The 66,445-nt window shown below is 35.3% G+C and overlaps 3 protein-coding genes and 1 pseudogene across 3 annotated transcripts; 2 read left to right on the top strand and 2 right to left on the bottom strand.

Annotated features, from left to right (window-relative positions):
• Positions 1 to 27,127: 27,127 nt before the first annotated feature.
• Positions 27,128 to 28,125, bottom strand: LOC142519788 (glutathione S-transferase T3-like). The gene is made up of 2 exons (XM_075622815.1): positions 27,835 to 28,125; positions 27,128 to 27,757 (listed from the first exon to the last, which is right to left on the bottom strand). The coding sequence occupies exons 1-2, from the start codon at positions 28,123 to 28,125 to the stop codon at positions 27,128 to 27,130; spliced, it is 921 nt and encodes a 306-aa protein (XP_075478930.1).
• A 289-nt stretch (positions 28,126 to 28,414) lies between these two features.
• Positions 28,415 to 30,216, top strand: LOC142519220 (uncharacterized; annotated as a pseudogene).
• A 2,585-nt stretch (positions 30,217 to 32,801) lies between these two features.
• On the top strand, positions 32,802 to 38,635 carry LOC142518211 (protein RETICULATA-RELATED 4, chloroplastic-like). Its single transcript, XM_075620935.1, has 8 exons — positions 32,802 to 33,489; positions 34,220 to 34,288; positions 35,617 to 35,748; positions 35,870 to 35,923; positions 36,006 to 36,050; positions 37,485 to 37,624; positions 38,122 to 38,247; positions 38,326 to 38,635. The coding sequence occupies exons 1-8, from the start codon at positions 32,965 to 32,967 to the stop codon at positions 38,369 to 38,371; spliced, it is 1,137 nt and encodes a 378-aa protein (XP_075477050.1). The 5' UTR covers positions 32,802 to 32,964; the 3' UTR covers positions 38,372 to 38,635.
• A 22,371-nt stretch (positions 38,636 to 61,006) lies between these two features.
• LOC142518680 (uncharacterized) lies at positions 61,007 to 63,208 on the bottom strand. Its single transcript, XM_075621478.1, has 3 exons — positions 62,662 to 63,208; positions 62,023 to 62,241; positions 61,007 to 61,932 (listed from the first exon to the last, which is right to left on the bottom strand). Exons 1-3 carry the CDS (start codon positions 63,130 to 63,132, stop codon positions 61,372 to 61,374), a joined length of 1,251 nt encoding a protein of 416 aa, XP_075477593.1. The 5' UTR covers positions 63,133 to 63,208; the 3' UTR covers positions 61,007 to 61,371.
• Between the last annotated feature and the right edge of the window lie 3,237 nt (positions 63,209 to 66,445).

Genomic DNA, 66,445 nt, shown 5'->3' with positions numbered 1-66,445 from the left:
TTGGATCTGGAAAAGGACATTGAGCAATGCGGTGGCCCATCTTTCCACAACAGAAACAAGCTCCAGAATTCTTACGATATTCACCAGTGTGATTGAATCCACAATTTTGGCACTTGACTCCTTCTTTGCTTGATGGAGAAGAATTGGTTCCTTTGGATGAAGCACTGGTAAATTGGTTGCTTGAAAATCTAGGCCTCTTGAATTGCTGGCCCGATTGGTACTGGCTTGGCTGAGGACGTTTGAGTTTGTTCTCACCTTCACGCCTCTTAATGTCATTCTCAGCCCTGATGGCGGCTCACATCAATTCATCAAAACTATCGGGTTTGATAACGGAAAGGGCAGACTGAATACGGCTGTTCAATCCCTTTTTGAAACGATGCATCTTCAAGGCCTCGTCTCCCATGATTGTTGGGGAGTAAGTTCCCAATGAGTGGAACTTGGATGAATACTCCACCACTGACATGTTTGGTTCTTGTACCAAGCTTTCAAATTGTGACAGCTTCTGCACTCGAACTGCTGTCGGGAAGTACTGCTTCAGAAATGCCTCTCGGAACCTTTGCCAAGTGATAGGTCCCGCCCTTACCATAGCTGGTGAGACTCCTTCCCATCATTTGGCTGCTTTATCCACGAGAAAAGGTGTAATCACATCTACCTTGATTCCTTGTGGAACCTCAAGTAGTCGAAGATGGTTCTCCACCTCCTTCATCCAATTCTGTCCGACCTCGGGATCGGAACTTCCGTCAAAATTGGGGACTCTTGCTCTTCGGAGAGCCTCATAGTTCTGCTTAGTCCCATTCTGAGCTGGAGGTGGTGGCGGTGGCTGATTAGCATTAGGGTTGACAAACCCTTGTAGTGTGGTTGCCACAATCGTGGCTATAGCCATCGAATCCGCCTGATTGAGGCCAACTGATGGTGGTGGTTGTGGTGGTTGTTGTTGTGCATCCTCATCATTGCGGTTGTTGTTGCGGTTGCCGTAGCGAGTATTGCGATTGTTTCTAACTGGTCGTCCGTCCATTTTCTACAATATTGAAAGTTCTAAGGTTGATGACAGAATAAAGACTAAACAAAGGAATCACAATGATCGAGTAATTGCTCCAAAAATTAAATATGAAACCAATGGATAGAAATAGATTTTTATTGATTCCTCAAGAAAATGCAATTACAACAAAACATCGAAATTGAAAACAGAAATGCAAGGAACAAGTGATATTACAAAGAAAACCACTACTGATGTTCTAACTTATCACTTCTCATAATCTCAAATCCATAGGATCCTCTTCAATTTCTTCTTCTTCTTCGGGATCCTCCTTAGGTTCGTCTTGGTTGGCTATTACTGCTTGTAGGTGTTCAATATGACCATGCAGAACCGCATTCTGGTCACTAAGAACTTCAACAGTACTCTGCAACTCATGAATCTATGCATCAGTCTGTTCACTATACTGATTATGCTGGTACACGAGTTGGTGATTTTAATCCTTGAGTATTTGGATCTTCTCAACTAGTGTATCACGTAACTCGATGAATTCTGCCACAGTCTCTTGGGAGGTTTCAAACTCTTCTTGAGCCTTCCTACTCCTCTCTTCTGCTTCATGCAGATAATGAGCATAACGTTTAACATCACTTCTCAAGTGTTATGCTCGACGCTCTAATTCGTCTTTGTCCAGCTCTAGGCAGTAGTCATGCTCCTTGAGTTTTTCTAGCTTCCTCTTTAAGCTCTTAATGTAGCTACTCTGGTCAGCCATATCCTACATCCAAAACATGAGAGTGAAGATTCAGAAATGATATCAAGAATACAGGTCGAGTTATAGACTAATACTGGAATGAACAAAATCAGTACTGCCGATATCTTTAATAGAAAAATAGCTCAAAATTTTCAGTCTCAGAATTCCGTGAAAAATTTACTAAAAATCCTTCACATCAAGAACAGGAATGATACCAAGTTTAGTGTAAAAATACTAAGCCGTTTGGAAATGAAAATTCCCCAAAGTTTCGAAAAGTTGGAAAATTTTATGGAAATGATGATATCACTATCTTAAAGAAGGATTTTGGGGTTTGTCGGCGGTGCTAGAATGATTGAATGGCTCTAGTTAGGTTCTCCTCGTCGAGAGCTTTCCAACGCATACTTTTAATAGTAAAAATTTCTCCTGGATCAAAAGTTATGGCCGTTTGAAGTTTGTGCGAAAAACGTCTCAACTTCCATGCCATTTGCAAGGTCTACTGCATGCGCCTGCTGGAATTCCCTATCTACTGCAACTCTGATGCTACTACAATCAGTCTGCTTCTTTTCCAGCACTGTTAGAACCAGTCTGCTGCATTCCGAGTCTACTGACCCAGTCTTCTGCATTCAGATCTACTGATTTCCATCTACTGGTTCTGATTTCGGGCTACTAGTTTTGGGTCTACTGGTTTCCATCTACTGGTTCTGGTTTCGAGCTATTGGTTTCCCTTACTGATTTTTCCCAACTGTACGTAGTTAGTCTATATTTTCAGTAGTCTATTACAGTAGTAAATTTTCAGAAGTCTATTACAGTAGCTTATTTCAGTAACCTTCAGGACTTAATTTCAGAACTCTATCAGAACTTATTATTTCTAGTTCCTCCTCCCCAGAATATGAAACCTGGTTTGCTCTGATACCACTTCAATGTCACGCCCCGGGACGGGGGTTGGTTGACACCGGCGTTGCTCTCAAATTTACATTAAAAAACAACAAGCCTCAGAAGTACAAAATTCAGAAACCAATCTTTTATACATAATAATCGTTGTCTTATACAAATGTTTTACAGCGGAAATGTAAAACCAGAAAATACGATGTCTGAACAGATGCAGCAGAATATAAAATATAAATCAGAACTACGAACAACGATCTTCATCACCAGCCCCAAAACTGAAGTTGCTCCTCTTCTTCTAACAACTCTTCCTCGCTCTTATCTGAGATGGGTTTGGTGGGTGAGAGATATGATTGTCACTCAGTAAGCGGGGGCGGGAATAACTCCCAGTTTTCGAAATCATTTTCATACAGAAACAGTAATACGAATAATATACAGAAATTCTTATTTTCATAACAGAAATCAGTATTCAGTATTCAGTAATCAGTAATCAGTAATCAGAAATCAGAAGTTTAACAAAAGCAAGCACTGAGCACGTTCGTGAATTTCATGGCTAAACTGATATCAATCCCCTATATGTTCTCTCCTCTAAGGGGTGAGGCCAGTAATCAGTAATCAGTAATGTTCAGAATATATATTCCTACCATTAGTTCACTAGGTTTCAGTGCTTCAAAATTCAGATATCAGAAATCGATCATACAGAAACTTTGGTTTACAACATAAATCATCAAACTGGATTCAAGATACTTAAACATAAGCCCACTTACAGTATTTTGCTTGAAGGATTTCGGTTGCAGTCTTCTGGAATCTGGTTGCCTCGCTACTGGATTTTACAGCTTCGAAATATGCACTCTCTTAGCTCTAATTTCAAGTTATAACTCAAGGTTTTGGTAACATCAATTTCAGGGATTGAGGGTGCTATTTATAGGCCAAAATCTAACTGTTAGCATTCCAACTAATGACCATAATCTGCCATTAACAGCCTTTATTCCATATTAAATGCTTCAATTACAAGTCCTGAGCAGAACCAGTAGCTATCTGCTGGAATCTCGCTACTGAAATCTTCTGCTGCTGGATTTTGTCTGCTGGAAAAATATCATCTTCTGAAATATGAGTTGCTGCTGGAATTAATAGCTTCTACTGAAATCTGCTAGCTGCTGCTACTGCTGGAATATGAGGTTCTCACAGTAGGGATGCAGAAATATAAGGCCAATCAGCAGAAAACTAAAGTAGTCGCTTCATATAATCAATATAAGAATCCAAAGTTCTAGCTTTAAATAGTACTGACTAAAGTTTTCAATTTTGAGACACCGATCTTTTTTAGTTCTTTTACTTTTATGATATAGGTGATCAAGAGATCGGAGACGACCAAGACAAGAATATTTATTTTTCACTAAATATTTTCAAGGCTTGCTAATATATTAAAAATGATTTAATTTTTCTAAAAATGTTAGAGTTCGAATTATTTTTGCAAATCGAGCTCGATTTTTCTCGAGAAGCCGGTTTTGGGCAAACAAGGGATTTTAAAATATCAAAGGGATTATTTTTGAAAAATGATTTTTATAAAATTTTATTATTTAATTAAATAAGAGTTATTGGACCCAATTTAATTATTGCCCAAAACTCAAGCCCATTAACATGTTGATTAAAAATTATAAATAGGACTCATAGGCTTTCAAAACACCATTCTTCAGCACCATCAGTAGCCGAAATTCTCACTTGCACACACACAAAAATCGAGAATTTAGGGAGGAAGGAAAGCTAGGGTTCTTCGTCGTCCGGTCGTCCAACTTCGCACCCTCGCCGACGATTGAATATTCGAGCGAAGGCATGTTTTCTAAGTTATTTTAAGCATCATTCAAATAATAATATGCATGTTTTAATTTTTTATGCATGAAAAATACGTTTGTACGATTGGTTCAATGTTTTGTCCAATATTTTCAAAGTTTCAACGATTTAATTCTTGGTTATGTAATGTTATGATTCTCGAGGGTTTAGCTGCCAATATATGATGAAATATGAATGAAATATGAGTAATTAAATAGAAAACAAAGGCTGGAACCGAGGGAAACAAGAGAGGAGAGGACCGAGGTTTTTGTTTTGGTTTGCACTTGAGTCATGGGGTTGGCCAGTGTGCATGGTCACTTGGGGCTCGGCCAGGGCTGGTTGGGGCTTGGCTAAGGTCGTGTAATAGGGCTAGGAAGAGTCCTAGCATGGCTAGGGCTCAAGGGGAGTGGCTAGGGAAGAGTCCACCTTAGCTAGGACTCTTCCCGAGCGCGCGAGAGGGAAGTGATGGGAAGGCAGCGTTGCGGCTGGCCTTAGGGCAAGACAAGCTGGTCCATTAGGGTCCAAGAGAGGCGGTCAGGGTTTGGATCATGGTCTAGTGCAGCCAGGGTTCGTGGTGGCTGGAGGGATTAAGGACCGAGACTAGGGAGAAGCATCGTGTGCGCGCAACTGGTTCTTGTTTCAGGTGGCTCGCTGCATGGGTTCAGTGGTCTAGGCTGGGCTTGGTTTGGTATGGGTGTGGTCCAGGGTTGGTGAGGATTCGAGGTGATCTCTGGTTAAGTGGCTAGAGGAGTCCTAGTTTGATCAAGAGTCCTAAGTGTAGAAGCATCTTGTGCGCAGATCTGGTGTCCAAGGTGCAGGGCTTGGACGTGAGTTAGGGGTTGGTTCCTTGGGTCAGGGTTGGTCAGTAGGGTTCTTAGTTGGCTCGGGTTTGGCTCGAGGTGGCCTGGGCGTGGCTCGATTAAATAGGGAGATGGCTTGGTATGTTCGATTAAGGGTCAAAACGAGAATTTAATAAGAAAAATTGGAACAATGGGTCTACGGGTGTTGTTTATGGCTCACAAGGGTATTTTAGGTTATAAAAAGGTTATGTTTAAAATTTAGGAAGAAAATATTATGTTTTGAATTTATTCGGGAATTAAATGCCTCACAAATTGTTAATTAAAGAACTAATTGAAAAGCCTCGATTTAAGCTGAATAAAATTATAGAAAATTTGATTTAAGCTTAAATAATTATTTGGGATAAGTCCATGTCATTAAAATTAAGAAAAAGATAAAATCGGGAAATTTTACGTCTAGGGCCAAAACGATCATTTTACACTTGAGAATTTCGTAAAAGCTTGGCAGCGTCTCGAAGGATCATAATGCATGTTAAATGATTTAAAATGATGATTTTAATGAAAATACGTCATTTTATGATTTATGGTAAATCTGTTCAATTTTTACTGTTAAAATGCTATTTTTGGAAAGCTATGATATTTTATGCTTTTAAAGGAAAATGAAAAATATTTTGAGGGATTTTAATTGACTGTGACAAATGATATATAATGTGTGGGGGATCCGTTTTAAGAAGGAACATTGAACTTATGATTTTGTGGGAACATCGTGAGGGACAAGGCCTCAGAGGGACCCCGTGTACGGGACAAGGCCCCAGAGGGACCCCGACAATCGTATTTCCATGGTGGAGCCTAGTGCCCACCCCATGGGCTATTTGGAGCTGAAGACTGATTATTTAAACAAAGGATAAAAGATAGTCACTTTCAAAGATCAAACTTCATCCAAAATGATAAAGGATTGAAAGCTTTACGATTAAAATGATTTTATGATATATGATTTACTTATGCTCAAAAGCTATTTTAAATGATTTATTTATGATTAAAGCTATTTTAAATGATTTATTTATGTTTAAAAGCTATTTTTAATAAAAGTATTATTTTCAATTCATGTGATTGTATATGTATTATTTGCTATACATGTTTAGAATATGCTGAGTCTTTAGATTCATAGGTTTGTATGATGCAGTATTTGATTATTGGAGGAGGCACTGACGCTTGAGTGGATCGAGTGCTATAGTACACTCCCAATGGCCTTTTATTTCCGTACTAACTTGATAGATAAAAGATTTAAAAGATTATTGTTAATGATTTATGGATATTTTTATACACTTGAGATTCAAGTTAAATTATTATGGTTTATGAAAATGTAAAGTTATTTATGTTTAGTAGGTTTCGAGTTTATAAAAAAAAAAAGTCGAGGTCGTTTCAGCGTCATTTATATAAATTATGATTTATGCATTTATATGCCTTATATGTGGTGTTTGGATTTATAATTTTTTTAAAAATTTGTTTCAGTTAATTTTGTTTTATATATTATGATCACTACTATTTATTATATAATATAAAATCAACCGCTTGAATTTTAATTTGAGAAAAAATATTGAAATTAAGTTTTATAAGTTCTTAATTAATTTATTCATCTAATATGACGAGATATTAAACCCAGATAAATAACAAAATAATTCATTATTTTTTTTTTGAAAATTAATTTTTTTAATTTTTATTATATAGTTCGTATTTACTTGAATCGTACCTACTTCATGCTGGTAACTATGAATATCTTGTTGGATATGACAGTTATTGTCTTATGTTCTTCTTGAAATCCGAGAGATATACTTTGCTTTGTGAGCTTCAGTGATCTTGAGAAATTTGTGGCTTCTGTATACGTTAATGTTGATGAATCAATAAAGACTGGGTGATGCTTGTCCGTGGACGTAGACGAATTCGTCGAACCATGCAAACTTTCTGTGTTGATTACTTTCTGCACGATTAATCTTTTGTCATTGTAAGGAATATTAGAAGGTAAAATCATAATTAAATATTAAATATCATATCAACAAAGAAGAATAAATCTTGAAAAATAAATTTAATATGAAAATTATATTTCCCTTCAGTCATATATTAATCCCAGGAAAGTTAGCTTAGATATTTCTCTTGTTTGATCACTGTGATATACTGAATCCAACATTGCTGTGTTATTTGTGTTCATCTCTAAAGAAACTCTTCTACCAAACCACAACACTAACTTTACCTTGCTGGGTTTTAAATTATGTCAAATTCATCTCTAGCATTTCAAATTACTTCAATGTTATCCTAATAATTTTTCTGTGGTCAATTAATTAGTTGCTTTTTTGAGCTTTTTTTACTAAAATACTATTTTGGTTTATTTGCATAAAATTAATTTAAATCTTTACTTTTACAAAATTAAATTTTATTCTTGGAGTATTTTTTTTGTCAATTTTGTACAGGTGAAAACTTCTATAATTATTAAATTAAAAGTGTTTGGACCATCTCACTTATGAGGAAAAAAATTGAATAGTGAGTTATAAAAAAAAAAAAATTAAGGGGATGTTGTAAGAAAAATTAGTGGACTAAGACCGTAAATTGACCTAAACAAGTTAAAAAATGGAAACATGTACGTTACAGATAAAATTATTTCCCGTGACTTAATACTTTTCCAATTTTGTTTATATTACGGGTCAATTTGCAGTTTTAGTACAGTAAATTACACATTTTTTCCCCCTAAATTTGATCAATTTTTTGCCTAAAATTGAAATTGGCCACCGGAAATTATTTAGCCGGCGACCAAGTATGCTGAGTTGGAAAATAAATTTGGGGATTTTGTTTTTGTTGGAAGAGTAGCCTATGCGATTATTTTAATTACATCTAAGCAAATAAAATAAAAAAGTAAAAACCAAAGTTCACATGTTCTTAAAAATTAAATTAAAGAAAAAATAAAAAAATATCCACACTCAGTAACTAAAGCTTGAAATCTGCATCTTCTAGGTGAAATTTGATTTTAATTTTTTATTTTATTTTCTTTGGTGAAATTAAGAAAAAAAAAGACAAACTAATTTCCCACCAAAAACCAAAATTCTCAAATTTATTTTCTAACTCAGCATACCCGAATGCTAGATAGGCAATTTCCGGTGACCAATTTCAATTTGGGGAAGAAAAACAACCAAAACTGAAAATAAAAAATGAGTAGGTATCTTGTGAGACGATTTCACGAATCTTTATCTGTGAGACGGGTCAACCCTACCAATATTCATAATAAAAAGTACTACTCTTAGTATAAAAAGTGATATTTTTTTATGGATGACCCAGATAAGAGACTCGTCTCACAAAACACGACCCGTGAGACCGTCTCATACAAGTTTTTGCCATAAAAAATGCAAGTTACTGCACTATGAATGCAAATTGAATCAAAAAATTACTAAATTTTGAAGGGAAAAAAAATGCGAACCAAAAATGTAAATTTCCCTAATTCACAATATAACAAATCAAGTTAAACATGATATATTCATATAGGCAAAAACTTGTGTGAGACAGATCTCTTATTTGGGTCATCCATGAAAAAATATTATTTTTTATACTAAGAGTATTACTTTTTGATGTGAATATCGGTAGAGTTGACCCGCCTCACAGATAAAGATTCATAAGACCGTCTCACAAGATACTTACTCATTCATATATTGTTTTAGGTTCTCAAAATACTTTTGATAATCAAGTTAAATGGTTAGCAAATCTTGTTATTCCTTTAGATCGGAAGGTAAGAAATCAGGAGAGATAATTTTTTCCCTAGCAAACGGTATGGATAAGAAAAATATTCATCCAAAAAGATTGGTCAATGTCGAATCTAATTAAGAAATTTATCAGTGAGATCAGAAAATTATAATTTGTTAGTTATTGTGGTAAATTTAAATTATAATTTTCTAATTTTTACCACTGTGAATAACAAAGACGTTTCTTATATTTTATTTATTAGTTATTACCACGCACAAATATTACTTCCTCACCAAAGGAAATGTCTTAAATTAAGAATCACTGCCAAATCTCATATACTTAAAAACTTTACAATTCAAATTTTCAATATAAGGTATGTTGTTTGTTGAATACAGAATACAAAATCTTTCAAAATGATTATAAAATTTAATATTTACTAATAAAATCTAAGATTTAACAAATTTTAATTACTAATTTAAGCCATTTGTACTACAATATATATGATATAACGTCACTACTGTAATTAGTACATCGAGCCTTGAAGAAAACATGTCAAATTTTAGGGTTTTGGGGTTCTTCTTCCTTGTAGTATTCATTATGTCTGCAGGTTTGTGTATCAAATATTAAAAAACCCTTTTTTCTGATCATTTTGATTTGCGATTCGACGCTTTGCATATGAATTTATATATATATATATATATATTTCTTTTTAATAAACACTTGATCGATCTTTTAACTTGAAAAGTACTGTCGGGTTGATCGACATTTTCTTCCATTAATCTAAACCTAATTAGTTTCGATCATCTATGCTGCATCAAGAGAAAATTTCGGCCTAATGTTTGTTGTTTGTTATATATTCAGGTGGCATCGATGGAAAAGGTTTGAAGTGTTGTTTCGACAACCACATCGGTCGGTGCCTCCACGGACAGGACGACGCTAGGTGTGATGCTATGTGCCGATCCAGCTCGTGCGGAAAAGGAGGATTTTGCAAAGTTTTTCATCATAAACCCCCTAACCATTATTGTCATTGTTATTGTTGATCGCATTATATTAGTGGTGTAGTATGAAAAATATATAGCTGGTCTATATATACATATATATATATATATTGCTTCTTATTAATTCAGATTTTAATATTATTTCTGCATGCATGAACAATAAATAATATAAATATGATATCGAATTTAAGAAGGTTATTTATGAATTATTCGAACTGAATCTGTTTTGGATTCGTGTGGATGGTTTAAAAATTCAAGTCCTGTATCGAACAAAATTTAAATAGAAAGCTTGATGGATAATGTACATGTTCAAAACAAATCCAGATTAATTTTAATATTGAATTGTTCCATGATGATAAGATTGAAAAAATCACATCTTAAGTGGAAGATTCCAATATATTTTATGTAACACATGAATTTACGTTGCGGTTGGATCGATGATTTGAATTAATAGATTTCATATTTCTTGACTTACTTGGATAGACCAAAATTGGGTTTGTGTCAATGAATTTGCTCTCGATGGAAGAGTAGGTTTCTTGTGAGACGGTCTCACGAATCTTTATTTGTGAGATGGGTCAACCCTACCGATATTCATAATAAAAAGTAATACTCTTAGCATAAAAAATAATAATTTTTCATGGACGACAAAAATAAGAGATTCGTCTCACAAAATACGATCCGTGAGACCGTCTCACACAAGTTTTTGCCTGGATGAAAATATTTGATTCGAGAAGAATTTGAGTGATAAATTTCACATGAAATCTATCTTAATTGGGTTTTATAAAACTTAATCATAATTATCTGTTTTAGTAGATTAATACAAACCAAAAATCAATCAAATTCAAATTTTAGAATGTAAAATAAATGATAAATACAATCTATTATCTATATGTATATGCAGTGGGCCAAAGTTGACATTCATTTAACTTAAAGGTACTTAGTTCAGACAATAAATTTGAGTTGATTTTATTTCTTACGTACGTTCAGCCAACATCTTGCGTGTTACTGGTCTTCTTCTTTAAAACAAAACTTCAATGTTTCATACAATTGTATGGAAGTGTCGGAAAATTATTTTTATAAGATTAGGTCTCTTGTGAGATGATCTCACGAATATTTATGTGTGAGTCGGTTCAACCCTATCGATATTCATAAAAAAAAGTAATACTCTTAGCATAAAAAGTAATATTTTTCGTGGATGACCCAAATAGGTTATATGTCTTACAAAATACTACCCGTGAGACCGTCACACACAAGTTTTTACCTTTTTGTAAATTAGCCATCTAATCTAATTATACAACAAATTTTTTGCTCAATTATTTCGTGGAGTTAACTAAAATTAAATCAATTATTTTTAAGTTTTATCTTTGGATTTGGTCAAACAGTCAATATTAAATCAAATATCTTAATAAATTTTTTAAGTAATTGAGCGGGGAGCTCTGCCCCGCCAAAAACCATGGCCCAAATGGACCAACCCGTTTAGGCCCACCTCCAAACGAGATGAAAATAGCAACTCGCTCGGCCTATTTTTTCGTGTCGGGGTGGGTTTCCTCTAAAGGTCCGACCCTTTTTGAAGGCTCTAGTTTCAACGCACCAAAACTCCCCTCGCACTTAATATATGATAATAGATGTTATATGAGATAATTTTCTATTTAATCCTTTACTTATCTCAATTTTCTTTTTGGGTTTCTAGTGTTTCGAATTAATCTTTCATTATAGTCCTTTATTCTCAATTTAGTCTTCTGTTAACTATTTGATTTAGAAAACAAAAAATCTAATATCAAGTAAACTCTTTGCAATAACATTTATTTGTTTTTTCAGTAATGATTATATTATAGCCAATTGGATATACTAAATTATAGACGTATCTACGGTTTAATTTGGACAAAGTCTGATTTTTCCTTATTGAGGTTTTTGTTTGAATTTGTAATTATGCATCATGTCTGATATTAACTGCAAAACATGCATTTAGAAACAATAATCTAAGTATTATATATATATATATATAGTTGTAGCTGAAAATCTGCAATTATATGTTTGTTTATTTAAATTTTGGCAAAAACTTGTGTGAGACGGTTTCACGGGTCGTATTTTGTGAGACGGATCTCTTATTTGGGTCATTCATGAAAAAATATTACTTTTTATGCTAAGAGTATTACTTTTTATTGTGAATATCGGTAGGGTCGACCCGTCTTACTGATAAAGAATCGTGAGATCGTCTCACAAGAGACCTACTATTTAATTTTTGTGTGGAGTTAGTGGTACGCTGAAGAGGGTTTCACGGATTCATGTGAGGGAAGTTTGATAGAGATATTGCGATATTAGCTAGTAAAAAAATATAATCAGCTGCATGTATTAGCACCAGATGAGGTGAAATTCATGATCACCCCACGTTTGAAAACAATGTCAAATTCATCCATAACATTTCAAATTATTTCAATTTCTCCCTCACCATTTTTTGGAAAATTATTTTTTTAATCCGGTAAGTTGACTTGTTTTGAATTTTAGTAATGTAATTTTTTAGAGTTTTCTTTTTATTTGATAACTTGATTTTTTTTTGTCTTGTTTTGCCCGAAAATCATTATATCCAATTAATATTTCTTATTTACCATCGATGTTACCATATGTGGCTCAAGTGACAATAATAAAATATATATTACACATTAAAATATACATAAGAAAAAATAAAAGAAAACAACATGCTATTTTCTCTAATTTTTTAATATTAAGTGTTCTATTTTTTCTTCATTTTTTTTGCGTAGATAGATTTTAATGTATGTAACATGGGCTTTATTTGCGTCATATAGCCATGTTTTAGAATTGGTATCAAATAACAAATATCCGATGGGTTTAATGACTTCTGGCAAAAAAAAGCCCAATTATTTATAAAAACCGAACTTTGACAATTTGCATGGCTAAAATCCTAAATAGGTCAACTCATACGACTAAATTACAATTTTTCCTCGATTTTTTTTGGCAATTAGGAGCCTTCTTTCAAAAATTAATAAGACGCAATTTAAATCATTAGTGAAATAAGACTATAAATTGATCGACAACAAGAGAAAATATAAAAGTTAAATGACCAAAAGTATCAGTTCCCTCGAAATTATAGAATGATCATCTAACAAATCAAGTTAAACCTGGTATATAGTCGTTTTAGGTTCTCAAAATTCATCTAATAATAAAGTTAAATGGTAAACAATTTAAATACCAAATGAAATTATATATTAATCGAATGGAAAAACATGTTATTCTTTTACACAAAAGGAAAGAAATCAGGAGAAAAATCTTTTGCTAGCAATTATATTATATGGTAAGGATAAGAAAAATAATCATCCAAAAAGATAACCAGTACTGTTGGTCAATGTCGGATGTAAGAAATTTATCAGTGAGCTTAGAAAATTAAAACTTGTTAATTATTAACAATTAACGTTTCATATATTTTATTACCACGAATACTTCCTCAATTAAGGAAAGAGATGTTAGATTTATAAGAATGAATTCACTGTCAGATCTCATAATACATAAAATTTTATATTTCAAATTTTCAATATAAGGTATGGTGTTGATTGCAAAATCTTTCAAAAGGTTATAAATTTAATATTTAGCAATAAAGATTAAGATATAACAGTGCATCGAGCCTTGATATATTATCTGCTTTGAAGAAAACATGTCAAAGTTTAGGGTTTTGGGGTTCTTCTTCCTCGTAGTATTCATCATGTCAGCAGGTTTGTGTTTCAAACAAACAGTACCCTTTTTTCGGATTTTGATTTGCAATGCAACACTTTGTATATAAACTTATATATTTCTTTTTTATATAAAAAAGAATAGATCGATTTTTTAACTCGAAAAGGCGTCGACATTTTCTTTCATTAATCTAAACGTAATGTTGTATTTCGAGCTACGTCTGGATAAAATTTTGGCCTGAGGTCTGTTATATATTCAGGCGGCATCGATGGAGCAGATTTGACTTGCTGCCACGACAACCACTTCAGTTGGTGCATTCATGGACAGAAAGACCATATATGTGATTCCATGTGCCGACAGAGCTCGTGCGGCAAAGGAGGCTTTTGCAAAAAAATCATGCACAAACATTATTGTCATTGTAATTGCTGATCGAATGGTATCGGTGGTTTACTGTCAGTGTGAAAAATACATAACTGGTCTATATGTTTGGCTTCTTAATTCGGGTTTTAATATTATTTCTGCCTGCATGCATGAACAAGAATATAAATACCATATCAAATTTTAAAAGGTTATATATGAATTATTTGAATTTTAATCTTGTTCTGGACTCGTATGATGGTTTAAAAATTCATTTCGGATAAAATTTAAATACTAAGTGTGATGGATAATACGGATGTTCAAAACTGATTCAGATCAATTTTAATTTTGAATTGTTCTCTTCATGAAGCTTGCAAAAACGTCCCACCGAGTAAACTTTGTATATGATGAACAAAAATAGATGTTGGAGTACCGTTTTCTCACACTCAAGGAGTAGCGAAAGTTTAAAATTTCTGCGTGTTGACTATCAAAACTTCTTTGAGCGTCGTATGATTTGATTAAACATTCATATGATGTTTAGATGTTTATCTTTGCGTTCTAAACGCTTACACCAAAATAGTTTAGGATTTGAAGATTTCTCTTCTCTTGTATATCATTACAAACGATTAACTAGATCTCTCCATTCTTTAATCGGCTAATTAAGTCAACGATCGAAAACTGTGCTCTTCGTATACTTCACACTAGAGATTTATGCAAAATTTTCACGTTAAAAGTGATTGCAAGAAGATGGCGGTCCGGCCGCGGCGGCAACGCATGGTGGTGCAAGTAGCGGTGTTCGGCCGTGACTACTCCAAGTATCGGTTGTGGTCGACTTTTGTGGGGCAGAAAGAGAGAGTTTTTAACCTTTGATATATAAATTGTTTGTATGGTATGTATTCAACTACTGATTATATATATCAATAATATCAAAGATGAATACTGATTATATATGTCAATAATATCAAAGATTTTTTCCTACTCAAACCATGACTCTCATTTCATAAAACTCTTACTAAGTTACTCTCCTTTGGAGAAACTCCTATATGTTATTATATAACTATGTAATATTTGTTAACTTTTAACAATACATATAATAGTTAAATATTTATCATGTTTTGATAACATACTATAATTTAATTAAACAACTATTATTTAATTAATTGAGTAATTTTAGACTCCTCTAAAATATTTCATAAAAATTTTATATAATAATCAAAATTACTTAATTATTATTTAATCAGCTCGTTCCAAAAATACACTAATTAAATAACTGTGAACTCATCATAACTTTGATCGACGATCAGATAGCGCCAATGTATAATATGACATCTGCCTATTTTGTGAATATCTTCACTAAATCTGACACTCTCCTTATAATATTAATAGTCAAGCTAACTTTCATAACTTCCAATAATGAAATCTACTTATAATTTTTTTTATAAGAAATATGTTTGATCTCTATCAAACTACAGTTTTCAAATTCAACTCATTGAGTTTGATTATCTTAAGGGGAACACATAATCAATACTTATGTGACTGTCAATGGTTCATAGATACAACTAGCAGTTGCGGGAAGCGCAGTACACTGCCTAGTACAGGATTTGAAAAAAACATTTCAAACAAGATAGCCGTAGGTGGGGTGCCCGAGATTGTCTCGGGTATCTTTTCCCCATCACAGGCTCGAATTGTTTGGGTTGAGTTTGATTTTTTTTATTTTAAAAATTATGGGTAAAAATGATATTTAGTAAAAAAAATGATGAAATGTATTCTTAAAAATAATTTTTGACAAAATTGTAGATTTTTTTATGAAATAAATTATTAGAATTGGATTTAGTTATTTAAGGTAAAAAGGAGTTTTACAATAATTAATTATTAATAAATTAATTAAAATTGAAAAAAAATGTATATATAATTTGTTAATTTCTTTATTTATTTTTAATTATAGTAGTTAATGATAAATTTACAAGATACATGTTTTGTCGATAATATGTGATATTGTGTTTTTATATAATATGAGATATTACATGGTATGAAGATTATCAAGAGTCACGACCAATGTGCTAGGTATATTTAGGTTTTACATAATATATTTTATTTATGTGATAATGATTAAAGTGCACCTGGTTTATGACTCGTTTCCACCATTAAATTTGTATTCTAATGTACCATGAAAATTTAATGTAAATATTAGATTTAATGAGAGATCAATATTTGACATGGTTAGCTTAGATCATCAAGGGTTTTAAAGATCGAAAAGATATAAAATAATGGAAGTTTTTGTAATTTTTGCATTTGCATCCCTGTATTTACCTAGGTTTTGGGCTTGGATTCATATTTTTCTGACATGAATCAATTAGCTCACGGTTATCGATCATTATTTATTTATTTATAATTATATATGTTATTATATTATAAATAATTAGTATGTACGTTATTACTATTATAATAATAAGAGTTGCATGAATTCGATAAACATACAAATGAACATGACATGATTTTAAATTAATTGATGAGACAAATTTTTAGACTTAAAATCCATCATTTTTAATTAGATTCAAAATTTAAATCAAGTCCATAAAATGGATTTTAAAAGTATTTAATTTTCTTTGCCTTCGTCAACATTGGTTGTATGATGAACGCTACTCGAGGTCAGTGTCTAGCTCATAGTACGGAGAGATCTGGATATCGGAAAGTTGTGACTTCCAATTACACACTTGATGAATTAGAACTCTCATGACATCGGCTCATATTATTATGAGATCTCATGACGATCGTCTACTACGATTCAGCATAGATGGGCCGGGCTCGACACATGAAGATGAACGGGGTAATATATTATTCGGCCCAAATCAAACGTGAGACAAAATATGTCAGGGTTGCATGGGGATGCAATTGAGCTCTATCTTTTGAAAATTATAATTGACTTATATTATTCGAGATCATGATTTAGTAATTGGGAGTGGGTACTCACTAAGGAAATATTATTTCCCGTTATCTTCAGTTGGTGGTGAAAATGTTAAAATAATATGAAGTAATTCATAAAACAAAAATACATATTTTATGTCTTATAAAATATTTTGAAGTAGTCAGTGACGTTTATTGTGTGTTTTTTTAGTATATTTACGATGTCATCGTGAAATCTTTTATATGTTATTCTCGACCAAAACAAACTAACTGAACCTAACTACCACGATTGGCTAGGGAACCTAAAAATCATTCTGAACTCCGATAATATATCATATGTACTAGAAAAAACGTTTGGCATCTAGTTCCCCGACCAACTAATATGCATGTAATTTGAGCCAGTTGGGTTTTCAGGAATAAAATGGATGAAAACTGTTCAGTAGTAAGAAATAAAGCTAGACTTGTAGCTCAATGATATAGACAATAAGAAGGCATAAAATTTGATGAATCACTTGCTCATGTTGTTAAACTTGAGACTATTAGAACATTTCTTACATTTGCTACATTTAAAGATTTCAATTATATCAAATAGATGTAAAATCAGCATTTTTGAATGGTTTGCTTAATGATGAAGTTATTTTGAACAACCTCCTGGCTTTGTTAATTACATTAATCCTAGCTATATATACAAACTCCATAAAGCTTTGTATAGTATAAAACAAGCCCCTCGAGCATGGTATGATACTCTGACTAAATTCTTGCTTGAACATGACTTTGCAATTGGAAGAGATGATAAAACTTTATTTAAATTTGTTAAAGGTGATAATGCTTTACTTGTACAAATATATGTTGATCACATCATTTTTGGCTCCACTAATCCTAAATTGTGTGAGAAATTTTCCAAGCTTATGCAATAAAAATTTGAAATGAGTATGATGAGAGAACTCACATTCTTTATCGAGTTGCAAGTCAAATAATGATGGGAGAACTCACATTCTTTATCGGGTTGCAAGTCAAACAACTTAAAATGGTATTTTCATCAACCAAGCTAAGTAAACAAATGATCTACTCAAAAAGTTTGACATGGATATTTGTGTTGTTAATACAACCCCTATGAACTCCTCAATCAAGATGGACAATGATGAAGTGGAAATATCAGTAGACATCACAATGTATAGAGGCTTGATAAGATCACTTCTATATCTGACAGCCAGCCAAACATATATCATGTCTGCGGTTTGCCTGTTTGCACGGTTTCATTATAATCCTAAGCAATCTCATTAAAATGCAGCCAAATGGATAATTAGATATCTTAAATGCACTAAATTTTTAGATATTTGGTATCTCAAATATTCAAGTTTTAAACTTGTTGGATATTCAGATGTAGATAACGCAGGTTGCAAAATAGACCGGAAGAGCACAAATAGTTCATGTCAATTCTTGGGAGACAGATTGATATCCTGGTTCAGCAAGAAGTAAACTTCTATTACCACATCAACAGATGAAGCAAAACAGCCGATGAGAGTTGATGTGCATAATTACTCTGAATTCAATAACAACTTAAAGATTATGGAATTCAAGTCGTTGAATCCCCAATCTTTTTTATAACAAGTGATATAGCAATCACTTATAATAATGTTCTTCATTCTTGGACCAAACATATTGACATCAAACATCATTTCATCCGATATCATGTTATGAAGAAGGACATCCGGCTAGAGTACATCTCAATAGACAATCAAGCTGCTGACATCTTTTCTAAACCATTACCACACTTTAAGTTTTATTAATTTTTTACAATATTATTGGCTTAATTGATTTAGATTAATGTGTGACTTTAGGAGGAATGAAATTCGAATCATATAGCAGTGTATTAAGTAAGTACACAACTCCAACAACTTGTCAGGATGAAATTTGTGAAAAATTAATATTATCATATGTTCTAGCCATTTTCTTCAGTACATATCATTATCATACGTGCTAACCATTTTCTTCCAATACATATCATTCAAATTTTTTAAAGGTCCGATTTTAGATTTATTCAATTTTTGAATGATTTTATATTTAAATTTCTGATGGTCGCTATCTAATTTTTAAAATGATTTATTTTTAATCTGATATATGAATCACCTAAAATTTATTTTTTGTCTTTTCAAAATCTTAAAATCATCAAATGACATTCAGACGCATGGATTGACATGTCTATCTATTGGAACATTTCATGTTTGCAATCTTGATTTTGATGGTAACAAAACTTGTTATTTTCTTTTTAATGAATTTACCTAAGTGCGCAGAAAGCTACCGAGCCTAAACTGAAGCTATCGAGACGCAAACTGAAAGCACCAACTGATTGCCCAAACTGAACCAGTTCAACTAATATATTAAAGACCAGTTCAATTGATTGTTTAGCTGGTAGATAGTTCAGCAGAAGACCTTCAGAAGCCCGGCCAGCTGATAAAGATTTCAACTGATGAAGGCCAGCTGACCAGTTCAACTGAAGCAGTGAAATCAGTTCAGCTGACGAGCCAACTAACTTCACCACACCAGTTCAGAGCATCAGTTAGAAGCCAACCAGTTTGCAGGAAAAGACAAGCTTATCTAAGTGGATCTAGTTGTGCGCACTAAGGAAAGAAATTGTCCGGTCAGAGAACAATAATGGATGTTGAAGCAGAGCTTAAAGTAAAGGCGTTCCAAAATGATTTTCAGAAAGGAAAAGAGACAAATATCGAGGAACATATTCAAACTGCAACAGACAAATTCGACGAGTCTTGATGAACGATCTCGAAGCCTCTATAAATACGAGATCAAGACCATAAAAAAAGTGTGTGAATATCAGAAAAAAGAGAAAAATAGGTAATGCCAACAGCTTAGTCTAGAAGCAAAATTCTCAGTGTGTGAAAACACTTTCGTGTTGTATTCATATATCAGTTCTCACACACTCACACACCATTACTCACACATACAGAAAATTGAGTGTACTGATAAGTTGAGTGAGTCTTGCACAAAGACGTTAAACTTGTGTATGTAGTGTAATGTCCCAAAAATTTGAGGTCCACGTGAACCACGTGCATGCAAGTTATTAAATTTTTTTGGTATTTTATTAAATTGTTTTAAAGCATTAAATGCATGTCTATTTCATTAAGTTATGTTTTAATTCATGATTTATTTAAAGTTCATGCATAATTATTGCATGATATGATTAATTTCATGAAATTTTAAAGGTTCATGTATTAAAGATTTTTTTAAGTTGCATTTCGCGCTCGAACGAAAAACGGAGTTCGGGGAATTATCAGAAAAATTATTTTATTGCATGATTAATTTTTATTAATTAATTTAAGATGTTTTAAAGGTATTTTTCAAGAATTGGGATTTATTGGGTATTTTTAACCGCAAGATTTTAATTTTTATCGGTGCGAAAATTTTATCGATTCGAGGGACTTTTTGAGGGTTCTGTTAATATTTTCAAAAATTTCCCACATGAAATATTTTTCGGGAGTGTGTTTGGATTTAATGGGCCTACTTTTAAGTTTATTGGGATTAAAACTCTTTTAAACTTTTTAATTAATAACTAAGGCCCATTATCTTGATTATTACCCAAATAATTGTACTATTTGCTACCCTACACCTAATTATTTGTACCAGCAGACACTTTTCCCCTTCCCCAATCAAATCCTCTCGGTTTTCAGCTCCTTCTTCAGACAAGCTTCGGTGATCACTTTTGCAAAGAAGAAAATTTCTCCGGCGCTTGCTCTTTTCTTCGACGTTCTTTGCGTAGGAAACATCAAGGCACGCTAAGTACTTTCGTTTCTACATCATTTACACTGTATATTTGTTGATGTGTGTTTATTTGTGGGTGGAAGTCTTGATCCAGCTTATTACATGGAGATGGGTTTGGTTTTTCTTAAAAACATGCACCTTTTTTATTCTCTAATCATGTTTCTTCACGTGGTTGTACAAGGGGCTGTTGGCTGTGCTTGTTAAGGGGGCTGAGACATGTCATGTTCGAGGGAAATAGGGCTGGAGTCGGCGTTGGGTTGAAGCTTGGTGTAGATCGAGAGGGGTGTCAAGTTTTGGCTCGGATTTGGGATAAGTTGAGTACAAGGGTTAGCTAGCCACGCAAGGACCTAGCTGAGTCTTAGACCAGACTCTGGTAGGTCTGAGAGCAGGGACGTAGTCAAAAAAATTTTTGACCTAGGGCTGACTCGATAAACAATAGTGACATTAAGTAGATATAAGCTACTCCCCTGCGATTTTTCATCGAATAAAACTCATCGATTATTGAATCAGTATCTATTCTTGCACTAAACTTTCTTTCAATGTAGATAATCATATAATCTACCAATAACTCTTCTATCATCTTATTCCAGAGTGAGGTCTTAAGAAATTTCATAGCTGATAATGATCGTTCAGTTGTTGCCATAAAAACATGAAGCGTTAAAACAAAACAAATCAAATATTTAAGAAAAATGTACCGGAGCCACGAGGCAGGCATGGTAGGGCGGAAGATTTTCCCCGTCATAGTGCCCCGGGTAAAATTTTCTGCTTGAAACTCGCGTTGGGGTGGAAAAACAGAAAATCCACTAAAAATATACATCATATAGAATTTAATCTCAAGCTCTATATATACCAAAAATCTAATCTTCTATGAGTTCATCACTACATAATCTGAAAAATAACTACAAACTCATCAAAAGCGATTAACAAGGAAACTTTTAGACAACAAATTGGTAGAATATTACAAGCGTCGCAAACCATCAAGACTCAGGCTTTGGGGGATAATCTTTTTATGCTAGAGTTCTCTTCCATCATGGACAGACATCGGGCTTTAGGGAATGGGCCTTGGAACTTCTTCCGGGATCTGGTGATATTCAAGGAAATCTACGGTATGGAGACACCACAAATGATGAGTTTTAAGGAAATCTCGATATGGGTTCAATGCCATAATATGCCACCAGCACTCATGCATCGTAACTTCATAGAAAAACTCGGCTCGCAGATTGGATCTATTGAAGAACTGGACAGTGGGGAGACTGGGAATTACATGGGGAGTTTTACGAGGATTCGTGTGCGTATTGATATTACACAACCTGTAAAACGATTTATCCGAATAGGTATGGGTGATACAAAGGATGACTTGATATCATACTTGCGTATGAAAGGTTACCCGACTTTTGCTACACATGTGGATGTATTGGACATCCTTTTCGAGAATGTGATAGGAACCCGGCGCCTACAGGGAAACTTGAATATGGGCCATGGTTACGAGCGGTGCAATCGAATGGAGGGAACAGAAGTAAATCTCACCCATCTCCGAATTCTAAGCACTCCTCAGGTAGAGCTCCTCACACTGGTATATTAAATGGGGACAACAGGGAAAGACAAGTAAACAAAAACAATAATGAGGGGATGGAGCCTCTGAAGATGCCAGTGGACAAGACACTAGGGGAATGTTGGTCCTACAATGAGTTGGATGGTAGATTATCGAGACCCCAGGCTCTCTTGCCGAATTCTCTTGAGCCATTAAATCCCAACACCATAAATCAGCTAACCATGCAGACCCCTCTGATTGAGGTAGATTTTGATGCTCATACAAATTTGACAAAGCTACCCAGCCCGGATTCCTTGGTACATCTGGACCCAGAGGTCATACGGCTTCAAGGGACGGAGGAACGACCTCTTATAACAAAACCCACCACAAAAAACTGGAAGAGAAGAGCCAGAGGTAGCCCGGGCAAGGGAAGAATGGCCATTTCCGGTGATGTGGAACTGGCAGGTACTAAGAGGGGGCCCAGATTCCTTGGTACATCTGGACCCAGAGGTCATACGGCTTCAAGGGACAGAGGAACGACCTCTTATACCAAAACCCACCACAAAAAACTGGAAGAGAAGAGCCAGAGGTAGCCCGGGCAAGGGAAGAATGGCCATTCCCGGTGATGTGGAACTGGCAGGTACTAAGAGGGGAGGGAGGGGGATGGAGAGAACACTTCTGAGTTTGTGTCTTCTAAGAAAAAAAAATGGGTTGACACGAAATTAGCGGCGGCGGTTGCTACGCAACCCTGCCGACAGAAATGAGTTGCATAGCTTGGAATGCCCGGGGGCTTGGGAACCAACGGGCATTCCGAACTTAAGCGGTTGGTAACCGAAAAGAAGCCCACTTTGCTCTTCCTTAGTGAAACAAGGAGGAGAAACATAAACAGTGTGCAATGGAAAATGTTACTTGGTTTCATGGGTTGTTTCATGGTGGATTGCGTAGGACGGAGCGGGGGTTTATGCCTTCTATGGATGGACTCCCTATCTGTTTCAATTACATCTTTCTCCGCAGGACATATTGATTGTACAGTGACTGAAGGAAACAAAAGGTGGAGATTTACAGGATTTTATGGTAACCCAAATGCATCAAATCGACTACATTCTTGGGGATTGCTGCGTCGCCTGGCGGGAATGAGTGAATTAACAGGTCTGCATTGGCTTGTGGGTAGAGACTTCAACGAAATCTGTTTTGACAGTGAAAAATTGGGTGGAAAACATCGAAACTTATCACAGATGCAAGAATTTAGGGACACTTTGGACGACTGTGCTCTGCAGGACTTGCTTGTCGAGGCGAGCTGTTTACATGGGTAAATAGGAGAATGGGAAATCAACTAATCCTGGAGAGGCTCGACAGGTTTGTTGGTACTCTCGAGTGGCGACTACTGTACCCAACAGCCTATGTCCAGGCTTTGGAGTTCTTCCATTCGGATCATCGACCAATCTATATATGCTTGGGAGACCAAAATTTTAACGGAGCGAATTCTGGTGGGGATCTACTGCAGACAATAGAAAGCTTCATTGGAAGAAGTGGGATTACATGTGTAAACCAAAATGCCAGGGAGGGATGGGGTTTCGCAAACTTGAGATATTTAATAAAGCTCTCCTTGCCAAACAGATTTGGAGAATTCTGAGGAAACCTGATTCGCTTGTTGGCAGAGTCCTCAAAGCCCGCTACTTTAAACATGGAGACATTATGCAGGCCCCCCTTGGGAGTAATCCATCGTTTGTATGGAGATCACTCCTATGGAGCAGGACACTATTGGAGGAAGGATTATATTGGCGAGTAGGGAATGGAAATTCAATACGCATCTTTCAAGATAAATGGGTGCCAAAGTATCGCAATTACCTTACTAACCATGGCCAACCGAACTTAAATGAACTCAAGGTGGGAGCTCTTATTAAGGATGGAAAATGGGATGAAGTGGCTGTAAGAGAATTAGTCCTACCTTATATTGGAGATGAAATCCATCGGATCCCCCTCCCGCAATCACCGAGAGTTGATTCCAGGTACTGGAAATACGATAAAAAGGGAAGATATTCAGTGAAAGAGGGATATAGGGAAGGAATTGGGCTTTATGATATGCCGGAAAATCAAACGATGTTACCAATGATGAAGTGGTGGAAGTTCCTCTGGTCACTCACGCTTCCGCCAAAAATTAAGATCTTTTGGTGGAGGGTCTCCCTTGATTTAATTCGAACAGGAAGCAATCTGATAATGCATCACGTCCTAGTTCCGAACGTCTACCCGCTGTGCGGTTTTGGGAATGATACAACGGCGCACGCTATGTTCTATTGCTCGGAGGCCAAAGTTTACTGGAAGGGACAGATTTATAAACAACCCCTAAAGCAAGTCTGTGGTTGGGATACGATGGAGATTTGTAATTGGATGCTGAGCCAACTAAGCAAAGCCGAATTTGAGAGGTTTGCATGTCGTACTTGGAGCGTTTGGCGTGGCAGACTCCATGCTACACATAACACTGATGATGCAAAACTAACAATGCTGACTCAATGGAATGACAGCTATATCGAAGAATTTTGGACCCTTAGGAACGCATCACAGGATAACGAAGCTGAACCAGCGGCCGAGGTGACAAATGATTGGACTCCTCCACCCTTTCAGCAGCTATGGCTTGAAGTGGATGCAAATGTTAATGAACATCTTAACATTTATGGGGTTGCTGGGGTTGTTCGAAATCGGGACGGGAATATGGTCCTGGCATTTGGAAAGAGAATCGAGCCACCATTATCGGTGGTCCATGCGGAAATGTTAGCTATTCAGGAAGGAATAAAACAAGTTTGCCAGAGAGGGTTAGTCTGCACTCATATTTATTCGGACTCACAGATGGCCGTGCAAGCAGTCATGGATCCATCTTCAGACCTTGGATATATTGGCTCTTGTGCAGAAGAGATAAAGAATATGATTAAGGAGCCGTGGATACTAAGTCTACAACACATGAGACGCTCTACTAATATCATAGCGCATTCTTTAGCCCAATTTGTTATTTCTTCTCCCTCGCCATTTTGTTGGGTGAATGGGGATTTCCCATCTTGGTTGGTTAATATGTATCTGTGAACATTGATTTTCCTAATAAAATGGATGCATTTGCTGGTAAAAAAAAATAATAATAAATTTTTTTTGATCCAGGGCTGGAGCCCACCCCAGCCTTTGGGGTGGCTCCGTCCCTGTCTGAGAGAAGTCTTGGAAGAGCTCGAAGCGTGCTGGAACCCCAGGCTTAGCAGACCGCACGCTTGAAGATGGGAGCTCGGATGTAAGTGGTTTCGGGTTCTAGCGCTCATTCGTGCAATGAATATTGCAAAAAGTCCTAGTTTGTGCAATTCCATAGCATCATAAAATCATGTCATGAACATACATTTAATGCATTCATGTTACGTCGTTTGAATTTCTAGACCTTACAGATACACTCTCAGATATCATGTAAAAACATGTCAATTGTAATATTCTTGTCCAAATCATAATTGGTAAATGTATTCTCATCAAATTATCTTACTGTTTACTTGCTCTTTTTATGCTGGAAGGATTCTCTATTAAGTTGTTGGATTTCGTTGAAATATGAATTTGACTCGGGATTTCGTCAAGTGGCCGGATCGAGTTAAAGAATGAATCAGTCAATGCATTGCGTTTTATCAAATGGAAGCCTCAAAATGCATTGCATTGATTAAAATTAAAATGTCCTCTTAATAATTATGTATCTCTTTTCTTTTCTCACCACTTAATTCCTGAAACTACATTGAATAGAATCCAGACTAACTTGGATTGAAATCTGATTATCTATGCTATATTAATAAGTTTGTAACACGTAGATATCATTTTGTGTTATAGATGTGATGATAAGAGATGAGTAATAAGTTTGATAAATAAGGATAATATTGTTTGGTATGTTTTTAACTCGCATGATTATTGTGTTTACTATTTTATAATATTTTAAACGTACTTGCAAAATCTAAATCAATCATGATTGTCAAATGATATAAGTATAAAATTTCGTTCATATCATACTTGTAACATGTTCATCCTGTAGGTAGACGAAGATGTCTAATGCAACTCACATCTAATGTCATCACGAGTCAACTACCGATTTTTACAAAAAAAAAGAGACAAATATGAGATGAATAAAAATTATGTCTAATCTAACATTCACCACATGTATCTAACGATACCTCAGAGTAACTAATTTTAATGTTATGTTCTTTTTTATATAAATCAGAAATATTATTTTTCAAATTACAAAATATTCTATTTTTATTTAATAAAAATATTATACATTTGTAAAATTTAAAATTAAATAATCATATCACTACTCATAATTAAAAAAATATTATTAAATTTTTTAAACAAATTTAAATTGTAATATAATATCTCGAATTCAATATATATATATATATATATATATATATATACCACGCAGGAGTAACTGCAACCTGGTTTGGGGATGGATCCCGCTATTTTGGGTGGAGCTGTTAGACCATCTCCAATCATGGCACCACATTGGTGCCACACCATTGTGGTGCCATGATTTTTCACTCCAATCCAGCACCAAAACTGGCGCTGGATTGGAGCAGCTCTACAAGCTGCTCCACATGTGGCGCAGCAATTTTGCTGCGCCACTATTTTTTTTATTTTTTTTAGTTTTTAATTTGATTAATTTAATATAAGTGTTTAATATTTAATTAATTAATATTTTTTTGAAATTTTAATTATAAAATTTTTAATATTCTGATTAGAAATTAATTAAGTGTAAAAATAAAAAATAAAAAAAACACAGATCAAATTAATAATGCGTTAAAATGGTACAAATTACGAACAAAAAACAACAAAAATTACGAAACAATAAACAAACTACGACAACTAACAAACCATAAAATTACGAAATATAAAAAAAATTACGTCAAAAAAAGATTTTTAGTAATGCGGTAAACCAGACCCCGATCCTCCAATATCTCCAAAATAAGATCCGAAGTTGTCATTTTCTCGACGTTCATCTTCAAGTCTTTTTTGCAATATTTTTTGTTGCTGAGCTTTAGTGTACTCACGCAGAGTTGGATCAGTAATTTTGCTCAAATCTTTGTATAAAATTCTTTCATCCATTTTTCTTTCTTCTTGTTCAAGTCTAATCTTTTGAAGATCGTAGTTTTGTTGTCTTTTGGCAGTTCCTTGTTTCAAAACATTCAATAACTCGCGATGTTGTTCTTCCATTGTACGTTGAATTTGAGATATGTCTTCATCTCTTTTCTTTTTTGATTTGGCTTTTTTCACTCCAATTGGTCTTTCAGAACTGTCACCGATATTGTCATCACTCAAATTTATAGGAAATGTAGAGAACATAGGTGAATCTGATTGGGGCGATTCTTCTAGTGGAGTATCAGATTGTGATGTGTCTAGATAAGTAGCATGCGTCTTAGATTTATTGGTTGGATGGATTTTGTCTCCTGCAATTTTTTCACAATCCTTAACAATATTCCACACATGATCGAATGAAAATGCTTTGTTATCTTTACTCTCTTGCGCATACAGTATTTTTGCACGATTCATCTACATCAAAGTATACAAAATTAATTACAAAATGTTGATTATTAATAACTTGTAATTTTTAAAAATAAATAACTCACAATATCTTGTTCTGATGCACCACTCGGATTGAGATTTTCAATTTGATGAACACATCCTCTCAAATGTGCAACAGAAGTGAGTATGCTTCCAATGCGTTTCTCAATTGATCTTTGAGGACGAGGATGTAAATCACTTCTTCTTTCTTTATTGTACTTCTCTGCAACCCGAGACCAAAGCTGACCTCTCGATTGATTTATACATATTATAGGATCCTGCGAAATATCAAAATAAATATGACGTAAGAACTTATCTTCATCAATAGTGTAGTTCTTTCTTGAACTTTCGTCCATCATTCTCAAAATAATATGATTGTATTTGTGTTGGATATGTTTCTAAATAGATATAGACTTAGTTTATAATATTTCGGAGTTATCCTTAGAAATATGAAAAAGAAATGGTATCCTTTGGATCCATTGAGATCTCATCCAAGAAAATCTTATCATTTTTTATATATTATTCTTATATATATATAAATATATAATATTTAGATGATACTATGGCATTGATAAATTAAAATAAAATAGATGATACTAAAAATATTATCCTTACAAAAGTATGCATCCATACAAAAATATTATACTATGCATGTACGTATCATAAATTTAAATGATACTATGCCATTGATAAAATAAAATAAATCATACTAAAAATAAATTAAAATAAAAGCTTATCCTTACAAATGTAGATTCTTGTAGATAAGAAATCTCATCTATATTATCCTTACAAACTTTATATAAAGTAGTAACAATTACATCTTCATCATAACACAATTCACAACACCACCAAAAAAATGAATTCTTCTTCAGGTTCATCTTCATTGTCTGATAATGAAGATACATAACTAATTATTTGGTTAATGATGCTAAAGCCATTGATGAAGAAATTCAAGGAGCAATTGTTACTCATATTCATACACGCAATATGATGATGCACACCTATATCAATCAACAACTTAACGAAGGCACGAGAAGAGGATCAATTCCAGGTCATGTTGTAATCCGACGCGATAGAGAAATAGCGGATCGTAATTTGTTCAACGACTATTTTTCTGAAAATCCAAGATTTCATGAAGGTTTGTTTCGACGACGATTTCGAATGTCCCGTAATCTATTCCTTCATATCATCGATGCTGTCAAGAATCATGATAGCTACTTTATACAACAAAGTGATGGGTTGGGACGACTTGGACTATTAACTAATCAAAAAACAACAGCTGCAATTCGTTTATTAGCATACGCCTTACCTGCAGATGCGGCCGATGAATACATCAAAATAGGAGAGTCAACTGTGATTAAATGCTTACAACACTTTTGCCGAGCAGTTGTTGAAGTTTTTGCAAACCAGTACTTACGATCTCCAAATGCCAATGATGTTGCTCGACTATTACATATTGGTAAACAACGGGGCTTCCCGGGAATGTTGGGAAGTCTCGATTGTATGCATTGGAAATGGAAAAATTGTCCTACTGCTTGGGCTGGACAATATACAGGCCGTAGCGGGTCTCCAACAATTATTTTAGAAGCAGTGGCCGATTATGATCTTTGGATATGGCACGCATATTTTGGTATGCCTGGTTCTAATAACAACATCAATGTTTTGGAGGCATCCACCTTGTTTACCAATTTGGCTCAAGGCATTGCTCCTCCTGCACATTACACTATTTGTGGAAAAGAATATCATACTGGCTATTACTTAGCCGATGATATCTACCCAAAATGGGCAACCATTGTGCAAACTATCCGCGACCCACTTGGGCCGAAAAAGAAATATTTTGCTATGAAACAAGAGTCGTGTAGAAAAGATGTGGAGCGTGCATTTGGTGTTCTTCAATCTTGATTTGCGATTGTGGCAGCTCCAGCACGGTCTTGGCGTAAAAATGATATACATTACATTATGAAAGCTTGCATTATCATGCACAACATGATTATTGAAGATAAACGTGATCTTAGTGCACCAATTCAAGATGCAATGGAAGCACCTGTTCCAGACGTTGAAATGATGGTCAATGACGAAAATACAAGATTTCAAGAATTTCTCGCTCGTTATAAAAAAATGAAAAATAGAGATGCTCACTATGAATTACGAAATACATTAATTGAGCATTTATGGGAACAATATAGTAATTCGAATATTTAATATTGTATTTTTGTTGTATTATTAATTTAATATCAAATGAACGTGTTTTTTTCAATGATATTTTGATTTTATTAAAATATAGTTTGTATTAAATAATTGGACGTAAATCAAATAATTATTTTGTTAATATGAAATAATTAATTCAAATTTTAATATATAAATTAAAATATTTAAATATATAAATTTTAATATATAAATTATAATATTTAATTATCATTATATTATCAAATTATAAATAATTAACATAAAACAGAAATATTAATATTGAAAAAAAAAGAATATTCTTGGAATATTCTATTGTAGTGTAAATGTAGTGCAATGTGGTTGGAGATGATTTTAATGTAACACCAATGTAATGCAGAATGTAGTGCAGAATATAGTGCAGTGGATTGGAGATGGCCTTAGAAGCATTGCCCACATACTTCCTTTTCCATGCAATGAGGTATGAATGTGACTTGTTCATAAGGGATACTTTTTCTATGGGTAATTTTTCAGTTTATTTGATTAATCATCGAACTCGTGTAAATCGATATTTTCTTTGAACAAATCGATATCATATTCGAACAAACCTGTAACATCGAAAGGAAAAATCTATAATCATTTTTTGTAAGCATTTACATATATATACTACCAGATCAAAAAATCGTTTAATTTGGTTGTGACCAAAATATAGAAAATAATTAAAAGGAACAAGAGAGAATCTTAATTTGTATCTTAGAATGGGTACTAAAAATAAAATGAATATACTTCAAAAAAAAAAAAAATTGAATGTGAAAAATATCTATCATACTAATACTGACGGACTGATGTATTTCTTGATTTATTAAAAGATATACTAATTGATTATAACGATAAATTTTTTTAAAAAATTATATATTAGTTCAGTAAAGTTCATTTTGATCAATCTCTCACTCTTAGGGGTGTCAAAATGCGACATGATCCGTCAACTTGACACTACTGAACACGAAAAAAATCAGGTTCGGGTTGGGGTTTTTCGGGTTCGGGTTAGTGCCATGTTAGGCGGGTTTCGGGTTGGGTCGGTTTGGGTCCCAGGTTGACCCGCAAACTTTTTTTTTTGAAAATATTATCTATATTTTTATATATTGTATGTTTGAACAAATTTTTTTTTATATTTATATGATAAATTTTCATCATTTAATATTTATTTTGCATATTTTAATTTTTTTAACAATTTTTTATTTGATTTAGTAAATATACTTTTAATTTTCTACGATTAAACTTTCAAATTTAAAACGTAAATTTTGTTATTATGTGTTTAAATTAAAATATTATTATTATTTTTTATTTTTTTGAATTTTTTTCATTAATTATTTTAAAAAAATTTTAAAAAAATAAATAAAATTCTGGTTAAGCGGGTTAGACGGGTTGAGTCGGGTTATACGGGTTCGTGTTCGGGTTTGGGGCTTTCGGGTTGCTTCGGGTTCGGGTTGAAAAAAAATAAAAAAAATTTCACGGGTTGACCCGAAACTTGACCCAACCCACCCGATTGACACCCCTACTTAGGGATGGCAATTTCCTCCGAATCCGTTGGAGGATCCGATACCCGACCCGAATAGAAGAGGGTATGGAGGGATTTTTAGACCTGATTAAATAATTGGGTAATCGGGTATGGGGATTTTCGGATTTGGATATGGAGGCGGGTTTGATATTATCCGACCCACACCCGACCCGAATACCCGTTTAAATTTATATATATATATATATATAATTATATTTATTTATATCAAATATTCATCTTCTCAAATCCAAGCAAATCGGTACTTTTTCTTTTCTCTTCCCTTTCACTTTCACTTTTACGTTTCAATGTTTTCCCACTTTTTTATTTTTCATTCAATTTCTCATCTTCTCCACTGGTAAGTTTATTTCATGTTTGACTTCAAAAATTGAAAAATACTTTATTTGTTGATTATGGTTCATTGTATTCCTTTTTTGTTTGCATATTTCTCAATTCATTTTAGGATTTTTTTAACCAATTAATTTTGGGATTTTGGAATATACGTGACTTTGTTTTTTTATTGGTTTTGGTTTTGGTTTTTTTTTTTTTTAACTTGGGCTATTTTTAATATTTTGTTATTTTTTCTGTAAAGTTTATTTTGCAAATTTTTATCATTAATAATTTTTTTTATTTTTCATTTAAATAATTTTTTAAATATTCATAACTTCGTTGAAACAATTTAAATTTGAAAAAATTCAATTGTATATGATAATGGGGTATTTGGGTAGGATATGGGTATCCGATAATCCGATTGATATGGGGATGGGGATGGGTATGGGGATGAATTTAATAAATGAGTATGGGGATGGATGTATGAAATCCGACTCATACCCTACCCATTGCCATCCCCACTCTCCCATAATACTCATCTCAATAATAAATAATCGATGTCGAATATACAAATGCTAATTACAGATCAATCGTTGTCTCACAAAATACGACCCGTGAGACCATCTCACACAAATTTTTCTTTTTTTTATCATTTCAAATTTCATAATATTATTGCAATGCTTTGAGAATTTGCGATTTTTGTCATTTATATTATTAAATTTCTGTTTTAGTCTTGCATTTTTCAAATTGGGGCAAATTTAGTTTTTTTCATCGGGATCATAATTTTTTTTAATTTGAATAAGGATCGAATTTTCGTGACCAAACAATTTGTATATTTCACATTTAAAAAATAGCCTAATATTAATATTATTTTTTAAAATTTTTCTATCCTTAAAATAAAATAATTTTTATTTTTTCATTTTATATCTCTGAACATTATCATACTATTTTTATTTTTTTTAAAAATGCATTATATTTTAGTGATAGTGGACTGGAGTTGAGTAGCTGTGCTCACATTTCAAGCCAGTTGTCAAGTTCTGAGACCACTCACCCGCTTCGATAACTACCCAACTGCCGCCCTCAACGACCCCCGCCACGAAAACCACCGGGAGGGAGGCCTCCGCCGTGTTCTCTCGCGGCTATTACCATGTCAAGCGCCTCCTTTTCTCGCATCGCAAACCAAATCATCGTTTCTCCGACCCCAAGAAGCAGAAATAACCGCCACTGGCCTCTGTGCTCCATCACCTATCCATTAATGGCTACCTCTAATTTTTCACTAAAACTCAAATTCCTTCATACTCCACGTCGCCCTTCATTCGTCTCCTTCTCTGGTGGAGACGGAGGGGGAAGTGTGGGCGGAGGTGGAAGTGGAGGCTCTGGTGGTGGCGGAGGAGGAGATAGCGATGGAGATGCAGGAAAGAGAAACAAGACGGAGGCGATCATGGCCTTGGTTGAAGTGGGCAGGTCATTGGATAGTATTCCAAAGGACTTGGCAGCCGCCATTGAAGCAGGGAAAGTGCCGGGTTCCATAGTGTATCGGTTTTTGGAGCTCGAGAAATCTCCTTTTCTAAGCTGGCTGCTCAGGTTTGGAGGGTTTAAGGAAAGATTGCTTGCAGATGATCTTTTCTTGACTAAAGTTGCCATTGAATGTGGTGTTGGGATCTTTACTAAGGTTGCTGATTTTCCTTAAACTTAGTAAAAAAAATTATGGTGTTTTCTTCGTCTGTTTAAATTATGATGTTTGGTTATAAAATGATTCACTTTTATCCTTGATTGATCTAGGAAATAGCAGTTACGTTAGCACTAGAGGAGGGCTTCTCTAATAAAGGCTGATGAGTTTTTGTCTAGAGTACAAGGACAGATGGAACTAACAAGGGCTAGCCTTTCAAGTGTAATCTTCAGAGATCCAAGTTTTTCCACAAGATAAATTAAGTCAGTTTCCGTTAAATCTTGCCTAAATTTTCAGATCAGCCACTGGTTCTAGGTGTCAAGAAGCTATTGAAAAAATAATAATTACTGAAACTTGTGGCTTTAAACTCTTATTTTATGGATAAAAGATTGTATTTTGGAATTGGCCGTGGGAAGTTGAAATGCTTCAAGTGAGAAGCTCTGAGGATCTATTGTTTAACCCAAATGGTTACATGAATGGGAATTTTTTTACTTTAGCTTTGTCATGTATGAGTATGACCATATCTAAAGGGCACCTTTGAAGTTGAGCTTTGTTGGAATGCATATTTGTTGCTATATGCTAAGTTATTGTAACCTTTTCTTATATCAGTTGCATGGCATTTTTTATGATTATTTCCATGTCACCTTCCGTGCTTCTCATGTTGAAGCTTTTGTTAGATCTTGCATTGTCATGCAATTAGAGTATGTGATCAAATTTGTTGTCTATTCTCTAGACTGCTGCAGAGCTAGAAAGGCGTCGAGAAAAGTTTACCAAGGAGCTTGATTTCGTCTTTGCCGATGTGGTATGCTTGTTTTCACATTATTTTATCTTGAGCCGTTTTGGAAAAATGTGCTCATTAAATTTCATAATATACTCGTTTGGCAATTGGTACTGTTTTACACAATAACAGTTGAGTCTGCTACAACATATGGATCCGAATGTTGGGCAGTAAAGCAGACATACGTTAATGTATAGACTAAGAAACAAGTATATTAGAGAAGATCAAAGAAAAATTTATGGAAACACGTATGAGATAGTATGGACACGTAAAAAGTCAATCAGCAGAGACTCTAATTAGGAGATGCGAGAAACCCAATTAATAGACGAAGACGGAGATAAAAAAAAGACTTGGATGATACCTATTAAGCATGATATGCATTATCTAATTATCGATGGGGATATAATAGGAAATAGAGCACAATGGCATGTAAGGATCCATGTAGCATTTCCCACTTGGTTGGATGAGGCTTGGGTGGTTGTGTTGTACATGTGATCAAATGCTACAGGATCAGTTGGAGTGTTATATTTCCAGTTTGCCATAACGGTTTCCCTGTGCACTAAATGAATGTTTATTAGCTTTAGATCCCTAAACTTGGAATTGAGCTTCACTATGAGCTATTCATCTAGAAATTAGTTGTTCATCTTTTGTTTGGATTTCTAAATTAGAGGAGGAAAAAATTATTAGTGGATATTTTTTTCTCTTATCAACTGGTATAACCATTAATTTATGTATAGCAATTACCCTAGACACTCTAGCGTGGGGTGGGGTGGGGTGGGGTGTGTGTTTGTAAAGAAACAATGGACCAGCTGGGTTTGCTTCTGACTGAATAATGTTTCCCGTAATATGGACATTTGAGCAGGAAATCTAGAGTTTACTGTTTTGTTTACAGTTAATCTAGGATTCTTGGAAATATACAGATATTCCTTGAATTTAATGAAAAATCAGTGTATATGGATATCCTTGACCAGATTGTTTCTAAATGTTCTTGTGTTTTCTGATGCGTAACATGAAAAGAGACGACATATCCAGGCTTTTCACTTGGATACGTTGCTCTGTGTAGTATCCTAATAGTCTGTGCTGAGTGAATGGCCAAAATGGTTACTTCTTGGTATGGTTACATACCGACCAACTTGAAAAACACAAAAATTGTTTAATTAGCTTTTAACCTGAATTTTTTGTTTAGCATACAGTCTTGAACTTTCCCATCAAGTCATATGTTGTCAAATTTCTGTGATATTGCTTTTTTCCTTTTGGACAGAGTGTTCCTTTATTTTTGTCACATTAACATCAGATGATCTTAATTTTAATGCCTTTTTTGTTTTTAATATTTTCTAATAATCTGTGTTCAGGTAATGGCCATTATTGCAGATTTCATGCTTGTTTGGCTACCTGCTCCTACTGTTTCTCTCCGACCTCCTCTAGCCATCACTGCAGGAGGTCTCAATAAATTCTTTTACGGATGCCCTGATAATGCATTCCAGGTCATCTTAAATAATTGTCACTAATTCTTCTTGAATATATACTATATATGTATAGTTCGGTTTTCAAGGGGGGGAAAGGCCCTAAAATATATTTATTGAATAAAATTTGGTGCTGCTGCAGGTTGCATTGGCAGGAACATCTTACTCATTTTTACAAAGAATAGGAGCAATAGTGGTTAGTAATTTACTTATTCAACATTATTTCAATAATTGATATAAACAATGAGTTTGAGTGTTTGTTATCATCTGTTGTTCAGAGAAATGGGGGGAAGCTTTTTATAGTCGGAACTGGCGCATCTCTGGTATGTCAACTCTTTGAGTAGTGCATAAGTTGCATATCACTAAAACTGCATTTGGATGAATATATTTAAGGGCGAAGGACTTTGATTTGACAATTAATTTCAAATGAAACCTATTTTGGGTTAATTTGAAATCTATTGCAATTGTTAATAAATATGCATAGATTAAATGAGAGTGAATTGAAATCCACCCAAATTTATTCATCCAAACAAATCAAACGGATTTGAAATCCATTATTCCAACTACCTCAATCCGAACATACTCGAACTTCTTAATGTTTTGCTCACTTTGATACCCCTATCTATATCATTCATTAAATATCAAAATAGAAGAACAAAGTTGAGCGGCCTATAAAAAATGTCTATGGAATCCAATTGTATAATTGACATTCAATTTTCAGCTGTGGTTAAGATAACCAAATTTCATATGGCACTCGGTGGACTATGAGGTAAACCTGATTTCTAATAGTCCTGGACGTGATAAATGGAATCAAAGTAGGTCTTCGAGTAAGGGATGTTTGATTAGACGTGTGTTGTTAAGGGGTCAGGGTAAGACAGATTCTAGCTGTGAAATTCCTATAGTTCCTCTGTGGATTTTATAGTTGAACTGGACATCGACACGAAGCATCTCTTTGGACGAGTACAATCTTTAGTTATGGCATTTAGAAGTATTTTTCTACATAACTGGTCCATGTGATAATCATATCATTCAACTGAAAAACACCATAAATATATTGTGCCAATAAAAGATATCCATCTTTCACAAACAGTGATGAAACTCTTTTGCAACATTCAAGATTTTGTTTTTCCTTCTCTGGAATAGTATTAGGTCCCAAACTGAGCTATGTGACTAACCGCCCCAACATGTAGATCAAATGAATAGAATATGGGGTGAGTCAATATATCCTATATAGACAGAGGGAGCTATGGAGTTATGAGTTAGTTACCTTAACGCGGATCTTTATGAGCTTTCTATATGCTTAATGGTGTCTTGTAACAGGCTAAGAACAGAAGAAAAATTGAGAAAAAATTCAAGTTGATTAGTATAATTGCATGATTAACATTATTTAAGGGCTGGAGATCTAAAAATTAAAATGGTCTGACAACTGGAGATACATTGGAAGATAAACATGGCTATATGAGGGGCCATGTTCGAACAATTTTTACTGGCTATCTTATTCACCAATTTTTTTTGTGCACGTCTTATGTATAACCTTAACTAGCAACAAATTACTTCTAAAATCATGTAACAAGTTTCATGAAATCGTTCTTTTATCAATGCCTGTATTATTTCATGGTTCTTGTTTCCAAATAATTTCCCATGTTGTTTACTTCCATAATTCTTGCCTCTGACTTGGTCCTGAATAATTTGGGTTTGGAATATACCCATTGGAGGAAAATGTTGATTAGAATATCCTCATGATGTCCATTTTACAGGTGGGCACGGGCATAACAAATCTGTTGATCGCTGCACGGAAGGTTATTGATAAAACTTATGCTGGTGAATCCGAAGACGTTCCTATACTATCAACAAGTGTTGCTTATGGTGTCTATATGGCAGTTTCAAGCAACCTGAGGTATACTATTATACATGATTATTGTTGCATAACTGTGTTTCCTGAAGGTGTTTGTGTGCTTGATAATTTCCACTTTACATGCTTTTTTTTTCTTGCAGTAGAAATAGTTAATTCTCCTTTTTATAAAATCAATACATGCTGGCAAGGAAAAGATTTAGCTTCTTTTTTTTTGGCTAGCTGTGTGGAACATAAGTACTTGCAACTTCTGTCCTGATCTACGAATCCATTCTAATTTATTAATAGATTTTAATTGCAAAAAGATCATCATAAATTTCACATTTTCCTAAATTCATCAAATGAAGTTGATGTGTGCAAATTAGCAAACTCTATAAACAAGGTTTAAATTAGCACTCTGGTTATTCCTTTGTACCTCTGCGGTTGACTACTTTTCTTTTATCGCAAATATTCTGCTTATAGACAATTTAGCATTTACATCATCGTTGTCCTGCTGAAATTTTATCCAATTGGTTCATTAATCTGCATGATTTTCTGTATAGGTACCAAATACTTGCTGGAGTAATCGAACAACGTATTTTAGAACCTTTACTGCACCAGCAGAAACTCATTCTTGGTGCAATCTGTTTTGTTGTTCGAACTGGAAATACCTTTTTAGGATCATTGATGTAAGACTCTTGTATTAAAAAACGAATATATTTCTCTATTTACTTTCATTTATCAGAAATTTCACTCTAAAATGGCAGGTGGGTGGATTATGCACGTTGGATCGGAATACAACCCCGTGAGTAGAATCATATGGGATGATCATGGTCAGATGTCGTTTTATTAACAGTCAGCTGTCCTTTGTATATTTTATCTTTTCGGTGTTCTTTACACAATTACCATTAACTTTGCTGTGGAAGAGCGAACTGATTCTGTATATCTTCCAGTTTGCTAAGGTTTATAAAGTTTAGCCAGCAGCTTAAAGCACCAGTTTGCTTTCTTTGTATCTGTAATAATATTTCTCAATGTTGTTTACATTTTATGTTAATCGATATTTTTTATTGAATCTCATGAACTTGGATATCCTTCTTTTAAAGCTTTTGAATATAATTTCTTATACTCCTAGATGCTGGTTAATTTTGGGATGGTTTGTCGGCAAATATATTGGATTATTAAGAACCTTTTCTGGCCAAAGAGCTGATATTCTTCTGCGATATATTTTTATTTACTACGATTATAGTTTATAGGGAGGAAATCTTAACTTTCAGACAGGGATGCAGATAAAGTGAGTAAAGTCTAATACCATTCCCTTCATCACATTTATGCCCGAGTTTGAATTCTTATTTTTATTGAAACCCTGCTTGGAGCTCGAAAAAGTGAAATATTTTGAGCTTCAGTTTGGTTCGAACTCATGTCATATTGAGTATGGTTGACTGGTTGTAAAGTATTGATAAAAATATTTACATTGCAATTTCAAGGTGTAGCCTCATAGTCATGTGTTCTTCCCTTTGGTTAGGAATCCATTTATAATCTTGAGCATCATCGACTACCATCATATCATACAAGTTTTAAGCTCGGCTTAAAGTCAACATTGCACAGAGGAATCAACAAGACCTCATTTCTATAATCTAAACCACTTTTAGGAAATTACGGTACTCAACCACTATTGCTAGCAGTTAAGACATGGGCTCTCCTCTATTACAGCTAAGACAACAGGAGTAGAAGGTATGTTACACGCTGGTGAAGTGTTCGGATCGCACTTGGCCACTTCCGGACCTTGTGTCCTTTGTCTCTTTGCTGGCGGAAGTTTAGGGGCAAGTCGACTTTTGTGGACCTGTGCACAGATTGGGGACGTATCCTCTCAATGCAGTCAAGAACTTGTTGAAGCAGCTTCTTCAGCTCTACAAACTTCCTATCCATGTTAGTCTGTAGTTCTGTAATCTTCACCATGGTAGAAGAATCCGGTGTTGCAGATGTACTTTTTTTTTCCCCCCAAGAAACGGTCATAGGAGATTGACAAGAACATTAAGTCCTTGAACCAACAACTAACCACCTGACATCTAACATACACAGATTACTCAAAATCTCATACAAAGATGGACAAAAATTTGTATTTTTCGAAATATGTCATCAACACTTTGTTCTTCATTCTCAAATAGCCAACAATTTCTTCTCCAAATGTGAAAAATGATAGCTGTTATAGCCATGTATCGCATCTTTGCTAGGGAGAGAGTCCATCCGTGAATCGCTCTAAAGGCCTTTAGCAAGGCTTGATGAGTTTGTTCATTCTTAACCATTCTCGAATTTTGGTCCAAAGAGAATTCGAAAAGTGGTAACGGAAAAACAAATTATCAAAACATTTGTTAAAGTCATCACAAAAAATACATTTATTTTTCACCATAATTGGCTGTCTATCTACAGTTAAAAACTTCCGATGAGCAAACAATCACACATAGAACATTGTGTCTAGGAATGATGCAATTCTTCCACACCAATGGCTTCCATGACCAGTTCCCATAATTTGGGGCAAAAAAACTCTAGACTTTGTACATATCATTCTTTACATCAAACCAACCACTCAACAGTCCTATAGAGTCATTTACCGAGCCATGAACCAGGATCTCATCACAGATTGAAAATATTTTCCTAACAACACAAGAGTCATTTCTACGTACCTTTTGTCCCATTAGGGAATAGCATGTGCGTTGCACGTGATATTCCGATGAATATAATTATGTGTAGCAGACTTTAAATTAAATCATATAATAAAAAATTATGTATCAATAATAAATATTTAAAAAAATATATAAACGAACATTTATTAATAGATAAATTGAAAGTTAGGACATAAATTTAAAAAAAAAGCATATTGCAATAATTTATGATTGGTTCAAAGTTTTTGTGAGAACCTCATATTCCAGCAGCTAGCAGATTTCAGTAGAAGCTATTAATTCCAACAGCAACTCATATTTCAAAAGATGGTATTTTTCCAGCAGACAAAATCCAGCAGCAGAAGAGTTCAGTAGCGAGATTCCAGCAGATAGCTACTGGTTCTACTCAGGACTTGTAACTGAATCATTTAACATGGAATAAAGGCTGTTAATGGCAGATTATGGTCATTAATTGGAAGACTAACAGTCAGATTTTGACCTATAAATAGCACCCTCAATCTCTGAAATGGTTGTTACCAAAATCTTAAGATCACTTGAAATTAAAGCGAAGAGAGTGCATTTTTCGGAGTAGTAGAAACCAGTAGCAAGAACAAACGGATTTCCAGACTTCAACCGAAATATTTAGCAAATTACTGTAAGTGGGCTTATGTATAAATATCTTGAATCCAGTTTGATGATTTATGTTTTAAAGCAAAGTTTCTGTATGATCGATTTCTGATATCTGAATTTTGAAGCACTGAAACCTAGTGAACTAATGGTAGGAATATATATTTTGAACATTACTGATTACTGATTACTGATTACTGGCCTCACCCCTTAGAGGAGAGAACATATAGGGGACTGATATCAGTTTAGCCATGAAATTCACGAACGTGCTCAGTGCTTACTTGTTAAACTTCTGATTTCTTATTACTGAATACTGATTACTGATTTCTGACTACTGAATACTGATTTCTGTTATGAAAATAAGAATTTCTGTATATTATTCGTATTACTGTTTCTGTATGAAAACGATTTCGAAAACTGGGAGTTATTCCCGCCCCCGCTTACTGAGTGACAATCATATCACTTACCCACCAAACCCATCTCAGATAAGAACGAGGAAGAGTTGTTAGAAGAAGGGGAGCAACTTCAGTTTTGGGGCTGGTGATGAAGATCGTTGTTCTTAGTTCTGTTTTGTAATTAGATTCCGTTGCATCTGTTAAGACAGTATTATGTTCGGTTTTACATTTCCGCTGTAAGACATTTGTATCAGACAATGATTATTGTGAATAAAAGACTCGTTTCTGAATTTTGTACTTCTGAGGCTAGTTGTTTTCGAATGTAAATTTGAGAGCAACGCCGGTGTCAACCAACCCCCGTCCCGGGGCGTGACATCGAAGTGGTATCAGAGCAAACCAGGTTTCATAATCTGGAGAGGAGGAACTAGAAATAATAAGTTCTGATAGACTTCTGAAAATAAGTCCTAAAAGTTACTGTAATAGACTTCTGAAAATTAACTACTGTAATAGACTACTGAAAATATAGACTAACTACGTACAGTTGGGAAAAATTAGTAAGGGAAACAAATCAGAATACAGTAGAACTTTGAGTGTTTCAGCAGCATGTCTGAAATAAGCAGCATGTCCGAAATGAATAGAAAAAAAAACAGTAGACCAAAACCAGTAGACCGAAAACAGTAGTATCAGACCAGTAGCCGAAACCAGAACCAGTAGATGGGAACCAGTAGATCTGAATGCAGAAGACTGGGTCAGTAGACTCGGAATGCAGCAGACTGGTTCTAACAGTGCTGGAATGCAGCAGACAATGCTGGAAAAGCAGCAGACTAATTGCAGTAGCATCAGAGTTGCAGTAGATTGAGAATTCCAGCGGGCCCATGCAGTAGACTTTGCAAATGGCGTGGAAGTTGAGGTGTTTTTCGCACAAACTTCAAACGGCCATAACTTTTGATACAGGAGGAATTTTTACTATTAAAAGTATGCGTTGGAAAGCTCTCGACGAGGAGAACCTAACTTAGAACCAAACTTTTGTTCTAGCACCACCGACAAACCCCAAAATCCTTCGTTAAGATAGTGATATCATCATTTCCGTAAAATTTTCCAGATTTTCGAAACTTTGAGAAATTTTCATTTCCAAACGGCTTAGCATTTTTACACCAAACTTGGTACCATTCATGTTCTTGATGTGAAGGATTTTTGGTAAATTTTTCACGCCATTCTGAGACCGAAAATTTTTGAGTTATTTTCTCCTACTAAATGTTATAGGCATACTGATTCTGTTCATTCCAGTAATTGTCTGTAGTTCGACTTGTATTCTTGATATCGTTTCTGAATCTTCACTCTCATGTTTTGGATGTAGGATATGACTGACCAGAGTAGCTACATTAAGAGCTTAGAGAAGAAGCTAGAAAAACTCAAGGAACATAACTACTGCCTAGAGCTGGACAAAGACGAGTTAGAGCGTCGAGCAGAACACTTGAGGTGTGATGTTCAACGATATGTTCATTATCTGCATGAAACAAAAGAGAGGAATAGGAAGACTCAGGAAGAGTTTGAGACCTCCCAAGAGACTGTGGCAGAGTTCATCGAGTTATGTGATACATTAGTTGAGAAGATCCAAATACTTAAGGATCAAAATCACCAACTCGTACACCAGCATAATCAGTATAGAGAACATACTAGTGCTCAGATTCAAGAGCTGCAGGACACTGTCGAAGTTCTTAGTGACCAGAATGCAGTTCTGCATGGTCATATTGAACATCTACAAATAGTAATAGCCAACCAAGATGAACCTGAAGAGGATCCAGAAGAAGATTAAGAAGTCGTGGAGGATTCTATGGATTTGAGATTAGGAGAAGTGATAGATTAGAACATTAGTAGTGGTTTTCTTTGTAATATCACTTGTTCCAATTGCATTTCTGTTTTCAATTTCGATGTTTCGGTGTAATTGCACTTTCTTGAGGAATCAATAAAAATCTATTTATATCCATTGGTTTCATATTTAATTTTTGGAGCAATTACTCGATCATTGTGATTCCTTTGTTTAGTCTCTATTCTGTCATCAACCTTAGAACTTTCATAATTGTAGAAAATGGACGGACGACCAGTTAGAAACAATCGCAATCCTCGCTACGGCAACCGCAACAACAACCGCAATGATGAGGATGCACAACAACCACCACCACAACCACCACCAGCAGTTGGCCTCAGTCAGGCGGATTTGATGGCTATAGCCACGATTGTGGCAACCACACTACAAGGGTTTGTCAACCCTAATGCTAATCAGCCGCCGCCACCACCTCCAGCTCAGAATGGGACTAAGCAACACTATGAGGCTCTCCGAAGAGCAAGAGTCCCAAATTTCGACGGAAGCTCCGATCCCGAGGTCGGACAGAATTGGATGAAAGAGGTGGAGAACCATCTTCGACTACTTGAGGTTCCACAAGGGGTCAAGGTAGATGTGATTACACCTTTTCTTGTGGATAAAGCAGCCAAATGGTGGGAAGGAGTCTCACCAGCTATGGTAAGGGCGGGACCTATCACTTGACAAAGGTTCCGAGAGGCATTTCTGAAACAGTACTTCCCGACAGCAGTTCGAGTGCAGAAGCTGTCAGAATTTGAAAGCTTGGTACAAGAACCAAACATGTCAGTGGTGGAGTATTCATCCAAGTTCCACTCATTGGGAAGTTACTCCCCAACAATCATGGGAGACGAGGCCTTGAAGATGCATCGTTTCAAAAAGGGATTGAACAGCCGTATTCAATCTGCCCTTGCCGTTATCGAACCCGATAGTTTTGATGAATTGATGGGAGCCGCCATCAGGGCTGAGAATGACATTAAGAGGCGTGAAGATGAGAACAAACTCAAACGTCCTCAGCCAAGCCAGTACCAATCGGGCCAGCAATTCAAGAGGCCTAGATTTTCAAGCAACCAATTTACCAGTGCTCCATCCAAAGGAACCACTTCTTCTCCATCAAGCAAAGAAGGAGTCAAGTTCCAAAATTGTGGATTCAATCACACTGGTGAATGCCGTAAGAATTCTGGAGCTTGTTTCCGTTGTGGAAAGATGGGCCACCGCATTGCTCAATGTCCTTTTCCAGATCCAAGGGATGATCCAGCAGGCGGAACAACTCCAAACAAGCCTAAGGAGAACAAGCCAAATGCTAGAGTTTATGCTATCACTCAAGAAGAGGCTGACAACTCAAATGATGTCGTAGCAGGTACCATTATAATCAATGATATACCTGCGTATGTGTTATTTGATTGTGGTTCTACACATTCATTTATGTCTAAGATATTTGCCAAGAAGTTAGGAGCTAAGCCTGATAACTTAGAAGAACCATATAGAGTAGCAACTCCTGCAAACCGAATTTTAGAAACTCGTACTCTATATCGGGATATTAGTGTTCTCATAGAAGATCAGAATTTCAAGGCAAACCTGATTCAACTAAACATGGTGGAATTCAATGTAATTCTTGGAATGGATTGGTTAGCCTAGAATCATGCTTTAGTAGACTGTCATGGAAAGAAGGTAACCATCCAAGCCCCACAACAAGAGAAAATTTTGTTTCATGGTAAGACAAAAGAACGAAAGACTCTTCTTTCTGAGTCTCAAACTTGGAAAGCCATGAAAAGTGGAGAAGAAGTTTACTTACGCTAGAAGAGATTCCGGTTGTACAAGAATTTCCGGATGTCTTTCCTGAAGAAATCCCTGGCGAACTTCCCGACCGCGAAGTGGAATTTGAGATTAATTTAGTACCAAATTCTACACCAATCTCAAAAGCACCATACCGAATGGCTCCGGCAGAGTTGAAAGAACTCAAAGAGCAACTTCAAGAATTGTTGGATAAGAAGCAAATCCGACCAAGTGCATCTCCGTGGGGAGCTCCTGTCCTATTTGTAAAGAAGAAGGACGGAAGCATGAGGATGTGTATTGATTACAGAGAGCTGAATAAGATCACAATCAAGAATAAATACCCACTTCCAAGGATAGATGACCTGTTTGACCAAATCAAAGGAGCTTCAGTCTTTTCCAAGCTCGACTTAAGGTCAGGCTACCATCAACTGAAGGTCAAGACAGACGATATTCCGAAGACAGCCTTCAGAACAAGGTATGGACACTTTGAGTTCATGGTGATGCCGTTCGGGTTAACAAACGCTCCGGCAGTATTCATGGATATCATGAATAGGGTATTCAAACAATTTCTTGACAAGTTTGTTGTGGTAGTCATCGACGATATTCTGGTATATTCGTCAAGTGAGGAAGACCACAAAGAACATCTTCGTCTCACCCTCCAGACGCTGAGAGAAAAAGAACTTTACGCAAAGTTCAAGAAATGCGAATTCTGGTTAGAGAGCATCGCATTCTTGGGACACATAATATCAGCAGCAGGAGTATCTATGGACCCTAAGAAAGTAGAGGCAATCTCAGATTGGCCTAGACCAAAGAATGTGACAGAAATTCGAAGCTTCTTGGGACTAGCGGGCTATTATCGAAAATTTGTTGAAGGATTCTCTTCAATAGCCATATCCCTCACCAAGCTCACACAGAAGAACTCTAAGTTTCAATGGAGTGAAAAATGTGAGCAAAGCTTCGAGACTTTGAAGAAGAAGCTTACATCCACACCAGTGCTAGTATTACGTATGGAAGGTAAGGACTACACCGTCTACAGTGATGCATCTAAAGAAGGTTTAGGATGTGTACTCATGCAAGAGGGAAGGGTGACAGCGTACGCGTCAAGACAGTTGAAGTCGTATGAACAGAATTACCCAACGCATGATCTCGAACTAGCCGCAGTGGTGTTCTCACTAAAATTTGGAGACATTATCTTTATGGAGCCAAATGTGAGATTTTCACTGATCACCAAAGTCTCAAATATTTGTTCGCTCAAAAGGAACTAAATATGAGACAAAGACGATGGATCGAACTCATGAAGGATTACAACTTGACGATAAGCTACCACCCAGGCAAAGCCAACAAGGTAGCAGATGCTTTAAGTCGAAAGAATATGAGTAAGGCGATCCTGACCTCACTTTCAGCACAACCATGTCTTCGAGAGACAATCAAGATAAGTCAGAATAGAGATTCCGCTTTGGTGAAACTAAAAGAGCAAGTTAAAGAAGGGAAAGCACCAGATTTCAAGACGGATAACAAAGGAATCTTGTGGATGAAAGAACGATTGTGCGTACCAGACATCGATAACCTTCGACAAGAAGTAATGTCTGAGGCACATAAGTCGAAATTTTCAGTCCATCCTGGCAGTACCAAGATGTACAGAGATTTGAAGAAAAGTTTTTGGTGGAGTGGAATAAAGAAAAACGTGGCAATGTTTGTTTCCAAGTGTCACGTGTGCCAGCAAATCAAGGCAGAGCACCAAAGACCTAGAGGACTTCTGCAACCTCTAGAAATTCCAGAATGGAAATGGGAACATATCTCCATGGACTTTGTTTTCGGGTTACCAAAGTCTAGACAAAGTCATGACGGCATTTGGGTAATCGTAGATAGACTAACAAAATCTGCATATTTCTTACCTGTCCGCATGAACTATAATTTGGACAAGCTAGCCACACTGTACATGAATGAGATCGTACGATTACATGGAGTTCCAGCTAGCATACTATCCGACAGAGACCCTAGGTTTACATCTCGATTTTGGAAGAGCTTTCAACAAGCTATGGGGACAAAAGTTACTCTTAGTACGGCGTACCACCCTCAAACTGATGGTCAAACTGAGAGGACAATTCAAACTCTAGAAGATATGCTGAGAGCATGTGCTCTAGACTTCAATGGTAATTGGAGTGAGCACCTACCTTTAATCGAGTTCGCATACAATAATAGTTACCACAGCAGTATTGGGATGGCACCATACGAAGCTCTGTATGGACGAAAATGTCGATCACCACTGTATTGGGATGAAGTAGGGGAAAAAGCCATCGTTGGACCCGAACTAATCCAAGAAATAGTGGATAAAGTTGCTGTGATTAAGAAGAGATTGAAAACTGCACAAGATCGAAAGAAAAGCTAGGCTGACTTGAAAAGAAGACCCGTGGAATTCGAAGTTGGAGAGAAGACATATGTGAAAGTGTCACCCATGAAGGGTGTTATCCGATTCAATAAGGCTGGGAAACTGAATCCCAGATACGTCGGACCATTCGAAATTTTGGAGAAAGTGGGAACACTTGCTAATAGATTAGCACTCCCACCCGACATGTCAAGAATTCACAATGTATTCAACGTCTCGCAGCTGAGGAGATATATTTCTGATCCAAGTCACGTTCTGGAAGCTGGACCACTTCTGGTTGAGAACAATCTAAATGAAGAGCTGAAGTATGAAGAAATTCCGATTCGAATTGTGGATTTCAAACACCAAGTACTGAGACGACGAACTATTCCATATGTCAAAGTACAATGGTCCAACCACACCGAAAGAGAAGCTACTTGGGAGTTGAAAGAAAAGATGCGAGCACAATACCCTTATCTCTTTGAAGATCATATATAGCCAAGTTTCGAGGACAAAACTTCTCATAAGGAGGGAGGGACGTGAGAACCTCATATTTCAGCAGTAGCAGCAGCTAGCAGATTTCAGTAGAAGCTATTAATTCCAGCAGCAACTCATATTTCAGAAGATAGTATTTTTCCAGCAGACAAAATCTAGCAGCAGAAGAGTTCAGTAGCGAGATTCCAGCAGATAGCTACTGGTTCTACTCAGGACTTGTAACTGAAGCATTTAACATGGAATAAAGGCTGTTAATGGCAAATTATGGTCATTAATTAGAAGGCTAATACTCAGATTTTGACCTATAAATAGCACACTCAATCTCTGAAATGGTTGTTACCAAAATCTTGAGATCACTTGAAATTAGAGCGAAGAGAGTGCATTTTTCGGAGCAGTAGAAACCAGTAGCAAGAACAAACGGATTTCCAGACTTCAACCGAAATATTTAGCAAATTACTGTAAGTGGGCTTATGTATAAATATCTTGAATCCAGTTTGATGATTTTTGTTTTAAAGCAAAGTTTCTGTATGATCGATTTCTGATATCTGAATTTTGAAGCACTGAAACCTAGTGAACTAATGGTAGGAATATATATTCAGAACATTACTGATTACTGATTACTGGCCTCACCCCTTAGAGGAGAGAACATATAGGGGACTGATATCAGTTTAGCCATGAAATTCACGAACGTGCTCAGTGCTTACTTGTTAAACTTCTGATTTCTGATTACTGAATACTGATTACTGATTTCTGACTACTGAATACTGATTTCTGTTATGAAAATAAGAATTTCTGTATATTATTCGTATTACTGTTTCTGTATGAAAATGATTTCGAAAACTGCAAGTTATTCTCGCCCCCGCTTACTGAGTGACAATCATATCACTTACCCACCAAACCCATCTCAGATAAGAACGAGGAAGAGTTGTTAGAAGAAGGGGAGCAACTTTAGTTTTGGGGCTGGTGATGAAGATCGTTGTTCTTAGTTCTGTTTTGTAATTAGATTCTGCTGCATCTGTTAAGACAGTATTATGTTCGGTTTTACATTTTCGCTGTAAGACATTTGTATCAGACAATGATTATTATGAATAAAAGACTGGTTTCTGAATTTTGTACTTCTGAGGCTTGTTGTTTTCGAATGTAAATTTGAGAGCAACACCGGTGTCAACCAACCCCCGTCCAGGGGCGTGACAGTTTTTCTTGCTTAATATTCACAGACGACACCTTTTGTGTATCATTTCTAGTTTTGACTTGTGTCTATCTCTTTGTAAAAGAGAAATCTTATCGTCATGTTCAATCATGATTTGTGTACTTCTTTTGTCATCACTAGTTAATTTCTTTTTGTTTTATGGGCTTCGAGACTTGGAAGTAGGGCTCCGTTTGGTTTTTTTGTTTAGTAAAAGTAGCAATTTTGTTATCATCTTCAATCTTCATTTGTGCATTTGCATTGCCATATTACATATTTCATGTCTCAATTATTTTCTTGCTCCGAGATTTGGTGGCTTGAACTTATTTTTTTGCACTCCTACTTTCGTCGATGTGGGCTGAGACAATTTTTGTTGAATTACTTGATTTGTTGAGCTTTTGCAAGGGCTTCTGAAATCCTTCAAATATAATAGGAATAAGTTTTAGTCGGAGTATTTTCAGTAAATTTTTTTTAAAAAATTGTATTCTTCCTTTTCTGGCGATTGAAGGGCCATATAGTGTGGTGAAGCCCTTCTATTCGGCACAAAACAAAACACACATTAGTTTTAGAGTTTTAAAGCTTAGGTGTGATTGGTAGTAGTGTGGTTTGAACTAACCTCGTCGACTGACTTGATATAATATTTAATTGAACAATCAATAAAAGCAACCGTCACATTTTCAAATATTGAATTATTGCCTTCTCATTGTCTTTTTCGACATTTATCGTCATTTTATATATGTGCATGTGACTGAATGGACAATCAATAAAAGCAACAGTCACATTTTCGGCATTTTTCGACAACTTTTAACAAATGCGTTTATATATTTGTCGAAGTAGTGCCGATGTATAAATTCCATCAGAATTTTTTTAATTCATGAAAAATTAGCATACATCATGAATAAAAAAATTCTAACAGAATTTATACCTTGGCACTGCTTCGACAAATATATAAACGAATTTGTTATAAGTTTTCGTATATTTTGTTTTAATAACCGCCCTAGAACAATTGTTACAAACTTCGTACCAAGGGTTCGATCTATTTTCAACTTCAAGAATATACCTTTCGAAAGATTAGTACCTGTTCTAATTCATTAAAACATAAGATCGATGCATTCGATAACGAAATAAAATTAGTGTTTTAGAAAATAGGGAGAAACAACTAGTGCAATAAAGAGAAAAAATTGTAAAAATTTTCTCTGACCTCTATTAAATTTTTGCATTCGTTGATCAATTGTTTGATGGTGATTTCTTTGGAATCTTTCATTTTCGTATCCACTCACAAATCATAGAGATTATGGTCTTTAAAACCTGAGTTCAGCCTGTTTGACAAGACCAATATGAAATTTTAGTAATTGTGTTTATAAGACATTTTGTCAAAAGTGAATTTTTGACTTATTATTACTGTAATGCCCGAGATTTAATTGCTGTAATCAAACGTTGATTAATTGACAAAATTGAGGTTATAGGAACTCAAATGAAGAAGCAGGGCATCGTTACATTATAAGCCAAGAGGTTGGACCGAACATCTCGCTCCTGAGCGGTAGAAAAGAACCGCCCGAGCGCCAATGCACCATGAGTTTAGACAGAATGTTTGGCACCCGAGCGGTAGAATATTACCGCCCGAGCGCCAGGAGATGATCGGCTGAGTATCTCGACAGAAACTTCCACGCCCGAGCGGTAAAGATTAACCACCCGAGCGCCGCTTTCAAAATATGGAAAATGATGACACATATCATTAACATGCAGCGGATATATATATACGTATACAAACCTTCAGAATTCAGTAGAAAAGGAAGAAAGAAATCGAGAAGCCTCCAGAAATCCTTAAGCCTTATATTTCGATCAGTCCGTCAGATTTTGAATCCGAGTACGGTACCGTGTTCCTATCGACGCAGGCTACAACTGGACGTAAGTTTTGTTACGTTTAGACATGATTTTAATTTATGATATTGTCAGAATTGAATATGAATCATATATGGTGTTTCTGATATAGTAGACATCATATAATTGAAGTCAGATTGAAGAACAGACTGTGTATGTAATTGTTATGATTTTCGGAGTTGATTTAATTGAGATTCGATATCAGGGTTGTATTGTTATTGATTATAAGTTGTACCGATATTGATTATGAATTCTGGTATTATATCTGTGATGTTGAGATTGACGGGGTTATCGAGACTGTATCGTTATACCGTCGAAACATCAATGGGTTGATATTGATCAGATTCAGTAGTGACTTCGATTATATCGTGATATCGTCGATATGGATTAGATTGTATCTTGATTCGATATTGATTAGATTATGTGTGATTTGAGTATTGATCAGAATAGATTTGGAATTGAGTTGCATATTGAGATTGTGCCTATGCGATATTGTATTTCAGATTGATATAGACAGACTTGATTTCGATACTTCGACTTCGTCAGACCGAGAAGATAAAGGTATAAATTAATGTTGAGTTGGGATTGCACAACTCGAGTGAGGTTTGACTCGAGTTTCCCTAAATCACATACTTTATTTTATTGCATTGTTATTTGCAATTAAATACGATTGATATTTCTGGTCTATGGATGTATAGACAATGTATGTCTTGAGTCATAGGCGAATGTGCCTAGTCGTAGACATTTAATCTTGTGACAGAAGGGCCGGATACTGAGGACTCGTCACTGGCCCATTGCACTTTGTTGCAGGATAGGATATTGGCGATCGGGCCATAGTCCATGACGGTTAGGTCAGGACACCGGACATTTGGCTATATCGGAGTGGATAGAACTGGAGTCTTTTCTATTACAGGTGTTCGATATGGAAAGAGCCAAAGTCCGTGAATAAGAACATACCACCACCCCGATCGGGAGTGTAGGTGGGTGTATGTTCTTATTCCGAACGGGATCCGTAGATTAGGAATGAGTCGAGTCTGAGTCTGAGAATCACGGAGAGTGATTCAGTGCTTGATGTTGAATTATGTTCCTGATGATGGTACATGTTTAGAATATGATTTATTCTTGATAGTGATTCATGTTTAGGATTATAATACATGTGATGAATATTTGATTCTTGTGTCTGATTTTAATACATGTTAGGAATATCTGTTATATGCTTTTATATTGTTTTTATGATTGCATGTATACATGATTTATACTGATAATGTAATTCTCATCGGAGTTATCCGGCTGTTGTCTTGTTTGTATGTGTGCATCGCAACAGGTGGGATATGATAAGGGTCAAGAAGAGAACGAGGCTGGACTAGATAGCGTGGAGATCCGGGCTTCGAAGCAACTTAGGATTCAGCACTGATATATAGTGAACCTAGTTGAATTCTTGTAGATAATACAAGAATGATATGTTTATGTTTAGTATGTAATCTGAATTGAATTACATTACGTTTCCGCTTTGTATTTTAAAAAAAAAATTTAGACCCTATTTATTATAATTGTTTGAATTATTTCTAAAGACGATTAAGGAATGAATTAGCGTCTGGGTCCCCACAACAGGTGGTATCAGAGCATTAGGTTACAGAACAGTAGGTTCTAGAACTGTAGATTCTTGAGACTGAGATAGAAGCTAGTGAGCGGGGTAGAATGTGTTTTCTTTCCTGCTTTTGATTGCTAGCATGTGACTTATTATACTGTTGACTTACGTTGTGTATGCTAGCATGCTAAGTATGATTTACTGCTTTTAACTACATGTTACCTGAATATCTGAATTGATTTGGTAATATATCTGATTTGAAAATGAATCAGAACCAATTCTTGATCAGAGGTAAGCTGATCGGAAAGGGATTGAGACGGATTTGTCTCATGTGATTACTAACTCTTGTGGTAATCAGATATACCTCCTCGCAGAATTCCAGAACGAGGTAGTGCCTCGACTGATCAGATGGATGTGTCAGAAACTCTGATGGAAACAATGATGACGAAGTTTCAGTCGTTCCAACCGCCGATTCTGAATGGTACCGAGACGCCAGTCGATTGTGAGAATTGGCTAGACGATATAGAGATACTGTTTGATTCACTTGAGTACCCAGATGAACGGAGAGTTAAACTGATTGGGAACCAGTTAAAAGAAGTCGCAAAGAGTTGGTGGATTGCGACCAAAGGGGTTTGAGAGCAGCGTGGTACAGTGATTACGTGGAAGATCTTCAAAACTGAATTCTATCGAAGATTTTTCCCAAGTTCGTACCGAGATGATAAAAGGGCAGAATTTGAAGATTTGAAACAGGGCCATTTAAGCGTTGAAGAATATGTTGCTCAATTTTCTACCTTGCTACGTTTTGCTCCTCACGTGGCTGGGAATGATGAAGCTGTGACTGATCAGTTTGTTAAGGGATTGAATCCTTAGATATTGACATTAGTAAATACAGGCCGACCCTATAGTTTCGTTGATGCTCTGAGTAGGGCCAAGAGAGCCGAAGCCAGTCTGACAAGACAGAAAGGAGCTTCATTTGCGCCTCTAGCATTGAGACCACAACAACCACCTCTCGGACCTGAGAATGGTAGTAGTAGTGGTGAAAGGAAAGACTATTTGAAAGCTCGAAAGAAGCAGTTTAAGAAGTTAGGCAGCAGCCTTTCTAGCTCCAGTAGTTCCAGTCAGAATTATACCGGAGTGTACTGCAGCACCTGCGGAGGGAGACATCCCACTGAGCAATGCCAAGGAGTATTTGGTAGTTGCCGTATTTGCAAACAATTAGGACATTTCGCACGGAGTATGTCCACTGAAAGATTCCCGAAGATTTCCAGGAGTAGGAGCGTCTGGTGGTAGTGATCGAGGAACAGACCCAGGATGCACTTGATGATGTAGTGACAGGTATCCGTTCTTTTATGATTATGTCGCATATGTATTGATATATACTAATGCATTTCCTACGATTATCCTTGACTTGAGTTGCATTGATATATATTGTACATGTTGAGTCTGTGTTACTATAGTATTGATCTTTGTACCTTTTGGGGAGAGGAATTGATATCAGTGAATTCTGTGATATATTGTATACTACAGTAAAAAGGGAATGAGATTGAATTAGGTTGTGTTGTACTTGTGTTGTCTGATTCTGACTACATTATTGATATTGATATGCTAACAAGTACAGAACTAGTATAGATTCTTGCCAGGAGATGGTAAGATTCGGACCTGAAATGGTCGATGAACGAATGATATACGGTAAGGATTCTCGATTTTGAATTCCTTGATATCCGTATTATGTATGATTCGATGATTATCGAAAAGAGTGGAGTAATTCCTTATGTATTCAGTTGATTACTGAAGTTGAGCCTATCTGGGAATGATTTGTCAGTAGCAGGAGAGTTGCTATAGTTGTTCCAGATGAAATTTCGGGTTTGTCTTATATCAGGGAGAGCGACTTCAGTCTTGATTTGATATCAGGTATGGATTTCATTTTAAACTTCTGTACAGAATGATATCGATTGAATTGAAAGAATTGAAATATCAGTGAGAAGATTTACTGCTTGAGAGTTAGAGTTACATCTGATTATGTGTTTTCTGGGAAATACTTCAGTTCTATGTATGGGTTGATAAATCCTGTGTTCCGAAGTATTCTGATGACCTTATGCTCGTTTTATCTATGATATTTTGATATATTCGCAGCGTATGATTGATTGAATCGAACAGTTGAAATCTGTATTGAATATTCTGGGAACTGAGATTGTTGTATACAGAATGGTTCGGCTATGAATCCAGATTGCAACAGATTGTATTCAGAGTTTGTGATATCTGAAGATAGTATACTGATTGATTGTAGCACAGTTAAGACAGTGATCAGTGGCTGAAAACGACATTAATAATGGCAGAACTTTAGAACGTTCACGCCGGCTCAGAGCTGATGTTGAAAATTACAACAGTTCCAAAGTTGGATCAGATGGTTCAGAACTTGATTTCGATAGTCAGAACTGTGTGTCAATCAGAATACCAGGTATGTAATACTTTATTTTATATAATTAGCTGATTTGTTTGTGTCAGATATTTCGAATTTGAAATAACAGGTATTGTCAGAGGCACACAGTAGTAGATTCAGTATTATTCTGGTAACATGAAATGTGTGATAATTCGAACGGATAGTTTTGATGTAAATAAACGAAATCAGTTATGTCAGAATTTGTATTGAAATGTCTAAATCGCTGACAGATGGAGACAGGAAGATAGAAACCAAAAGATTGGTTATACAAATTATCGATTCCTGAATAGAAATAGGAGTATAATTCTATGGATCTGGTGATAGACTTACCGAAATCGTGCCAAGAATGTACCAGGATGTGGTTATGACTGAACGATTGTTCAAATCTGCATATGTTATATTGTACAGGATGACGTATAGATATGATCAGATGACTTAGATGTATATCAAGAGAAGGGGTCAGACTGTATTAAATACCCGAGTTACTCATATCAGGCTGTGATTTTCGTTTGATTTTGTACTTTTGGCAGAGTATACAATAAACTCTTTCACTTATCGTCTATAGATCGACAGATAGTTGGAGTAACTATCCTGATACTGGAGGATATCCAGGAACTGTAGTGCTGGATTTTAGCACTAGTTGATACGATGTATTATCACTTTGTGAATGATTGTACAACAATAGCTATCAGATGAGTATTGAAATAGCTTCAGTCCAGGTATTGTACAGTGAGAATGGTAGATTTTCTTCGTATGAGAATAATATCTCCGAGATACCTGAGATTGGATCGGATAGGATCAGAAATATGATAAAGAAAATGAAACTAATTTAGAAGAAAATAAAGACAACTCAGAATAAATAGATTGAATATATCAACGTCGGATGATGACTGTTGATATTTGAAGCTGGTAGATTGAATATAACCTTAATTGGAATTATCAGAGTTGATAGGAGATGTTAATGTTGATTTGTTATGAGCTGTTGATGAGTATATACGGATATTGTATAGCCAGTATTGTAAGATTAATTCTGTTAGAGCTATTTCGAGTGGTATTATGAGATTATACTTCTTGAATGATTATTCCAGAGTAAAATCAGAGATTCGTGAAAGAAAGATATTTCCGAATGAAGAATATTCCGCTGTTGGAAGTACAGTACAGTCATCAGGGCATCGAAGAGGCTACCTGGAAGACTGGGTCTGATATGAGGTAGCGATGTTCAGAGTTATTACACTGAAAGGAGTTATGACTAATTCTATTATACATTTCTTTCTTTATCTGATTTGATTGCCTGTGATTTCGGGGACGAAATCATATATAAGGAAGGGAGAAATGTAATGCCCGAGATTTAATTGCTGCAATCAGACGTTGATTAATTGACAGAATTGAGGCTATAGGAACTCAAATGAAGAAGCAGGGCATCGTTACATTATAAGTCAAGAGGTTGGACCGAACATCTCAAGATGTTGGACCGAACATCTCGCGCCTGAGCGGTAGAAAAGAACCGCCCGAGCGCCAATGCACCATGAGTTTAGACAGAATGTTTGGCGCCCGAGCGGTAGAATATTACCACCCGAGCGCCAGGAGATGATCGGCTGAGTATCTCGACAGAAACTTCCGTGCCCGAGCGGTAAAGATTAACCGCCCGAGCGCCGCTTGCAAAATATGGAAAATGATGACACGTATCATTAACATGCAGTGGATATATATATACGTATACAAACCTTCAGAATTCAGTAGAAAAGGAAGAAAGAAATCGAGAAGCCTCCAGAAATTCTTACGCCTTATATTTCGATCCGTCCGTCAGATTTTGAATCCGAGTACGGTACCGTGTTCCTATCGACGCAGGCTACAACTGGACGTAAGTTTTGTTACGTTTAGACATGATTTTAATTTATGATATTGTCAGAATTGAATATGAATCATATATGGTGTTTCTGATATAGTAGACATCATATAATTGAAGTCAGATTGAAGAACAGACTGTGTATGTAATTGTTATGATTTTCGGAGTTGATTTAATTGAGATTCGATATCAAGGTTGTATTGTTATTGATTATAAGTTGTACCGATATTGATTATGAATTCTGGTATTATATCTGTGATGTTGAGATTGACGGGGTTATCGAGACTGTATCGTTATACCGTCGAAACATCAATGGGTTGATATTGATCAGATTCAGTAGTGACTTCGATTATATCGTGATATCGTCGATATGGATTAGATTGTATCTTGATTCGATATTGATTAGATTATGTGTGATTTGAGTATTGATCAGAATAGATTTGGAATTGAGTTGCATATTGAGATTGTGCCTATGCGATATTGTATTTCAGATTGATATAGACCGACTTGACTTCGATACTTCGACTTCGTCAGACCGAGAAGATAAAGGTATAAATTAATGTTGAGTTAGGATTGCACAACTCGAGTGAGGTTTGACTCGAGTTTCTCTAAATCACATACTTTATTTTATTGCATTGTTATTTGCAATTAAATACGATTGATATTTCTGGTCTATGGATGTATAGACAATGTATGTCTTGAGTCATAGGCGAATGTGCCTAGTCGTAGACATTTGATCTTGTGACAGAAGGGCCGGATAGTGAGGACTCGTCACTGGCCCATTGCACTTTGTTGCAGGATAGGATATTGGCGATCGGGCCATAGTCCATGACGGTTAGGTCAGGACACCGGACGTTTGGCTATATCGGAGTGGATAGAACTGGAGTCTTTTCTATTACTGGTGTTCAATATGAAAAGAGCCAAAGTCCGTGAATAAGAACATACCACCACCCCGATCGGGAGTGTAGGTGGGTGTGTGTTCTTATTCCGAACGGGATCCGTAGATTAGGACTGAGTCGAGTCTGAGTCTGAGAATCACGGAGAGTGATTCAGTGCTTGATGTTGAATTATGTTCCTGATGATGGTACATGTTTAGAATATGATTTATTCTTGATAGTGATTCATGTTTAGGATTATAATACATGTGATGAATATTTGATTCATGTTTCTGATTTTGATACATGTTAGGAATATCTGTTATATGCTTTTATATTGTTTTTATGATTGCATGTATACATGATTTATACTGAGAATGTAATTCTCACCAGAGTTATCCGGCTGTTGTCTTGTTTGTATGTGTGCATGGCAACAGGTGGGATAGGATCAGGGACAAGAAGAGAACGAGGCTGGACTAGATAGCGTGGAGATCCAGGCTTCGAAGCAACTTAGGATTCAGCACTGATATATAGTGAACCTAGTTGAATTCTTGTAGATAATACAAGAATTATATGTTTATGTTTAGTATGTAATCTGAATTGAATTACATTACGTTTCCGCTTTGTATTTTAAGAAGAAAAAAAAATTTAGACCCTGTTTATTATAATTGTTTGAGTTATTCCTAAAGACGATTAAGGAATGAATTAGCGTCCGGGTCCCCACAATTACGTAATCACTATGTAAGACATGTTGGTACATCTAAACAAAATAATAAACAAAAAATAAAACTTAAGTGATAAACGCAAATATATCTTTAATATATTATTATATTTGATATAAATTTCACATTTGACAACAAATGTCTTGACAGATATCTAGATGTCTTAAAGTTTCGAGCAACCCATTACAAACTTGTTTGTGCATTTTTTGGGATGTGGTAGGAGAAAATCAACAACTTTTCTGTTCTTACAATTTTCCAAAATTTATTAATATATTTCCGACGCTCCTGAACTGATAAGCTCTTATATATTTTCCTTGAACTCTATGAGTTATTCTTTCTCATCTCATCTTTAAATTTTATGAAGTTTAGGTAATTATCATAGGATATAAGCATAGGTTGTATCGATAAATTAAATAAACTTTTAAAAGATGTCTATGATCCTGAAATTGAAAATGTTTCATATTCAAGATCCAAAATGGTGGAACTATTTATTAAAATCTTGCCACAAAAAAAATTAAATTAGTTTCCGCATATATTTATCTTAGCCCAAAATTGATGTCATAACTTCAAAGATTTTTCGAGAATTTTTAAAATATACCGAATACCTCAAAAATCCCTCTCACTAACTAAAAGAAATAGGTTTTATACTTTGAAATATCATCTCCTCATTAGAATAATATGATTTTTTTAGAGGTTCCATAGTGTAACCTAAATAAACATCAAGAGCAATACGAAATTTATATAATTTTGCATTAGTGTTACCCGAAGATGAAAATTTATTCCAGCTGGTGTTAAAAGGAATCAAAATGTAAGACGGAACTTGAGGTATTCTTGTGTAACTCTCGATCAACTGATCTTGAAGTTTTCTAGGAATTGGACAAAAACTGATTTGGGTTGAGACAGAGAAGAAGGTTTGAAAAAATGAAGAGCAGTTAATTATTCTCCATTTATTGATTGAGCCATGTTTGAATTCTGAAGTAACATACATATGTTACATTTTTAATTGAAAGTATAGTGCTATGATGGACAAGCAATTATTGGTAATGTTAAGTTGAGAAAAAGGTGATTAAATCGACATTAAAAAAAATTGTCCATTTATTCACACTTTTAGATAGTTGTTATTAGAATGGGTCTCATCTGAGACCGTCTCACGGATCTTAATCTGTGAGACGGGTCAACCCTACCGATATTCACAATAAAAAGTAATACTCTTAGCATAAAAAGTAATGCTTTTGAGTTCAAATATAACAGAGGCATAAATTTTTAAAGCACATTCAAAACTTAAACTCAAATAAGTGATTAAATGGAGATAATGTCACATTAAAATATGATAGAGGTATAAATAAAAAACTAAAGGACGGTCAAAATGTGTTAATTAAAATTTATAAATAAAAATTTTTTATATTAGAATTTGAAACTTGAAATTTTTTCCTCATAATATAATAGGTATAATTTAACTTTATATTAAAATTTTAAGTTATAAATTTATTTTCCCAAGTGTCGTTAGTCCATACCATAAAAAGTTAAAATGGGTTGGGTAAATTTTATTTTTAAAAATAAAAATATTAACCAAAAAGATATAAAAAGCAAGAAGACGTTCTAAAAATGAGCGGAAATTATAAACTGGAAGACCAAACAAATACTTTGTTTTTCCATCATTTATCATTAACAAATAATCAACTTTACGAAAATATTCATATTAAGTTTCATGATGTAAACATAAAAGTGAGTGTAGAAGGCTAATTTTGCAAATGCATAGTTGTAAAACAATGTCTTTTACCTCAGCGTCGTTAAGTCGATACCATAAAAATTTAAAATAGGCTAGGTAAATTTATTTTAAAAAATAAAAATGTTAACCAAAAAGATATAAAAAATGAGAAGAAATTCTAGAAATGAGAGGAGAACTTAGAAATTGGTAGGTCAAGCAAATAATTTGTTTTTCCATCATTTATCCCTAACAAATCATCAACTTCACGAAAGTACTCATACGGAGGTTTAATGATATAAACATAAAAGTGAATACAATACAGAAGACTAATTTTGCCAATCCACAATTGTAAAACAATGCAATATATCTACACTTTTATAACTACTAACATGAAGCACGTGCGATGCTTATAAATACCAATTATTTACTAAAAATTAAAAAAAAAATATTTCTAAAAACATAATTTGAATCTATTTTATTATTTATCTTGGTTTTATCTCATGTCATATTAGACGAATAAATTAATTAAGAACTTTACTGGCTTTTTAAAATAAAAATATTATTATTGTTATTATTTTAAATCATACTTTTGGTTGCATTTGATAATATTATTAATTTCTTTAAAATAAAAATATTCAAATTCAACTTTCATCACAAGCCCACAACACTGAGGTTAAAGGGATTATATATTTATCGGCCGCTCCTCTAATCTATGGATCCTTTCGACCCATCCGCTTGGCTTTCAACTCTTCCGGCTTTCGCCTTAAATACTGTATGAGTAGTTGTATAATGAATCTGGCCAACAGAATAAGACGATAAACTACTCGTTAGGAACATTGCCTGGCCTCTTCTGGATGTTTTTTTGTGCTGGACAGCGCCTCAACTGGCCGGCAGCTCTGTTGGTCTAACGTTTCTGTTACAGAAGGTTGGTCGATTCTGCAAGATCTCCGTCCAGCTTCTGGCTAAGATACATTCAACTCTGATCATATAAACAGGTGATCTTTGATAAGTGGTAAAAATCAAACTGCAACTAAGTATTTGCATACTTACTCAAACATGCTGGCAATACACAATTAAGTTTTATTGTACTCAAAACTTATCCAATCGTTTCAACAATCAGAAAAAGATTTTCTGATTACATTCATACTTTATATATGTTGAGAGTTTACATAGCTTTTTACAATGTCAACGATTGATTGCTTTTGTAAAAGAAAATTTACAAAGATTTTTACAAGGTCAACTGTTGACTTGCAGCCCATCTACTTGAATCTATTTCACCAAGCGGTGAGACAGTTGGGATAGTAGGAATGATTGGATCGAACATCCTATCAATTTATTCATATTTATTTAGAAGACTATTGTAACTATGTTAGTGTGAGGTTAGATATTTAATATCACAAAAGAAAAGAACAAAAGAACAGGGTAGGAGTGTTGCTTGTGGCGTCGACGGCCGGAGTGGAAGGTACATTGCACACTGGCAGAGTGTGTTGATATTTGGCCACTTCAGGACCTTGTGTCTTTCGTCTCTTTGCTGGAGGAAGCTTAGGGGAACGTCGTCTTTTGCGATCCTGTGCACAGATTGGGGATGCATCCCGCTTCTCAATGCAGTTGAGAACTTGTTGAAGCATCTTCTCCAGCTCTACAAGCCTCCTATCCATGTAAGTCTGTTGTTCCATAATCTTCCCCAAGCTAGAATCCAGTGTTGCAGATGTTCTTGTCTCTATATTCAACTCCGCTGATGTTTTCAGGCCTTCCCCTTTATGTAGGGGAGAGGATTGTTCTTTCTCGATGTGCTCATGCGTTACGGCAGGAGTTTTCTCCTCATAAAGTTCCCGGCAATACTCTGTCTTACTCTGTAACATCCATGCTGCAATTTGGGATGCCAAAGGGTCGACCAAGGAATAGATTAACTTATCATGGTTCTCCTTGGTTGATGGCGAAGGACCGGTAGTATCCTTTACAGTTTGGATTAAACAGGTAAATCGACAAATATTGTACATGAAAATGACAAAAGATTAATGGATTAACTTGCATGATATACTAACCCCCACTGACTTGTTCCTAGTTCTCATTTCTTTCTTGTGTTTTGGGGGATGCTTCTTCTTCCACTTGATTGATTTCCAAGGGTACGACTTCCTTGGGCTATACTTTTTCTTCCACTTACTTGATTTCCCCTGGTGGATACGAGGAAATTGTTTGTTATCTTCCTCTTCTTGTGTTCCATACGTACTTGCAATGCTAGGAAGACATTCATATGCAAGTATCTACATCGACACACGAAAAAAACTTGGATCATGTGAAAAAAATATCGATTCTTAGATAGTTAACAGATGCAGAAGCACAATAGTTTTGGCTTACCTGCCGCTGATGTACAAAGTCAATTAATTTGAAGCTATCTCTTCGTAAACAACTACTTGTTTCTCGTTTTCGCTTCGTGCAAGTTTCAATAAATACCGGCCACATACCATGCGTATAAGGTTATTCAATCTTACAGATACAAATATTATTTCCTTAGAGCTAGGAAAGAAAGTTAAATGGTCAAGAATATCTGTTTCATATCACTATACTGTGACCCTCTTCCTACAAGTCTTTCTAGTGGATCATGTCAACGATTGCAAACACCAATTCCAAGCATGAGCAAGATATCATCGATATTAATAGTTATGAGTCAAATTTTGAAGTACCTTTCTCGTAGTTTCCTTGAGATCCTCCGATCCCGGAAACAAAGCCATCTCATCCAACAGATCAGTCACCTCACAAGCCAAATCTATGGCGCTGCGAAGCCACTGCATCTCACCGGCGTCATCTTTAATCTGTGCTTGAATAGACGACAACATTCGGCTCCAATTCTTGAGCTTCACGTGAATCCTATCCCAGTGGGCGAACATGGATATCAGACCTGAGGCCAACTTATCAAAGATCACCTGAAAAATTGCAGAAAGAAGAAGATCTTTCACCGGCATTTTCTTGGTCGGACGATGAAGAAGAATGGAAACTAAGTCTCTCTTCATATAATAGCGTAAACAGCAATATTTGCTGAAGAAAGAAATTATGTCAGCAAGATGTTCGCATGGTGTGGTCACCCAAAAATGGGTTCCACAACGTATATCCATCCATTTTATTTCATCCTCAGAAGTATCACCGATCGAGTCCATTCTATAATTGCCATAATATATTCAGATCTTTTGAAACTCACTGAAACTTTCCTCTCGTTGTGAACGTAGAAAAATACATTGGATTGGTGAAGTCTTTTCTACTTGAAACTTTCGGGGCTGTTGCTCAGGACGGCAGAAGAGACGTAAACATTGTATTTTTATAAGGTAAATTGTGAGACTTCGGCTTTCTGAACTTAAACAATTACATGACTTGCGTGTCCTTAGAAATATTGCAGGATATAAACATTATAATAATGTTGATAATGTCATAAGTGTTAGTACCGTTTTCCCGCACCCAAAGCGCATCGAAAGTTTAAAATTTTTAGTTTCGACGTTTGAAACTTTACTTGGGCGTCGTATGCGTTTAAGATGTTTAAAATTGTTACATTTGCGTATATAATGTTGGGTCCAAATTATTCCGGTTTTTAAGTGGAGATATTTCTTCTTGTATATCCTTTCAAAGGATCTTCATCCTTCGATCGTCAAATTAAGTCCACGATCGGAGGCTATGTTCTTTGTTTGGATCGCACAAGAAATCTCAAACACTTTCTGGATTGAGACTAGGACTCACGAATTTCTGCGGGAAGTGCTCGGCCGAAAATTTCTTCTTCAAAAATTATGTTGGCCGAAATATTGACAGGGAGGAGAGGAGTGTTTTTGTGTATTGTGTTATGTTATCAACATTTGATTATATAATATATTAGAATACACAAGTCTTATGTTATTATAATTCCTAATCCTAGTTTCTTTAGAACTCTTAAGTCCACGATCGTAGACTGTGTTATTTGTTTGGATCGCACTAGAGATCTAAAACATTTTTTTGCATTGAGACTAGGACTAACGAATATCAGCAGGAAGTGCACGGCCGAAAATTTTTTCTTAAAAAATTATGTTGGCCAAAATATTGATAGGGAGGAAAAGTGTTTTTGTGTATTGTGTTATGTTATCAACATTTGATAACATATTTATTGGAATACACGAGTCCTATGTCACTAGGTTTCCTAATCCTAGTTTCTTTAGGACTCTTAAGTCCACGATCGGAGACTTTGTTATTTGTTTGGATCACACTAGAGATCTCAAAGAATTTTTACATTGAGACTAGGACTCACGAATTTATGTGGGAAGTGCTCAGCCGAAAATTTCTTCTTCAAAAATTATGTTGGCCGTTCTTCTTTGCTCTATCTCATGATTACTGCTAGAATCAATGTTATTAGCATCCAATTTATTGCTTAAATAATATTTATTGCTATTATAATCATGACAGATAGAGGATTCATAAAATACTACGTGCACGGTCCCAAGAATATACAAATATCATATTTAATATCAAAAGCAGTTAAATGGGTTTTGTCGTTATTGTGAATAAAGCACTTACAACCAAATATGCGAAAATATGATATTTCTTGTTGTTTGTCATTCCAGATCTCTTAGGAGGTTTTCCCATGATTCTTATTAATCAATGATCTGTTCAGTGTATAGCATGAAATGTTGACATATTCTTCCAACAATCTTTTAGAGATACTAGATTCAGCTAGCATGGTTTGAGCCGCTTCTTTGAGTGTTCTATTTTTTCATTCAATGACATCATTTTGTTGAGGTGATCTTGTAGTTGAAAGCTCATGCTTAATGTCATTGAATTCTAGATAGATTTAAATGAGTCTATTAATAAACTCGGTGCCTCTGTCACTCCATATCCTATACATCATTGTGGTTCTTTTATTTTGTAATCTTTTTAAGAGTTTGATAAGTTGGGAAGCAGTCTAATCTTTAGAACTCAAGAAGATCACCCATGTAAATTGTGAGAATTCATCAACAATCACAAGGGTGTACTTATTTCTCCAGACTCATTACTGATATTTGACCAAATAAGTCCATGTGCAGAAGTTTCAGACATCGAGTAGTTGAGTTAATTCCTTTGTTTTTAAATGTTGATCGACATGTTTACCTAATTGACATGAAAAACAAACCTTAGGTAACCTCGAGACCAAATTTTGTTTGCTAAGATTGGCGATATATTTGAAATTTAAGTGATTGAGTCGTTAATATCGTAAACAATTTTTATTATTATGCAAAGCAACACAAAACATGTGGGAACATTTAGATTATCATCATTCTAGCTAATTTTATATGTGTTTTTCCTCTTAGTCTGGTTGGCATATTATCATCATTTGCATATTTAACTTTGCATATGTGTTTATGAAACTCAACTAAATAATCATTGTAACAAAGATGGCTAATGATAGTCAGATTATAACAGAGTTTTTCAACTTATAATACATATTAATGACCATTTTTTCATGGATAATTTACCATTGCCCACAGTCTTACCCTTGGAATTATCACCAAATATGATTCTTGGTCATCTGTGGTCAATAACTTCTGACAACAGTAAGCATCCACTGTCTAGAAACCAAGTAGATTCTTTAATAATATTTTTCTTTAGTTCCTGCGAACATTGAAAAAAGATTTTGGCACCTAAATCTAGTTGGGTCCTAAACGAATTAATACTTTTGGGACTCAAACTTGAATTAGCCTAATCTGCTTATTAGTGTGTATATCCAAAAGAGTGTGATTATGTGTAAAACCAGGTGATGTTGTGGTATGTGTTCTCTCTCTCACAGAATGATGTTTGGGTAATTCATTCTTCCCATATATTTTGTATCTCTATTGAATTGGCCTGCAATTATAATAATGGCTAGATTTTTCCTTCACAGAGTAATGTTCAGTTAGACTTGGATTTTTGGAAGCTCATCGAGTCATTGTAATCGGCTTGACTTTTCTCTTTTTTAACCATGTCTGGTTGGACTTAGAAGGTTAAACATAACTGAAACCACGGTACTTACCTCTGTTCTCAAGACTTACGTTGTTAGGTTTAACTTCGGGTTGATCATATTCATATGTCGTGATAGACCGGAAAAGATTTAACATATTAGACTCGCTTTTGTCTGGACATGATTGAGAATTTACCTCAGAAGAGTTACATTCTTTGTTGTCAAACCCTATCCCAGTTTTGTCACCAGCTGCTTTTGCAACTCGTGCATCTTCTCAATGGAGGCAGAAGAATTGTTCCAAGAATTGACTAGAAATGTCAACAGTTTATTTTCATTGATAGTTTCTTGGAACACTCTCGTATATCATCATTTTCAGCCGCTAACATATTGATTTTTACTTTCATACCCTTAACTTCAATTCGCTGCGAGCAACTATAGTTGTTTGAATTATCTATTAGTTTTTGCTTTCATTCGTAGATTTGTCAAATAATTGCGAGGATCATTTAAAATAATCTACTATATCATGAAGTGAGTGCCTTGAC

The sequence above is a fragment of the Primulina tabacum genome, chromosome 11 (assembly GCF_025594145.1).
Source record: "Primulina tabacum isolate GXHZ01 chromosome 11, ASM2559414v2, whole genome shotgun sequence".
In the NCBI taxonomy this organism is placed as follows: Eukaryota; Viridiplantae; Streptophyta; class Magnoliopsida; order Lamiales; family Gesneriaceae; genus Primulina; species Primulina tabacum.
Note: the sequence above shows the minus strand (reverse complement) of the source record. Positions and strands in the feature narration are given on the sequence as shown.

Coding starts and splice junctions, on each gene's coding strand:
- LOC142519788 (XM_075622815.1), bottom strand. CDS start 28,125: ATGGACGAAAGTTCAAGAAAGAACTACACTATTGATGAAGATAAGTTC. Junction 27,758..27,834: donor GTGCATCAGAACAAGATATT/GTGAGTTATTTA, acceptor ACTTTGATGTAG/ATGAATCGTGCAAAAATACT.
- LOC142518211 (XM_075620935.1), top strand. CDS start 32,965: ATGTCAAGCGCCTCCTTTTCTCGCATCGCAAACCAAATCATCGTTTCT. Junction 35,749..35,869: donor GCCCTGATAATGCATTCCAG/GTCATCTTAAAT, acceptor GTGCTGCTGCAG/GTTGCATTGGCAGGAACATC. Junction 35,924..36,005: donor AAAGAATAGGAGCAATAGTG/GTTAGTAATTTA, acceptor TCTGTTGTTCAG/AGAAATGGGGGGAAGCTTTT.
- LOC142518680 (XM_075621478.1), bottom strand. CDS start 63,132: ATGGACTCGATCGGTGATACTTCTGAGGATGAAATAAAATGGATGGAT. Junction 62,242..62,661: donor TCAAGGAAACTACGAGAAAG/GTACTTCAAAAT, acceptor GTGTCGATGTAG/ATACTTGCATATGAATGTCT. Junction 61,933..62,022: donor CTAGGAACAAGTCAGTGGGG/GTTAGTATATCA, acceptor CAAACTGTAAAG/GATACTACCGGTCCTTCGCC.